At 39.7% G+C, this 72,089-nt stretch overlaps 5 protein-coding genes across 5 annotated transcripts; 3 read left to right on the top strand and 2 right to left on the bottom strand.

Annotated features, from left to right (window-relative positions):
• Positions 1-24,060: 24,060 nt before the first annotated feature.
• Positions 24,061-25,335, bottom strand: LOC138943503 (uncharacterized). The gene is made up of 3 exons (XM_070314355.1): positions 25,299-25,335; positions 24,334-24,837; positions 24,061-24,140 (listed from the first exon to the last, which is right to left on the bottom strand). Exons 1-3 carry the CDS (start codon positions 25,333-25,335, stop codon positions 24,061-24,063), a joined length of 621 nt encoding a protein of 206 aa, XP_070170456.1.
• Positions 25,336-30,219: 4,884 nt separating this feature from the next.
• LOC138943572 (uncharacterized) lies at positions 30,220-30,949 on the top strand. Its single transcript, XM_070314502.1, has one exon. The coding sequence runs from the start codon at positions 30,266-30,268 to the stop codon at positions 30,947-30,949; it is 684 nt and encodes a 227-aa protein (XP_070170603.1). The 5' UTR covers positions 30,220-30,265.
• Positions 30,950-32,749: 1,800 nt separating this feature from the next.
• LOC138943502 (uncharacterized) lies at positions 32,750-34,285 on the bottom strand. Its single transcript, XM_070314354.1, has one exon. The coding sequence runs from the start codon at positions 34,283-34,285 to the stop codon at positions 33,167-33,169; it is 1,119 nt and encodes a 372-aa protein (XP_070170455.1). The 3' UTR covers positions 32,750-33,166.
• Positions 34,286-37,527: 3,242 nt separating this feature from the next.
• LOC138943501 (uncharacterized) lies at positions 37,528-38,727 on the top strand. Its single transcript, XM_070314353.1, has one exon. The coding sequence runs from the start codon at positions 37,528-37,530 to the stop codon at positions 38,725-38,727; it is 1,200 nt and encodes a 399-aa protein (XP_070170454.1).
• A 23,398-nt stretch (positions 38,728-62,125) lies between these two features.
• On the top strand, positions 62,126-65,619 carry LOC138943500 (uncharacterized). The gene is made up of 7 exons (XM_070314351.1): positions 62,126-62,323; positions 62,738-62,981; positions 63,051-63,098; positions 63,967-64,008; positions 64,116-64,336; positions 64,441-64,600; positions 65,381-65,619. The coding sequence occupies exons 1-7, from the start codon at positions 62,126-62,128 to the stop codon at positions 65,617-65,619; spliced, it is 1,152 nt and encodes a 383-aa protein (XP_070170452.1).
• Positions 65,620-72,089: the final 6,470 nt, after the last annotated feature.

Raw genomic sequence — 72,089 nt, 5'->3', positions numbered from 1 at the left:
GATAAAATATGCTCAACATTACTTTTAAAATAATGTGTATGTAAGTCAATTACATTACCAAATAAATCTAATGTATGATATTGTACCTTTGCAACTAATTTTATTGTTACAGCTGTATGTTTTCTAAATCCGGTTCGTATTTTATTTTTTACGTATGGTTTAGTTCTTTCAAGAAATATACTTAAATCATAACTATTTATATCCGAATAGAATGTATAATTGACAACCATGTCATTCCACGCACCATTAGCTCTCACAACTTTGACTGCTTCTTGTTGAGAAAAAAATATTTTCATGAAAAGAAAATTGTTCAAATAATGAGCCCATTTATTACGGGAAAAATTTTTATCAAAATATTTTTTTGTTCAGAGTTTTAAATTTGTGAAACTTGCGAATGTCATTTTCTCGTAATATTTTATTAATAAATTTCTCTAATTTCATATGCCATTCTAGTTTAAAATGTTTAGTCATGCATCGTTTTGGAACTTCTTTTAAACATACATCACAAGTAATTTTTTTATTTCGAAGTTTCTTACATTTATAGCATATGTCTGATTCCATATCTTAATTTTTTTGCTTTAACAAAATCAGAATGTGGTTTATTGATTTGATACGTGGAACATTTTCTTTCCATTTATTATGGGATATTTTTTATTAAGTCTGCTTACGGAGTGATTAGATCCTTCTTATTTATTCATTGGTTACATGTATTATCAAAGCCTAGCCATTTAACATAACCCGTGCTAGTCCCCCATCGGGCACCTCTCCAGGTGGCGGATTGGGGAATACCCACCGAACTCCGGAGGGTACCGGGGAAATAAAATACCCAGGGTGGACCAAACCTCGCAAACTGAGCAATGGATAAAATAAAAACGGATACGAATACCCCAGGTGGTAGCACGGAAAAACCGGGAAATCCACCCTCCACGGAGGCAGGCCTCGCGGATTCTGGGGGAGGCTAACCATTGCCCGCATGTGAAATTATAACAGCCAAGCTTAGTAGACCTAGAAGCAACTCATTGAATACATTTTCAAAACAAGAACTAACTCACAAGGAAGCCAGAGATCTAGGATTTATGCTTGAAAAAACCAATAAACTACCAGCAAACCCTGGCTATAACTGCCAAATTGTAGCAGACAAAAAGGTTCCGAAACTGCTACAGGACGATACAAGCAAGCCAAAATTAACGATTACTGGCTAAGCACCTCAATACCCACTTCAAATAGATTTGAACCTCTGCAAAATGAGGAGCAAGAAACCGAAGCTCAAACAAAGCCACTAAAACCTCCTCCAATCTTCGTTGACAACGTCAACAACATTCAACCACTTTCGGATCTCCTTGATCAAATTGCCAAGGATAATTATGAGTTATGAGCTAAAAGTGCTGAGAGATGAGCAAGTTAAGATACAATCTAAAACTACTGATATGTAATAGTCATAAATGATAGTCAAAGAACTCAAAGTAAGAAACACTGAGTTTTATACCTATAAAGTCAAGCAAGAGAGAAGCTATAGGATAGTGCTGAAGAACTTGCATGCATCCTTCGACATTGAAAGGATAAGGCAGGCTATTGAAGAGCATGGACACACTGTAACCAATCTCTGGAATTTAAAACACAGAAAAACCAAAAAACCTTTTCCCATTACTACGTGGATTTAAAACCTAACATGGAAAACAACAAAGAAATATACAACATAAAAAAGTAGTGATACTGGGCCGGTTCTAAGCCAGGTCCTCTGAGGGGGGTGAGGGGCGAGGGGAAACCGGCGCGGTGGTATGACGTCACGGGGGGGGCGTCACGGGGGGATGACGTCACAGGGTGGGAATGACGTCAAGGGGGTATGACGTCACGGGGGGGGGTATGACGTCACGGGGTGGGAATGACGTCAGGGGGGGATGGGTATGACGTCACGGGGGTATGACATCACGGGGGTGGGAATGACGTCATGGGGGTGGAAATGACGTCATGCGGGGGTGACCGCGGCGGAACGGTCGGCGCGGGGTCCGCGATGAGGGGGAGGGGACCGCGGCGGAACGGTAGGCGCGGGGTCCGCGGTGAGGGGGAGGGGGAACGCTGCGGAACGGTAGGTGCGGGGGCCGCGGGGAAGAGGCAACGCGAAGGTACGATGCCGCGAGTAAGTGTGACAGAGATAGCGCGAGGCGTCCGCAATGTGTAAGAGAAGGATAGCGCTAATGATATTCTATGGGCGTGGTAGAAGGATAGCGCGAGGCGGTGCGAGAGAGAGCATACGCGAGGCGGTGCGAGAGGGATGCATCCGCAAGTTAAATTTTGCAAACTGTGCATATCTATTACACCGAAACATTTTAGAGTAGGAGATGTATCACTTACGAAGAACGCTTACTCTCAGCTCTTGATAACAAAACAAAAGTTAGCATGTTTCCACGAGCAAATATCTAAAGTCTTTTAAATATGAATAATATATTATTATAATATGTAAACCACTATCGAACGGCAATCGAATGGCTATGAACAGCTATTGAACGGCTATCGAACGGCTTTGAACGACTATCGAACGGTTATTGAACGGCTATCGAACGGCTTTAAACGGCAATCGAACGGCTTTGAACGGTTATCGAACGGCTATTGAACGGCTACCGAACAGCTATTGAACGGCTATTGAACGGCTATCGAACGGTTTTGAACGGTTATCGAACGGCTTTGAACGACTATTGAACGGCTAACGAACAGGTATTGAACGGCTATCGAACAGGTATTGAACGGCTATTGAACGGCTATCGAACGGCTTTGAACGACTATCGAACGGTTATTGAACGGCTATCGAACGGCTTTAAACGGCAATCGAACAGCTATTGAACGGTTATCGAACGGCTATTGAACGGCTATCGAACAGCTATTGAACGGCTATTGAACGGCTATCGAACGGCTATCGAACGCCTTTGAACGGTTATCGAACGGCTTTGAACGACTATTGAACGGCTATCGAACGGCAATCGAACGGCTATCGAACAGGTATTGAACGGCTATTGAACGGCTATCGAACGGCTTTGAACGACTATTGAACGGCTATCGAACGGCTTTGAACGGTTATAGAACGGCAATCGAACAGCTATTGAACAACTATTGAACGGTTAACGAACGACAATTAAACGACAAAACAATTATTTATACACCATTCAAATATTTAAAGTCTATATGCATGTACTGAAATGTAACATTCATAGCCTGATAAGGTGGGTAACGCTGCTATCTAACGTCACATACTGAAATTTAATACTCGCATACTGGGATATGAAAGAGGAAAAGGGAAGAATAAAAGAGAATAAAATATATTTTAACAATAGTTTATTCTAAATAATGTTTGAGCAAATCTTTATGATGATTCGTCCACCAATTGAAAATTTTAAGTACATTTTGTAAAGCGCAATTTTTCAAATGTTTTTCACAGCGCATAGTATTAGTAACATCTAGCTTATTTAACGAAGTGATATCTTCATAGTCCGCATCCAAGGTCTCAATAATAACGTCGTTTCTCGCATCATCGTCAAGTATATCGACCAGCCATTCTCGTTTTTCGCATCCTTTAACGTACACGATAGAAGATGCTCCATCTTCCTCTTACGTCGCGCCCATCACAGCTCTCGTAATCAAACGCCTAGCGAAGCTGTATGGAACGTTTCCATCCTCCTATTGAAGTCCATGGTGATGTCCGATTAACCATGAAGCTTGGCATCTCTCAGATTTTGTGCGCACGCCATGGTACGGGACTTGCAAAAAAGTAATGAGAGAGAACAGATCCATTTCTCAATATCGCTACTTCCTTCACGACAAAGTTTCTCCCGATAATGAATCCCTGCAGATCCACAAACGTTGGCGCGATCATGCTGATAATATTACCGTACAATTGCAAGAACGATGTACGACTGTTGCCGATCGTCAAAATCTCAATCTTTTTATATTTTGACATTGGAGGGGATATTTGCTGATTTAAGTAATTTTACGAACTACGTTGGTCAATGGGCAATATTCGACAACGCGATCGTGCAAGATGAGACAATAGGCGGTAGTATTTGTCGGTATATCCTCCTTGCACTCAAACTCTAATCTCACGTCCACGGTGGAATTTTTGACAGACTCGTTTTGTCGCGAGCAATCGATAACCGCGAGAGGACTGCAATGTAGAAATTTTGAACTGTTTAATAGCACATCATCATTATCACACCCGTAATAAGATTCCGAGTTTAGATAGAGTTTAACGTTGGTCAATTTGCAATCGTCGAATGTAGTAATATCTTTTGACACAGCATTTTTTCTACCAGTCTGCAGCGCAAAGATCACGTATCGCGGCTTCTCCAGCTGAGAGGCGGCTTTCACGGTCCACGAATGCTTGGTCGTATTATGCAATAGAGGAAATTCGTATAGATCCCAAGAGCGAAAACTGATATTCAAGTATCGCCCGCTTTCCAACGCGCGCAGCAAGGATAGTTTATTGATCTCGCTCAATATTACATGTGGCATACGCCATTGTATCTTGAATAATTCGATATCAGCTTCAGTCGAAGCATGTCCAAATATGCAATTGTTGTCGTTGCGCGAACGTATCAGAATTAATTCGTGACGAGCGTTGATCACAATTCGCTTATAATCTTCGCAAAAACCCAATAGTATATTTAGCGGCACGCAAAAATTGAAGTAAGATTCAACAGCATTATGTGACATATTCCACGCAGCATTCCCCAAGATTTTACCTTTCTCGGTTGTTAGAGAGATATAGTTTTTAATCGTGGAAGTTATTCCAACGTTTCTGTTGCGGTCAATCTCCACACCGTCGAGTTCATATCGAAGTTCATCAAACATAAACGCGACACAATTGTTTCCCAATACCACTCTTCCCTCTTCAGCTATTTTACGCACCATCAACTTTCCTTCGACGTATAGAAAACTTTCACATGGTAACGTGTACAAATCTTGATGCTGTATCGGTATCCGTATCTCGTCGCTATATCCAAGCGTTGTGTTGGCGTATGGATTGTACGTATGAGTCTCAATCTTGATGATACGGTCGTCAAAGATCGGCTCATCTCCGGTATTCAAGATGTCAATCATATTGTTATGTATTTCGTACGACGAATCCCAATGATTTTAAAAACTCGCGATTCAACGCGCCGAGCTTCTTTTTAGCGTAACCAGATATCTGATTATTGTCACACGATACAGCAGTCACTCGCCTTCTCGCAAAAATATTGTCCCTCGCAAAGATATTGTCTCTCGCGTGCTCCGTGCTTCCGTTCAACACAAGCATTTCATTTGTCAAAGGCTTTATTTTTGCCGCCGCCGTATATGCAATCTTACGGTAATTACCTCTCCTCGAAAATCGAGCAAATGTCCTTCTTGATCAACAATGCGTATCGTTAAATCAGTAATGCTCCGTGCGACGATCGGTAGATAAATGATCTGTGCTGGCGTTTCCGATATTTTATATCCTGGCGGCACGCTCGGTGAAAATTCATGTATCGTGTGTACGCGCTTGTCATTGCTGTACGCGCCAGTGGTTACGCTGCATTCTATACGAATAATATTTACGCTAATAATATTTATCGGTACATCCGATTCGTGCCATTTCCGAGGCTGTAATATACGATTCGACGAGAATCCCAACAACGATCCAACGTTGCCCGGTTTACTAAAATTTATTCTATAGACACATTTGATTTCACTTTTTAGCGTATTATGATTAGCGCGAAGCGTTATTGGATATTCATCGTGTTCTTCGTCATCAACAATATCGTTGGAATCAACTACGCGTCGATGTCGTAAAATTGCATGTCGGAGATATTCGTTTATAGCGTGTAATTCGTACGATCCCTCGGGAATCGTAATTTCCTTATCGTCGTTATCAAAATAAAATTTATTATTCCAAGAATTCACGTTCGATATCGTATGATACGTTTCAAAGTCCGTTAAACCAAGCTCGTAATCGCCATCGTCTAAATCTATAGCCGGAAAGTAACTTACAGCAAGCGCGCTACTCTTGCCGGTCAACGTAAGTGTAAGTGACATGCTGGAAAACTGTCAAACGAATACTGAGTCGCGATGGTGAATTGTCAGGCTTTAAATTTATATCGATCATCGACTGTTTGAAGAAATCCAAGACACAATTGTCCACAAATACTTTGATTATAATTTTGATAGGCCGTGTGATTGTATTCTATATTTGCAACATTCTGTCCAAAATATCGCACTAATTCCTTGGGCGGTCGCAGATTTCCAAAACTATCGAAATATACTACACGATCTCCCCTCTTTGCATACGCAACCCAATGAGTACCGGAACCATCGACCTCATCCAAATTGACGATACCGCTCTCATTTCGTCGTACACCGTTTATCGGTAAATTATTGCGCATGAAAACACCTCTAAAAAATTGTATACGCATACGTCTTGCAAGCTGTTCCAATTGTACATTGGTTGTTACACCGGCAGGCATTTTTATTTTGACATTTTTTTTTTCTTGGCTGCTGTTGAGAACCCTCGTCCACGCTTGTATGGAGCGAGATAAAGTCCGTGACCTTCCATGGCGCGATTATGACGCCGCATTTCTTCGAGCTGACGTTGCGTCGCCTTGCTATCGTTCACCGCCTTCGCGATTCCCGCTGCTCCGCCAGCCAACGAACCGAGAACTCCCAATAATGGTAAAATTGGTAAGATACCACCGCGCTTCGCTATAGGAAGTATTCGTTTTTTCGCAGTCTTTTTCTTCATCGATGATTTTTTTGTTTTCAGTTCCATACCGAATTTTGTCTTTGCCTTCATAGCCGCCCAAACAGCTGTAGCGGCTGCTCTTTCGCCAAGAGTCGAATCTCTCGCGGTAATACGCGTTCGCGCTTTCGTGGCGAGTATATTATCCGCAACGTGTCGTTGACCAAGATCGTTGCTTCGGGAATAAGCTATGTCGTGCTCGCGACACGCGGCATCCAATGGATTGATACCTCGATCGCTTCTAGCCAATCGTGTTTCTAAATGAGTTCCTGGTCCGCAAAACTGATAGCCTGGAATATGTAATTCGATAGGAAGTGCGTTTATCGCACGATTTAACAAACCGCTACCTCTTATAATTTTTGCTGACATTTGTCACAATTTTTTATTAACGGTGTTGGACCGTCGAAATGTGTTTGTTGCCACGACAAATTATAATGTCGCGTGCATCGACGATACTGTTGAACCTCTGAGTCAGCTTTTATATGTTCGGGAAGCTTGTCCCACAATTGTTCCACGTATCTACCAAAGTCTCGCAGTAAAACAATCTTGGAGATAATCTGTAACTGCTCGGTGGTAAGCTCGAGAATATCGCTGTCAACCGATAGAAGAAGAAACATTTTTGAGACTGAGCGGTTTCGATTCGGTGCGCCTCTATAAATAGGGCCCCGATGACTCATTTTCCAAAATCTGATTTGAGATTCGCGAGAGCAAACATGCGGTTCGCGCGACAAGCGACGATAATCAAAGTGATAAATTTTGACGATAATACACGAGTAATGTCCGAGAAAGAAATACGCAAGCATGGAAACATGCTGCCGACTACTATACGCGGTATCATTTGCGGTCCTTCAAATTGTGGTAAGACTAACGTGTTGATAAGTTTGATAGAAAGTCCACACGGTGTACATTTCGAGAATGTGTACGTATATTCGAAATCGCTTCAACAACCGAAATATCGATACTTGGAAAATTTGCTATTATCATCGATGAAATTGGCTATTTTACATTCTCTAATAATAGTGACGTTATTCCACCGAGCGAGGCGCTTCCGAATTCCATTTTTATCTTTGACGACGTGGCGTGCGATAAGCAAGATACGATAAGAGAGTACTTTGCAATGGGTCGACACTCGAGCGTCGACTGTTTCTATCTTTGTCAAACGTATGCCAAGATACCCAAGCATCTTATACGGGACAATGCAAATTTACTGATTTTATTTAAACAAGATGGTACAAACTTGAAACATGTATACAACGATCATGTAAATACTGACATGTCTTACGGCGATTTTCGTGCATTCTGTCAGAAATGTTGGCAACACAAGTATGGATTTGTAGTGATTGATAAAGACAGTTTACAGACTAATGGAAGATATCGAAAAGGATTTAACGATTTTGCAATACCGTAAAGTGGTTAGTCGCTATCGATACATCGATCGAGCAACGTCTAAAAATTTTCGTCCAAGCGCAACATGACGATGACGATTGACAGTGACGATCGTGAGAAAATTGCGAGAGAGATTGTAAAAACGAGCGAATCAATCCGCAAAAAATATCGTTCTTTAAAAACCGGTCAAATGGAGGAAGACGTCGCATTGGAGAGGCACTTTAAACCAATTATCGAACCTCTAAAACAACTTGTCGAAAATACAATCAATGTGGAATCTAATGAAGCGAAAATCGAACCATCGAGTATGCTCGAAGAGAAGCATCTGAAAAAAGAGTCTGGAACAAAGCGAACAAGGTCAAATATATCATTGAACGATTCGCTAATAACTTCTACTCCAAATCAATCGGAACGTAAGCGAATGAAACAATTATGGAATGTGATAACTTCTACTCCCATAAAAGATGTACAATCGAGTCAAATATTGCACGAAAGATCGTCTCCGTATGTGGAAGAAGTTTTCGAAACCACGCCTGAAACGCTTGTGACATCGGTTCAACATCTGCTACAAACGTCCGAGGGTCAAAATACATTGCGCACACATCTGGGTCCACTAGGGCAAAAATATGTTGGAGCTATTTTGAGTCAAGATAAAAATAACAGTATGGATTATGTTTACGGTGTTAAATTTTGCAACGAAGGAATGATGCTTGGTGATCAAATTTTTGATGTGGATAAAGATGACAATATAATTATCGGTGGAATAAGATACATGGGAACACCAGGTCTCTATGAGTTGATTTTCAAGAGAATACCCGACGGTGCCGTATACGATGACGATGATAAAATTAAATACAAAAATATATTACTGGCAACAAATGCACATAGATGTGGCAATAATATGCGTAATCCAGTGTTAAGTAACAAGGGATACAAGTATAAAAATATAATAGCACCATTAATCTCTATTAAAAAAGCTGGAAGAGGTATAAACATACCGCGCGCTATGACGTTAAATGATAATAAGATCGATTACGTGCATTGGAATGATCCTAACGAGTTGGTAGATCGCCTGCGATTGCTGGAAGCTTCGCGTCAAGCCGGCAACAATGCCCACGACAATGAAATATTACCAATTATCGAGGAACTTTACGAAGCTGGCCTTATTATAAATTAATCTATGCGTCGGCGAAACGAGTCAGTCTGTCATTATTGTTTGTATCGAAATGTCGATTAATAAATTTGGATTATCGTTGGGAACACCAAACAACTCATACTATCAATGGAATGGATTACTAAGAAATTACGTGCGCGATAACGCTCTGTGTCAGACAGCCTCCGGCTTTGACGCAAGGTCGCGCAAGATACGACGCGTAGCGCAACCGGAAGATGATACTGATGCAGCAAACAAACAGTACGTGGAAATACGTGTCAAGCTTTTGGAAGACAGACAGGAAGAACTTGAGAAAAAAATAATCACGCTCGAGACGAATGTGCAAACGCTGCAAATAATGATGGATGAGATGCAGAAAATGCTTCGGTATGCAACTCACGCGCAGACTACATCTAATTCAGCGCAGGAGAAGAAAGATATATAAAGAATATATGTGGAGGAATTATCTCATTATTGCAAATTATGCCTCGATCAAATATGTCGCAAAAGACCTCTGAAAAACAGCTGCTCGTGGAAGAATTGCATGCTCCAGCGAGAAAAAATTTCCCACGTAGACGTGTCATAGTACGCGGATACGACGATCTGTGGCAGGCGGACGTGGTCGAGATGCGTCTATATGCACGATTCAACAAAGGCTACAACTATATACTCACAGTTATCGATGTGTTGAGCAAGTATGCGTGGGCTGTACCGCTCAAGAGCAAGAGTGGAAACGAGACGGCTGATGCTATCGCAAAGATAATTCGAGACGATGGAAGATGTCCGAAAAATTTTCAAACCGACAGAGGAAAAGAATTTTACAATGCAAATGTACAGAAACTCGTGAAGAAACACAGCATTAATCATTATTCGACGTACTCTATCATGAAAGTCTCGGTCGTGGAACGATTCAACCGAACGTTAAAGAGCAATATGTGGAAAATGTTTACGTTTAATGGTAATTACAAGTGGATCGATGCGTTGTCCCGGCTCGTTAGAGAGTACAATGCGCGAAAACATCGCACTATCGGCATGAGACCTATCGATGTTACCCCCGCGATCGCCGATAAACTTTTAAATACGGTATACAACGTAAAGATTGTGGCACCGGCAAGATTCAAAGTAAGCGATCCGGTACGCGTGAGTAAATTCAAGACCATTTTTGACAAAGGTTATACGCCAAATTGGTCGACCGAAGTGTTTAAGATCGTTAAAGTGCAGAAAACTAATCCCGTGACCTATGTACTCAAAGATTCGCGCGGAAATGCTGTCGCCGGCGGATTTTACGAATATGAGTTACAACGCGTTGCCAATCCCGACATACATCTCGTGGAAAAGGTAATACGCAAAAAGGATGACGAGGTTTATGTGAAATGGCTGGGATTTGATGCAACGCACAATTCTTGGATACATAAAAATAATATATTATAAATATGTTAACAATAATACATAATATTAAAGATATTTTACAAATATATAAACAAAATTGTACACTTTATAAAATATACATATAATTTACAATAAATATACATATAATTTTAATTTACAATAAATATACGTAATGTTTTATTTACAATAAATATACATGATTTTTATTTACAACGGTATTTTGTAATGTCCCCACGGTAGCGTGTCGGTGGTTTCGGGTACGATATACAGCTTGTCATCGTACGGACTTAGAGCAATTTTTGTCTCGCGAATAGTGTATACTTCGTGTAATTTAGTTTATATACAAGACTGCTGACGCGTCATTTCAATCTCTTCGTTCAAACACCGCGTGTAATCGTTGAACGTTATCGTTCTCGCGACGACGTTATTCTTGACACCTTTTACCTTTTTTGTGTCTTTCTTACCATCTACTCGCAACGCGTACATTTTTGCCCTAAGCCCGACGAATTCGGTCATGATGGCGCCATTATTTTCATCCTTCATTAAACCCGGTATCTTTTTATTCGCGAGCGGTATACCGTACACATTGTCCACCGCATAATCGCTGGTATCGAATCTGTCGACGTTGCGCTTTATATTCTCATATACATCTTCACACTCGATGTGATATATGAGACTGTCGGTGTCGGTGTACATGACTTTACATTTCTCTCGATACATAGGTATCATATAATCGAGGTGAAACTCGTACAAACATATCTTGGATATGTCGAGTATACACATACCCACGTAGATTGGTTTATTAAATTTCACCTCGAGATTGCGCAATTCAACGGCGATCAGATTCTCCGAAAACACGCTTCTACTATGAAAATTTGGTTTTGCGATCATCGCCTCTGCGCCATATCTTCCATCCCAATGTGTCACGAGCTTAATATTAACGTGATTGCACACATTTTCCATCGTTTTGCCAAATACCGCATTATTCATTAATTTATATAAATTTTTTTCAAAATCATTTTTCGCGAGTGTTCGGAATTGTGTATTGAGTTCGATATAACTGCGAAGCCATGGAGATTGCGAAAACTGTAATATTCGATGTATTTTTGTAACGCGAAGTCCGTGTCGCGTGCATTGCTGCAGGTTGCGGTAATGTATTACGTAACGTTTCTTATCGTATAAGGTTGCGAGCAGCTTATCCTGCCGCTTACCAGGTGGTTTTTCGCGTGTCGGGCAAAACGGTAGATCAGTGTGCGCATCGTGAACACGTTGCGGATACTCGAGATCGACTTCAAGGATGTAGCCTATAGGCGAATCGAGCGCGATCGATGATGTATCAAAATCGGATACGTCGTCGACCCATCGAAAATCTGCATAGGGCAAGGATTGACACATTGCCCATCCGTACAAATTATTTACATCAAAGTATGTAAGATACGTTGAAGGTTTCGATGGGTCGTACGACTGCATATACTTGTTATTAGCATGTGCGTATCTGTTGAAACATTGACTCAAACCACCGCGTATTCCGCGTTCGATAAATAAAACCATGTCGATATCCGTAAGCAATTCGAATGTAATATTTGTATGCTTCAACATGGCGTCCCACGTATATCCGGGAAGAGTGTAGTAATACGCGGGGTCGAGCCCATAACTTTTAATACAACTCTCGCGGAAATTTTCAAAAATGTCTGCTAATAACAAGACATAAATTTTGAGATACAAGTCGCTATATTCGCCCAGCGTTCGAATGGAGAACCGCTCCCACATGTTCTCGGCGTGCGCGTAATCGCTCTCGGATATCGTGTCACCGGTCAAGGAACTGTAAAATGATTCGCGCGGCGGTAAACACGTATCTTGCAACCTGTCGACGCAGTCAATATATTCGTACGGAAAGACGCCCTTCCGTGTTAATAAATTGAAATTGTCATCCGATAAATTTTGAAATTCAGACTTTAAAATTTTGAGTTTGTCTTTATTCAAGAATGATGCCAATTTATCAAGACTAGCTGTGAGAAATTTATACAAATCGATAAAACGCAATTTAATATGATGTTTTGATTTCTCTTCGGTAAGATTAACATTTTTCGTAAATGATATATATTTTTCCTTTGTTATTGGAAGTAACTTGATTCCCCCTTCGAACGCTGTAGCTATTTCCTTGATAATGAAGTGCGCGTCGTAACCGGATAAATTATGAAAAACTATTGGAATGCAAAAAGAATCTTTATAATTTAGATTACAATTTGAATGCGCGGGACCTCTGTATCGCCCGGTCAGATGGCAATGATCGCGTACGCGTGTATCATGTTGTACAAATGGTTTCTCGCAAATGTGGCATTGTGTCGCGCTATGAAAATTTTCCCATTCATCAGATGTTAAATTTACCATGGGGACATTAGCTGATAAAATACTTTTTACACGCAGTGCTAAATTTGTAAGTTTGTAACGGCAGGGCCGTTACTACGGCGAAATATATATATATGTACATACCAGAACATATCTGCCTCGCTTACTCTACCCTACTCTACCTATCCCGCTCGCACAACCACCGCGCACGCTCTCTCGCTCGCACGCATGCCACACGCACCATCCCGCTCACACTAGGCGCGCTATCTCGCCGGGCATGCGCTCTCGCTCTCGACACGCCGTATCTCGCTCGCGGTTCCCCACGCGGAATCGACCCCACTCCCGGCCGACGGTATAGTGGGAGGCCCCGGCCGGGTATATAAGCCCGGCCGGCCGAGGCATCGAGACCAGATCCTATCCCGACATCCAGCTCCCGACACTGACCTGACCAGTACCTACTACCTCCTCGGGCTAAGGTTTCTCTTAGCCCTGTCGGGTTTCGCCGGCTCCTGTCACCGCTCCTCGGGCTAAGGTTTCTCTTAGCCCTGTCGGGTTTCGCCGGCTCCTGTCACCGCTCCTCGGGCTAAGGTTTCTCTTAGCCCTGTCGGGTTTCGCCGGCTCCTGTCACCGCTCCTCGGGCTAAGGTTTCTCTTAGCCCTGTCGGGTTTCGCTGGCTCCTAGCACCTACCCGGGCTGAGGTTTCGCTCAGCCCTACCGGGTTTCGCCGGTTTCCGTTGCCAAGGCCGGACCCGACGTGACACTCGGGCCTGTCGGCAATACCCACCTACCTAGCCTAACCGTAGTAATAAGCCACCTGTAGATATCGCGTCGTAGCCTTAAGACCGTTAGCCATAAGTCCGCTAGTTCTAACCGCGTCGTAGTAAAAGCCTGTTAATAAGTCCGCTAGAAATAAGCCTGCTAGACCTAAGAGCCTGCTAGTTATAACCGCGCCGTAATCTTAAGCTCGTAAATAAAGCCGCACCCTCGCGATTAAGCCGCGTACCGCTTTGCGTTTCTCGCCGCGTACCGCCTTGCGTTTCTCGTCGCGTACCGCTTTGCACACCCGCGCCTGACACCAGCTTTCTGCCGACCGCACGCTGACCAACATCGCCTGGCCCTGCACGCTACTTTGTACATATCTTTATTTAAATAAACTATTTTTTCTACTTCTATTGTGTTTCGTAAGCTTGAGTCTCCCCTCCTCTCGAACCCGGACACCGACGAGCCGATCCGAGCGTCGAGCGAGGTGACCGCGTTACAAGTTCTTCGACGAACCATGATATGCAATCGATATCGCGACGAGAATGATACGCGGATAACGAATCATCGTACGAACAATGTACATAATATGCTAAGCTAAATACTTTGTGATGTTGGTAGTTTCTCTCTTCCTCCGTCTTCTCTAAAACGCACTCCAGATCGGCGTACACGACGAAAGAAAGCCGCTCCTTCCGATTATAGTTGTTGAACGTGAGCCACTTGTCCTTATCGCTCGGTAATCGGATAGCGCACTCGTTCATCTCGCGACAATCCACCGTATGTGATTGTAACTTGTCGTTCGAGCCAAAGTAGTGCAAACATCTGTAAAAGAAATATTTTTTAATTTTTGTTCAAAGATTTCTGTAATATACTTTATTAAATATATATACGTACCGATCGCAGATATATTTCTTGTGTTCTTTTTTGCTCAATTGCGAGCTCACGAGGCGGGATAGATTCTTGATCCACGCGAAATGTCCAACGTTGTTGTCTTTCACGTACAACAGGTTGACGTGTTTGTCTTTTTTCAGCTCACTCAGACGTATCGGGACAATGTTCTTTTCCTCGATACTATATACATTGATTGAGATATTGTTGGCATGTTCGAATTTTTTAATTTGATTCACAGTCACTGGAAATTCAATGTCCTGGAGATTCAGCACTGTCGTGTAATGCGGGTACGAAGATTTCCGATAAACATGATCTTCAGTTGGATATAGAGCGGCGACCACAGACCACGCGAAACACGCATTGTCATTAGATTGCACGTTGATTACCGCTCTCTTCATCGTTATTTCTCGCGGTAATTTTATGTGGCATCCCGCGCGCAATGGATTATATTTATTTATAATTACATTTAAATCGAGTATTCGCGATAATGCCCACCCACTATCGCGTTCTTGAAATTCTTCGAGCGATGCTAGAGTGGGCTCCACAACGCGCCGCTCGTACCATTCGCGTAAATCGGATGTGCGAAAGAGTTCATAGTTTCTCGTATTGATACTTTTATTTGCGCGTTTATCACCCGTCACAAATTCACCATTGAACACTGTATTAATTTTCACATTAAAGTGTTGTTTCAGCATGGTTTGCACGTGTTCGAGCACAATGTCTTTAGCATCCTCGAAAAATTGACGAGGCTCGATGCGATTATGATTTATGACCACACCAGTCAATATGCGGCTCTCGAACGCCGTATCGATTTCTCGCCAAATTAATCCGTGTTGCCGCGTGCTGCATCCTGCACCCGCGTGTACAAAACGTGTGCGTAACGAGTTCTTCAATCCCTCGAGTCGTGCAATTCGGGCAATCAGCGATTGTCGAATCCCAATCGATAATCGTGGACGTTTGATTCGACTTTGCCCTTCTAATGATTCGATATATTCGTCGCATCGTTGCTCCCACGCAACGTACTCCTCTATCGAATTCATCCTTGCAGTTTGCTCGCGTAGATTTCGTTCGGCATTGTTTTCCGCCATATTTCCAAATTTATACAAAAAATTTTTTGCTAACAAGATGTGCTTATTAACAGCTCTTGTCTCGGAACTCTTGGCGAAAATACTGACAGGGTGTGCCTCTTTACCTCGATTTTATATTCTATCTTGATGTCTCTTTCCATCATGTGTATCTAAATCTTTATTTCGCGATTTGTCACGTACATTTTGGCTAATGTCGATTATTGCATTTTGTCGTCTAGAGATGATGTCAAATCCCAGGTGTATCGCAAAAGTTTCAAATTACATGCAGCTGTTCAATGTTACTGCAATTTAATCATGAGGATTATCCTTATATTTTAGAATTTTGTCATGTTTTGACACGCGCGTTTGAAATCTGATATCTATAGGCGATGTCATCGCGAAGCAGCCGCACATCGGCGCTTGCAAATTTTATATTATATTGCATTTTTGTGCATTCGGCTAAATCTCACACCTGGTGATGATGTCATCGCGAAGCAGCCGTATATCGGCGCTTGAATTGAAAAATTGAAAAAAATATCGCGTCATCAATAATCCCCCACCACATTGCAATTTTGAAACGCTAATACATATTTTAAATATGTTCAATACGTTCAGTATTGCATCAATCACTTGTGTGAAAGGTTCATATAAAAATGTATCTCAATGAAGTAAGCCGCATGATGTATTACGTTCCGATTCAAGATGCTGATGAAACTTCACCGTGTAAGAAGAAATGTAACAAGTAAGTTTTAATTAACTTGAAAAATTTTTATACTTTTTAAATATTTTTTATACTTTTTAAATATTTATATAAATAATATTGTTTTTACTCCCTAGCATTTTATTCGAGTCTCGTCGTGCGGTTCGTATACTCAAAAGACGATACGCCTTAACTCCGACGTCGTACAAATATTTGGACATTGGAATAAACATTGGAGCTGTATCTTGCGTGGAATTGGTTCTCGGCGATAATCGGGGCAATCAAATAACATTGCCCTTTGAAACGTGGAAATCGCTAATGCAGAAACGTGCGGACATTGAACGGCTTCTACAATCGGCTGAAATCCCATTGCGGATTCGAGATTTGACATTCGAAGTGGTTAAAATATCTGATTCGAATATTATAAAAATTGGATTATCAAATAATTCTTTATATATGAAACCGCCAACTCTATTCTATTTATTCGATTTTGAAAAATGTATAGATCATATGTATTACTGGTTATGCGAAAATACGCATATTGTAAATGAAAAATTCAAAGAATTTGTAACTGTTTTACAACAGAATAATATCGCTAATGTATGCGACGCTACAAAAACTATACATGAAAGTGATATGTTTAACAGCGAATCGCTAGATCGCTATAGATTGCGAGTTATTGACATGTGCTGTAAATGATATTCTTCACGAGGCTTGTAATAAATAAGTTATTTTACTAATTATCTGTGAATTTAATTATTTATCCCATTCTTTATGCATGAATAAAAACGGTGTAATAGATATGCACAGTTTGCAAAATTTAACTTGCGGATGCTATCTCTCTTTCAAGTGCATGCGGACGCTATCCCTCTCGCACCGCCTCGCGTATGCTCTCTCTCGCACCGCCTCGCGCTATCCTTCTCCCACGCCCATAGAATATCATTAGCGCTATCCTTCTCTTACACATTGCGGACGCCTCGCGCTATCTCTGTCACACTTACTCGCGGCATCGTACCTTCGCGTTCCCTCTTCCCCGCGGCCCTCGCACCTCCCGTTCCGCAGCGTTCCCCCTCCCCCTCACCGCAGACCCCGTGCCGACCGTTCCGCCGCGGTCCCCTCCCCCTCATCGCGGACCCCGCGCCTACCGTTCCGCCGCGGTCCCCTCCCCCTCTCCGCGGACCCCGCGCCTACCGTTCCGCCGCGGTCCCCCTTCCCCTCTCCGCGGACCCCGCGCCTACCGTTCCGCCGCGGTCCCCCTTCCCCTCTCCGCGGACCCCGCGCCTACCGTTCCGCCGCGGTCACCCCCGCGTGACGTCATTTCCACCCCCATGACGTCATTCCTATCCCCGTGACGTCATACCCACCCCCCCTGACGTCATTCCCACCCCGTGACGTCATACCCCCCCGTGACGTCATACCCCCGCGCCGGTTTCCCCTCGCCCCTCACCCCCCTCAGAGGACCTGGCTTAGAACCGGCCCAGTATCACTACTTAAAAACTTTGCTACATTGCCGAGTTGCTTTCGAACCTCCGAGACCCAAACGTGAAATTCCTCAGTGCGCCAATTGCCAACGATATGGCCATACTAAGGGATTTTCTAACAGACAGGTCAGGTGCGTCAAATGCACAGGACATTACCTAACAGCAAACTGCCCAAGGAAGACAAGTTCCGAACAGGTCAAGTGCGTTCTATGCGAAGGAAATCACCCAGTAAACTATAAGGGCTGCAGCGTCTACAAACAGTTACAAAAATTAAAGTATCCACCTCTACGACCTAAAATCTTACCTAAATCCGACACAATTCAGAAGATAACTAAAAGTCATATAACAAGTCCGGAACCAACATATGCCCAAGCACTTCAATCCCAAAACTCACAAATAAACACTGCAGAGCCTCAAACGAGTGAAAAAAGAAACTCAGTCACACCTAATCAAACTCAAAAAATATTAACGACATTGAAATAATTAATGTCGCAGATCATCACATTGACAAATATGTTAACTGATATCATCGTCAAGCTCTCTCCATCTTCAAGCCATTGAAAATAGCGATATGGAATGCCAATGGGCTTTCTCAACATAGGCATGAGATCAAATATTTTCTAAATCAACACAGCATAGACATAATGCTAATATCCGAGACACACTTCACCAACAAATGTTATTTTAAAATACTTGATTACATCTTATATCATACATCGCATCCAGACGGAACTGCACACGGTGGCTCTGCCATCTTAATTAAAGCAAATATTAAACACCATGAACATAATGCCTTCATTAGTGAACACATACAGGCTACTGCGATTGAAATTGAAGACAGGACTGGACCGATTGTCCTTGCAGCCATATACAGTCCCCCCAAACATAATATCAAAAAAGAACAGTGCGATAGTGAAGCGCTTCATAGTAGCTGGGGACTATAACGCCAAGCATATCTTCTGGGGTTCTAGAATTACTCTTCTCAAAGAAAGAGAATTAATGAGGACCATCGAGGAGATGCATTTAAAAGTAGTATCATCCGGAGAATCAACATACTGGCCTACGGACAGAAAAAGATTACCGGATCTAGTGGATTTCGCAGTAACAAAAGGAATTGCATCAAACTACACGAGATGCGTATCATGCCTGGAGCTCTCTTCTAACCACTCGCCTGTTATATTAACACTCTCATCAGCAATCAACAGAAAAACCGTAAACTGTATACTACATAATAACAGAACAGACTGGGGTAAATTTAAAGATCTGGTCAAGCTAAACTTAAACTTAATGATTCCTTTAAAAAACAAAGAGGAAATCACCCACTTCAACGAATGCCTGCAGCAAGCAGCTTGGGCATCAACAACTGTTAATTCTGAATATGAAGGCACCTTGGATTGTCTTCTACATATCAAAGAAAAAAGGAAACTAAGAAGAACTTTGGCAAAAATCAAGATGTCCTATAACGAAGAAAAGGCTTAATTACGCCTTTAAGGAACTTAAAAATGTATTAAATAAAGAAGTAAACGAAGGGGTTCAAAATTATCTAAAAAACCTAGACGCTACTGTGACAACGAACTATTCGCTATGGAAGGCCACTAAAAAGCTTAAACAACCTAAGTCGTCAAACCCCTCTCTATTAAATTCAGAGGGAAACTGGGCTAGAAACGATAAAGAAAAGGCTGAAACATTTGCACAACACTTGTCAACGGTGTTCAGACCAAACCTTGGATTAAATCTGACTGAGGAAACCAACGTCTCTGTTGATTCTCCTAGAGAGCAGTATAAACCTGACTCACCTATCAATAAATTCTCCAAAAATGAAGTAAGACGAGCAATAAAAAAGTCAAATCAAAAAAGCTCCCGGCTACAATCTGATAACTGGGAAAATTCTGAAGGAATTACCACCAGAGGGTACAACATATCTCACTTACCTCTTTAATGCGATTCTTAGAACAGGATACTTTCCACCCCAATGGAAAGTCGCCCAAGTCAAAATGATATTAAAACAAGGTAAAAATGCAACTGATCCCAAGTCCTACAGACCGATTAGCCTCCTGCCTATCACAGTCAAGCTTCTCGAGACCCTAATTCTTTCAAGATTGTTGCCAATCATTGAAGAAAGGAGACTGATACCCAGTCATCAGTTCGGATTTCGCGCGAAGCATAGCACTATTGATCAAATGCATAGAATTGGAGATAAAATTATTAGATCTCTCGAAGCAGGGAAATATTGCTCAGCTGTGTTTCTGGATATAGCTCAGGCCTTCGACAGAGTATGGTACAAAGGATTAATTTATAAAATCAAACAAAATTTACCCTTCGATTTCTACTTATTTCTAAAATCATATTTAAGCAACAGACATTTTATGGTTAAACATGGAGATGCATCTACAGAATTGAAAGCAATACAAGCTGAGATCTCACAGGGCAGCGTTCTGGGCCCAATATTATTAATCTTTTATACACGGCCGATCTCCCAACCACAAAGGGAGTCACAACAAGTACCTTCGCGGATGACACTGCAGTATTAGCAGCTCATGAAAATCCAACCATGGCATCAAGGATGCTACAAGAAAATCTAAGCAAGATAGGAGACTGGATGCATAAGTGACGCATCAAGGCTTTTGAGATTAAATCCACGCACGTTACGTTCACCACAAGAAGAGAAACGTGTCCACCAGTGATGCTAAACGGCACTCCAATACCTCAACATGAAGAAGTTAGATACCTAGGATTGCATTTTGACAGGCGACTAACCTGGAAAAAACACATTTTCACTAAACGAAAACAATTAGGTCTTCTATTTAGCAAGATGTACTGGCTAATAGGGCGCAAGTCCCAGATGTCCCTGGACAAAAAAATACTCTTGTATAAGAATATAATTAAACCAATCTGGCTTTACGGCATACAGATATGGGGCATTGCTTCTAAATCTAATATTTTAATAATTCAACGTTTCCAGTTTAAGATCTTACGAGCCATGGCCAACGCGCCTTGGTTCGTGACAAATGAATCACGATATAAGGACCTTGGAGTACCTACTGTCGAAGAAGAAATCAAGAAAGCGATAGTGAAGCATAAGACGAGACTGCAAAATCACCCGAACAGTCTGGTATCAACTTTAATGAACAAACCGGACTTCCCGTGTAGACTAAAACGCAAATTACCGCAAGACTTAGTCATGTGATCTGAAGATAGGGCGAGCCTCTGGGCTCGTACCACGCAGGGCCAACCATCTATGTCACAAAATTACTGAATGTCCTTGAGTGAGACAGATTGTAATGGTTGATGGAGTTAAAAAAAAAAATTTAACATAAACTTTATTTCCTTTTCTTTTTAATATTTTTTCAACTAAATAGATGTTAGATGGAATTTTAGTTTTTTGTAGTTCTTGTTCATAAAAAGTTCCTTTAATTTCTTCACCTTTCATATCTTTAATATGATAATATGGAGGTATGTTTTTAAAAACTTTATCTATTATAAATATTTCTGTTGACCAATTAGGTGTATATCCTTTTTCAAACATATGCTTTAATTTATTAATTCTTACATAATCACCAACTTTGAATCGTGTCTTCAGGTATCTTTCAGGCGGCTTTCTAAAGATTTTACCTGAATTAAGTCCTTCGGGTTTATCAAGACGGCTTGACACTTCACAAGGTGTCATTCCTATAGTTCTATGCTTTCTATTATTATAAATATTCAGCAAATTTGGTAATATATCAACCCATTTGTAATTATCTTGTATATTGAATTGTTTTCACATTAATTCTTTGAGTGATCTATTAAATCTTTTAACAATTGCAGCTTTTTTATCACTATATGTCGAATAATGATTAATTTTATTTTGTTCCATGAGTTTTTTAAAATCTTTATTATAAAATTCTTTTCCATTATCCGTTTGTAGATTTTTAGGTGATCTATATTATGAGTTCATGTCAAGCGTCTGAAAAACGCCCGAAAGATGCCCTTGAGATAGGTTTTTAAAACAAATACTCATTGCCTTGGATACGCTTTCTCTGGTTTTATTTTTAACAGGAATTGCCCAAGCAAATTTTGAAAAAGTATCAATAACTGTTAATAAATATTTATATCCCTTATTAATTTTGGATATTGCCTTTAGGTTACCCGAATCCATTTCAACAAGATCAGCCTGCCAAAGATCATCGACTCCTAATGTAATAGTAGATCTTTTTGGATAATTTCTTCTTACCGGTTTGTGTAATTCATCAATAATATCGTTTTTACTAACGGTTATTTATTATAGAATAACCATTTAGCTGCATTTGTTTTAAGTACTTTTCACGCGGAAAGTATTTCAAATTTTTTATAAAATCTCTTTCACGTAAGTGAATTTCTTCTTCAGATATTTGTCTAGCCTCAAATAAATGTAATAACTCACAATAAAAATTAAATGACAATTTATATTCTTTAATCCTATCCATTAATTTTAATGATGTTTTGAATTCATTATCCAATATTTCAATTATAACAGATATGCCACTTATTGCAAATAATGGTGTAACAGCAATATCTGATCAGTGATGCCAGAAACAGGCGCCTCACGGCTCAGCAATGGAGGGGATAACGCACACAAGCGCGAACCGCATACATGTGCGCTCTGTGGTTCGGCTAGCTTCGGGGAGTAAAGAAGAACAGACATATGTTTTCCGTCTTCTCCTCACTTTCTACCGAGCTGGCAACGAAGGCAATGTTGATCGCTTGGCTTATTACATACGACAGCGTTAAATACTTTTCCGACTCGTGAACTTTTTATTATGTATACAGGGTGTCCCATTTTAATCTCCTCAGGCAAATATCTCAAAAATCAAGCCCGGAAGAGAAAAATGTTTCAGACAAAAGTTGTTTGGTTTCGAGGGGGCCATTAGATGGTAACAATGATTTGACCTTGGAAAATCATTTGAAGGTCATGTGAAGGTCAACTTTAAAATCTTAAACCGAAACCCCCATTTTTTATTTAGTATTCTTGTAGCTGACATCGAGAGCTTTCCAAAACACTATAATAAAGTATTTTTTTATTAAGTACTTTTTAAGTTATTTTATATTTTAATCTGACATATTTTGATATAAAAAATTAAATATCTCGTAAAATATTTAGTTTTTGATAATCTTACCGTAATACTTCTATGTACAGAATAATGAGACAAATCAATTAGTATAAAAAAAATTGTTTTTAAGAAAATGATTTACAATGTATTTTTTTAAACAATTATTTGTTTTTTTGCACATTTGCTACATACGATGGGTGTAAAAGAGATAGAGAGGGAGAAAGAGAGAGAGAGAGAGAGAGAGAGAGAGAGAGAATGTGTATGTGTGTGTATACGCGTATACGTTTTCTCTCACACATACACCCCATGTAGCAAACAGTTAATCGCAGCGAGCGCCTCACGTAATCACCAGTATGGGACGGTGAGTTGCTCCGCTCCTGCCTGCCTTGTGTACGCGGCCCGTAATTCGTTAACTATTTTAGCTTATAATTTAAAAACTAAGCTTCGGAAAAAATTTTGGCAAAGAAAAAATCGTCTTAGAATAGTGTCAAGTATATGACATTGTAAGGACAGAAGGTTGTTTTGAATCACCCTGTATACGAGTGCGAACGGTAATGATAGATTTAAAGAGCAAAACGAAAACACATGAATATAATGTCTGTGATGTGTCTAGAGTATTATATATAAATATAGGAACCGAAGGTCATAATTTCGGGAGCATCTCTATCGTATTGACATACGCCTCATGCAGGCAATCCGTATCAGTTTATAGATTTAAACTATTATTTTGTCTTTTTATAAAAACCATTTCAGATATCAAACGTTTATTATAATACGGTTCACTATCCAATATTTTAACATCATTCCACTTAAACTCATGATCAAATTGTAATCTGTGGTCAGTAATAACAGAATGAACAGAAGTATTACGTCGAATGTGATTACGATGTTCGTTGATTCTCGTTTTTAATTGTCTGCTCGTTTGACCGACATACGATGCGTCACAATCATCACATTCGATTTTATAAACCACATTATTACATAATAGTTTGGGAACATGATCTTTGTGTACTTTGATGAAACGATGTAGTTTGTTTAGGCTAACGTACGAAAGTCTGACGTCCAAATCCCTAGTTATACTCTTGAATCACTCAGAGATTGATGGGACATATGGAATTGTAAACAAATTTTTTCCCTCACTAGTGTCATCCTTCCTATCAGAGAAATTATGACTATGTTTATTGTAATTATTAAATAAATACTTGAGTCTATCTCGAAGGGTCATAAATATAAAATCTAATGGGTAGTTATTGTCCAATAAAATGTTAATGATAAAATTTAAATTTCTTTGATGACAATTAGGATGGAAGAGCAAAAAAGCCCTGTCGACCAGGCTTATAATAGTACCTCTTTTTTGGCACAAAGGATGCTGTGAAAGAAAGTTAAGGTACCTGCCAGAAAATGTAGGTTTGTGAAACCAATCAAAATTCAAACGGTTATTTTTTAGAATTATAGTGACGTCCAAAAAATCAAGTTTATCATTTTCACTTGTCTCCATCGTGAATTGTAATCTCGAGTGGAAAGAATTAAAAACACTCAGAATGTGTTCGAAAGCAGAAGATGGTGCAGCTAAAGCTATGTCATCCACATATCTTAAATAAAAGGAAGGAGTAAAACATAACGTTGCTAACGCTTTCTCCTCAAGATCCTGTAAGACGACATCTGCTATGATGGGAGACAGCGGTGAACCCATCGGAGTGCCGAATGTTTGTTGATAAATGATGTTGTTGAAAATAAAAAATGTAGAGTTAAGAACAAAACGAATGGCTACAATGAAATCATTATAAGGGACAGAACAATTATTCGATATATATGTCCATCTTTTGTGAATACTATCAATAGCAAGCTCAACTGGAATATTAGTAAAGAGTTTTAATTTGTGACATGTAACAAGCGATATCTGGTGACAATGAGGAATAAGAATCCATCTCTTTGTGAGTTCTTTAATTGTTCTTTGTAGGTTCGGTTTCTAATAATTTTGTAATTATTCAGATATGCATGTTCTCTGCCATGGCATACGTTAAAGAAATGGTTGTCTTTACTGACGGAGGCTTTATGCTGCCGTATTTACTTCTTTACTACGAACATTGAAGAACACAGCCTACAGATGACATGTATAGTTTAATTTTAAACGTGACTTCGACATGCTCTGCATTTGTACCGCACAACTTTATAGCGTTAATTGCATTAATTGATTTGTAAACAATTGTAACGAGTGTATATCTTTTTATATATTTTTTTGCGCTGAAGAGGATCCAAAAATGGATCGAAACGTTCGCTAGATTTTATATCGTAATAAACTGAATTCGCACTTGATTTTCTGTGCTGGTTCCTTAGCCTTTTCTCCATTTTGTTTTAATATATTTAATAATTCGTGTATAGCCTGTTCGGGCTATAACAAAACATTTGGATTCTGGCGTGACAGAGATAATGATGATAGGTTAATGGTAGGGAATAAAGCTGTAAGAGTAACACAAAATGATAATCTTGTTTTTTATGATGATAATCATATAAAAATAGTAACTCAACTTACTAATCCTTTAATAAAATTATTAACAGAAAGAAAAGTATCACATAATTTCAAAGATATTTATTATGAAGATGATATAAAAAGTATAAGAACATAATTTATAAAACTAATGCAATTTATAAAGATAAATATCCTAGCAAAGGACCAACTTCAAATAAATAAACAAAATGGGAATATATTTTGAGATATTTATCGGAAGAAATGAGTGAGTCAAAAAATAGAAAAGGAAGTAAAAAAGGGGATGGTTTTATTAATAAACTTTCAAACAAACTAACCGGAAAGGTTCCAGAAATGCATTTACTGGGATATAATGCTTGTGGACCTTTTACAAATGTTGAGGAGAGATTAAGAAAAGAGTGGAAAGGAATAAATCCTTTAGATGAACATTGCATACAACACGATCTTTTTTATTACACAAACCCAAATGTAGATTATAGTGAAATAAAAAAAGCAGATAAAACTTTAGCAGAAACAGCGTGGATGAGAGTATTGTCACCAGATGCTAGTAAGTCGGAAAGATTTTGGGCGTGAATTGTTACAAATGCCATGAAATTAAAAACAAAATTAGGAATGGGATACATAGGTGAAAAAGATTTATTATCATTATTAAAAAGGGCATTGGAAATATATAAAAAAAATCCACAATTAACTAAGAACATTTTAAAATATTATGAAGATTCGATTACATCGAACTCAACACCCGGTTTAGAACGCGCGCGGCAAACGATTTCGAGAAAAATTTGTACAAATTGATGGACAACGCGGTATTCGGAAAAACTATGGAAAACGTGCGCAATCACGTCGATGTAAAATTATTAACAAAGTGGGACGGACGATACGGCGCGGAGGCGGCGGTGATCGCAAAACCAAATTTTCACAGCAGGAACGTCTTTTCGGAAAATTTGGTCGCTGTCGAATTGCGCAAACTCGAGGTGAAATTCAATAAACCGATCTACGTCGGTATGTGCATCCTCGACATTTCTAAAACGTGTTTGTACGAATTTCATCACGAATAAATGGTACCGTTATATCGAGAGAAATGTAAAATTATGTACACCGATACGGACAGTTTGATTTACCACATCGAGTGCAAGGATGAGTACGAGAATATGACGTTTCATATGACGTTTCATATAACGCGATATCGCTAGATTCGACACGAGCGATTATCCGGCTAACAACGCGTACGGTATACCGCTCGAGAACAAGAAAGTACCGGGCTTGATGAAGAACGAGAATAACGGTGCGATCATGACTGAATTCGTCGGGCTTAGAGCAAAAATGTACGCAGTGCGAGTAGATAGTAAAAAGGATACAAAAAAGATTAAAGGTGTCAAGAGTAACGAGAACGATAACGTTCGACGATTACACGCGGTGTGTGCGCGATGAAATCGAAATGACTCGACAGCAATCTATGATCAAAATTGCATGAAGTATACACAATCAGCGAGACAAAAGTCGCCCTGAGTCCGACGACAAGCGATATATCGTACTTGATTCAACCGACACGTTATCGTGGGGACATTACCGGATACCCTTGTAATGTATTATAATGTAATGTAATATAATATAATATAATGTAATGTAATGTAATATAATGTAATATAATGTAATATAATGTAATATAATGTAATGTATGTATGTATATATATGTATGTATGTATATGCAGGGTGATTCAAAACAACCTTCTGTCATTACAATGTCATATACTTGACACTATTCTAAGACGATTTTTCCTTTGCCAAAATTTTTTCCGAGGCTCAGTTTTTAAATTATAAGCCAAAATAGTTAGCGAATTACGGGCCGCGTACACAAGGCAGGCAGGAGCGGCGCAACTCACCGTCCCATACTGGTGATTACGTGAGGCGCTCGCTGCGATTAACTGTTTGCTACATGCGATGGGGTGTATGTGTGAGAGAGAACGTATACGCGTATACACACAAATACACATTCTCTCTCTCTCTCTCTCTCTCTCTCACTCACTGACTTTTACCTCGTATGTAGAGACTCGTTGCCCTCATACGACTCAATAAGTAATATATTTCCGTGTGATACAACGAGTAACTAGCAAACTTTTTTTCACTCACAAATTGTACCACTTATCGAACTTTTACGAATTAATCCACGCAATGTATGCATATAGGTATGTGTGTATGCATATAGGCATGCGTGTATGCATATTGGTATGCGTGTATGCATATACAGGGTGTTTCAAAACAAACTTCCATCCTTAAAATGACGTATTCCTACGATTCTAAGACGATTTTTCCTTTACCAAAATTTGAATTGAAGCGTAATTTTTGAGTTATAAGCAAAAATAGCAAATCACACGTCGAGTACAGAAGGCAGGCAGGAGCGGCGCAACGCGCCGCAGCTGACCGTCCGATGCGTGATTACCACCGCATGAATCGCTAACTATTTTACCTCATAACATAAAATTATGCTTTAAATAAAATTTTGGTAAAGAAGAAAATGTCTTAAAATTACGTCAGAAATATGTATTTAAAATAACGTCACTTTAGCGGAAGTTGTTTCGGATCGCCGCTCGTCGGATGCTGCGATCAGCTGATTGCTACACGCGATGTGTGTATGGTGGAGTGTGTGCGTAAAAGGAAGGAAGAGACAGATAGATAGAGAGAGAGAGAGAGAGAGAGAGAGAGGAAGGGAAGGAGAGAATGAGGGAGAGACGTTTATACACACGCATGCACGTACGCATACACTTTTTTTCTCGCCCTCTTTCTGTTTTACACAACACTTATACACTCTCTCATTCGGTCACTCATTCACACACTCACTTATTCACCTGCTCACTCACAGCGTAGTGAATCTTCATACTACGTATTATCGTTAACTACTGCATAATTATTATTTAGCGACGGACCGCGGAGACTGCGCGATCACATTGTTACGTTGCCTAGCGATGCGAGAAACGCGATATGTACCGTGCAAGTTGCGATGTGCGTGTGACGCGTGGCACGTGATTGACGCGAGATAAGACGATTTTAAAATAATAATTATTTAGAAATAGTTATAATTTTTATAAATAAGTAATTTTTTTAAGTACGTCATTATAGGTTTCATGTTTTCTACCGCATTCGTAATGCGAAGATTTTAGAAGATCGTTCGTTTGTTTCTTCTATTGTCGCCAGGGGAAAAGCAGGTAATAATTGTTTATCACATTCAATATTTGTACACGCAGCATCCTTATTTTCAATTATATTTATTATAAAGTCCAATTTTTTTTCTGTCTTACGGCATGCTTCTATAGTTCTTTTTTGTATCATATGGCATGCTTCTATATGAAATAGAAGATAAAAATATTAGTATATTTTACAATATATTTTTATTATTTCTATTTTAAATAAGATTACAAAGAATTTTATTTCAAACAGGATTTCAATGGATTAAAAAATATGCAACATGAATTATGTACCAGCATCTTATACTACAATATGTAAATAATTTAAGTTACAGGTAAGTAATATATAATATACATACCGCAACAAGTGTGACACCTATTATGTTGTGTTTCACAATCATTAACATCATTGACGTCATTAACATCATTAACATCATTAACATTATTGATATCATTAACATCATTAATATCATTAACATTAACAATGACATCGTTAACATCGATATTGATATCATTATCATTTCGTAATGTATATTCACTATGTACATCTAAAAGATAATCTATTATTTTTACGTAAATATTTCGTTTTTTAAATATATATGTATATATATATATATATATATATATATATATATATATATATATATATATATATATATATATTGTGACGTGACGTTTTTGGGACGTCCGTCACAAGGGCCGAATGGCCCGATCAGTAGTAATACTATGCGGGTTCTAACTCAGGTCCTCTGAGGGGAGGTGAGGGGCGAGGGGAAACCGCGCGGGCGAGGGGGCATGACGTCACGCGGGCGGAGGGGGATTTTGGTGGCGCGGGGTCCGCGGAGAGGGGGAGGGGGCCGCGGCGGAACGGTAGGCGCGGTGTATTACAAAGGGTGAGTGTCGATGTCCGGCTGCTCGAGAATTTATAAACATTATAAACAAATATCATCTCACACTGCACTATTGCGCGTAATATTATTAAAATTAGATGATAAGGCGAGCGCCGATGTCCGGCTGCGCGTCGGGACATGTTTATCGGTGTACTTACAAAAGGCGGGTGTAAAACGAAAGTTTATAATTTTTATTTTGAGTTAAATTTTGAAATTAGAGGAATGAAAATTATAAAATTAGATGATAAGGCGAGCGCCGATGTCCGGCTGCTAGAATTCGCGTCGGGACATGTTTATCGGTGTACTTACAAAAGGCGGGTGTCGATGTCTGAAATATAATGCAAGCGCCGATTTCCGGCTACTCGATAATTTATTGAAATTAGAGGAATGAAAATTATAAAATTAGATGATAAGGCGAGCGCCGATGTCCGGCTGCTAGAATTCGCGTCGGGACATGTTTATCGGTGTACTTACAAAAGGCGGGTGTCGATGTCTGAAATATAAGACAAGCGCCGATTTCCGGCTACTCGATAATTTATAAATAATATAGCGTCAGTAATAAACACTGCCGCAGCAGATCTGGATTTTTTCGATGCGACAGGATAGTATCGTTCGAGTTGCCGGCGAGAACGCTACATAGTGAAAAAAGGAAAAACGTGCGCAATCACGTCGATGTAAAATTATTAACAAAGTGGGACGGGCGATACGGCGCGGAGGCGATGATCGCGAAACCAAATTTTCATAGCAGAAGCGTCTTTTCGGAAAATTTGGTCGCCGTTGAACTGCGCAACCTCGAGGTGAAATTCAATAAACCGATCTATGTCGGTATGTGTATACTCGATATATCGAAAGTGTGTTTATACGAATTTCACCACGAGTACATGTTACCGTTATATCGCAAAAATTGTAAAATAATGTACACCGATACAGACAGTTTGATTTATCACATCGAGTGCGAGGATGTGTACGAGAATATGAAACGCGATATCGCTAGATTCGACACGAGCGATTATCCGGCTAACAACGCGTACGGTATACCGCTCGAGAACAAGAAAGTGCCGGGTTTGATGAAGGACGAGAATAACGGTGCGATCATGACTGAATTTGTCGGGCTTAGAGCAAAAATGTACGCGTTGCGAGTAAATAGTAAAAAGGATACAAAAAAGGTTAAAGGTGTCAAGCGTAACGTCGTAGCGAGAACGATAACGTTCGACGACTACACGCGGTGTCTGCGCGATGACATTGAAATGACTCGACAACAATCTTGCATAAGATCAAAATTGCACGAAGTGTACACAATCAGCGAGACAAAAATCGCTCTAAGTCCGCACGACGACAAGCGATATATCGTACCTGATTCGACCGACACCCTACCGTGGGGACATTACCGGATACCCTTATAATGTAATGTATATATGTACGTATGTACGTATGTACGTATGTACGTATGTACGTATGTACGTATGTACGTATGTACGTATGTACGTATGTACGTATGTACGTATGTACGTATGTACGTATGTACGTATGTACGTATGTACGTATGTACGTATGTACGTATGTACGTATGTACGTATGTACGTATGTACGTATGTACGTACGTATGTATGTATGTATGTATGTATGTATGTATGTATAAGGAAAACAAAATAAATATATATATTCCTATCTTTCTTTTTTTCTTTTTTTTATATTTCATATTTTATATGCTGTATACATCTTACATATATTTTTTATATTTCAGATACTTTATATGTATTTCATATTCTTTATATGTTAAAAATAAAATACAGTTTGTACGAATTAAACCACATTGTCCTTATGTATCCAAGAGTTGTGCGATCCATCGAATCCCAACCATTTGACGTAAACCTCGTCACCTCTCCTGCGCAGTACTTTCTCCACGAGATACACGTCCGGATAAGTCGCGCGACGCAACTCGTACTCGTAGAACGCTCCAGCGACAGATTTTTTGCGATAGTCCTCGAGTAGATAAGTTACGGGATTAGTACGTTGCACTTTAACGATCTTAAACACTTCGGTGGTCCAGTTTGGCGTGTAACCCTTCTCGAAGATCGTCTTGTACTTGCTAACGCGTACCGGGTCACCTACTTTGAACTTTGCCGGACTCGCGATCTTTATCGCGCTGTACACAGTATCCAAGAGTCTTTCGGCGATCGCGGGGGTAACGTCGGCGGGTCGCATACCGATCGTTCGATGCTTGCGCGTGTTGTAATCCGATACGAGTCGCGGCAACGCGTCGACCCACTTGTAAGTTCCGTTGAGCGTAAACATCTTCCACATATCGTTCTTTAACGTACGATTGAATCGTTCGACGACCGATGCCTTCAACACCGAATACGTGGAATAATGATTGATGTTGTGTTTCTTCACGAGACGTTGCACGTTGGCGTTGTAAAATTCCTTCCCCATATCGGTTTGCATATTTTTCGGGCGCCTCTCGCTATTTCGAATTATCTCCGCGATAGCGTCAGCCGTCTCGCTTCCACCTTTATTCTTGAGCGGTACGGCCCACGCGTACTTGCTCAACACATCGATGACGGTGAGTATGTAGTGGTACCCTCTGTTGAAACGAGAGTACGGACGCATCTCGACGATGTCGGCTTGCCACAGGTCATCGTAACCCCGCACTACGACGCGTCTTCGGGGAAAATTTCTTCTCGCCGAAGCATGCAGTTCCTCGACGAGTCGTAGCTTCTCGATATTTTTACGTCCGTTGGATTTTAACGATGTCATGTTTTTAGCGGTGCGGCTAGTCGGCGTGTAATAATACGTGTAAAGAAATTACATTATAATTTATATCTCTAACTTTTAACCACTCAATAACCGTTTATTCCCGGTCATCGTCTTTCAATAGTGGTTCTTTGTCATCGTCTTTCAATAGTGGTTCTTTGTCATCCGTCATTCGTCGCCGTTCGATAGCCGTTCGTAGCCGTTCCTGACCCGTTCGGTAGCCGTTCCTAATTCGTTCGCAGCCGTTCCTGAACCGTTCCTGAGCCTTTAGATAACCGTCCGATAACCGTTCCTGAACCGTTCGACCGTCCTTCAACCGTTCGTAGCCGTTCGTGAACCGTCCGTAGCTGTCCGTGAACCGTTTCTTGTCGTCCATTGTCGTTCGTTGACGTTTCGATGACGTTTCGTTGTCGTTCGTTGACGTTTCGTTAACGTTTCGTCGTCGTCGTCGTTTCGTTGTCGTTCGTTGACGTTTCTAATCTAGCGATATTCGCACGCCGAAGCTCGTTTACCACAATCTGTAACGCTCGCACGTCTTTCTCTAACGCTGCAAGCTTCTCGTCTAACTCTTTCAGTTGATTTCTCAACGTTTTAACGCATTGATCCACGTACAGTTTGTTGATGGCGTCGGTATCAGCCACAGGTTGCGCTACACGACGAATCTTGCGCGACCTCGCGTCAAAGTCCGTAACGGCGCGACACAGAGCGTTATCGCGCACGAAATTTCTCATTAATCCGTTCCATCGACGATACGAAATGGCATTCGTCGCGTCTTTGCTCTGCTCGAACATTCCAAATTTGTTGATGCGCATCATCGATGCGAGAGACGTCGGTCGATCGATTGATTAGTTTTGCCGAGATACCGCTTAATTTATAATAATACCGGCTTCGCGAAGTTCCTCGATGATCGATAGGATCTCGTTGTCGTGGCCGTTGTGGCCCGCTTGGTACGAAGCGTCGAGCAATCGTAAACGATCCACCAGCTCGTTGGGATCGTCCCAGTGCACGTAGTCGATCTTGTTGTCGGTTAGCGTCATCGCGCGAAGCGCGAATAATCCCTTTCCAGATTTTGTTTTTTTGGATTCGATCGGTATCAGCTTTGCGATTATTTCTTTGTACTTGTATCCCCTGTTGCCCATTAATCGACCCTGCGCATCGTGATTGCGTTTATGCGCGTTCGTCGTCAACAGCATACTCTTGTACGTTTGCTTGTCATTCTCCGTATAGATGACGTCATCGGGGACTTTTTTGAAGATCAACTCGTAAAGACCAGGTGTGCCGACGTATCGTACGCCGTCGATAATTATGTTATCCGCGTTGTCCACGTCAAAACGTTTATTACCGAACATCATTCCATCGTTGTCGAAATAAACACCGTACACGGTGTCAATACCGCTCTCTCGATCGCCGCTCAGGACAGGCCAGACGTACCTCCGACCCAGCGGACCTAACTGATCTCGCAACGTTTCTCGACCTTCCAGTGTTTGCAACTGATTTCGGACGGATGTCACGAGCGAGTCGTCCGTGGTTTCGAAAACATCCTCGTTCGCGAGTAATTCGGACATCGTAGGTTGTACGGTTCTCATTGACGCTGATGGTGTAGAGGTTATCGGCGGTACATCCAGTAGAGGGTCCGACCGTTTCGATTTATGCGGTGCTGGTGAGCGATCCGACCTGAAGTTGGATCGTTTTCTTTTTTGCGGTGTCGCATCATCTTTCTCGCGCTTCGGGATGGATAACGCTTCGATCCCCGCGTCGGTGTTACTCCCCGGCTCGTTCTTCATCGCGATCGAGCTAGAGTTGTCGACGATCTTTCGTAGCGGCTCGATGAGAGGTCTAAAGCGCCTGTCCAACACGATATCCTCATCGATCTTACCGGTCTTCAAAGCGCGATATTTCTTGCGAATCGATTCGCTCGTTTTCACAATTGCCCTCGCAATCTTCTCGCGCTCGCGAATATCCTCGCTCTTATCGATCGCAGCCATCGCGGAAAAGCAAAAAAATGTCAATCTCTCTCTCTCTCTCTCTCTCTCTCTCTCTCTCTCTCTTACATTTCACCTCCGACGAAGTATCGGCAACGACTAATCGTTTTGCGGTATCGCGAACACGTTAAATCCTTTTCTGTATCGCCCATCGTTGAGCGAGCTGTCCTTATCTATCACTACGAATCCATACTCGCATTGCCAACAATCGCGACACAACGCGCAAAATTCATCGTACGGCATGTCGGTATTCACGTGATCGTTGTACACGTGTTTCAGGTTGGTACCATCCTGTTTGAACAGGATCAGCAGGTTCGCGTTGTCGCGTATCAGATGTTTAGGTATTCTCGCGTACGTCTGACAGAGATAAAAGCAGTCGACGCTCGAGTGCCGGCCCATTGAGAAGTACTCTCTCACAGCATCTTGCTTATCACATGCCACGTCATCGAACACAAAGATCGAGTTTGGACGCGCCTCGCTCGGCGGAATGACGTCACTGTTGTTGGAGAACGTGAAGTAGCCGATTTCGTCGATCGATGTCAGCAAATTCTCCAGATATCGATATTTTGGTTGTTGCAACGACTTTGAGTACACGTACACGTTTTCGAAACGTACACCGTGCGGACTTTCCAGCAGGCTTATCAGAACGTTGGTTTTACCACAATTCGAGGGACCGCAAACGATTGCGCGTATAGTAGTCGGTAGCATCGCGCCATGCTTGCGCATCTCCGCGTTGTCCCCCATCGATCGTAATCTGTCGTCGCAATTCGTCACGCGTATCGCCAAAGGTTGTCGCACGAATCTCATTTTTTCACACTATCGACTGAGGAACGCTGGATCGAACGCCTATTTATAGGTGCGCGGAACCGCGAATCGCTCAGTAACGAAAATGTTCGTCCTACTGTCGAGACCTTCCGATATTTGCGATTTGAGCGCCGAACAGTTACAGTTTGTGCCGAAAGTTGTTCTGCTGCGAATGTGCGGCGATCACGTCCACTACTTGTGGGACAAGCTTCCGGAACATATAAAAGCGGATTTGGAGGTTCAACAATATCGACGCTGTTACGAACATTACAATCGACCGTGGTAGCGAACGCACATCGACGGTCCAGCACCGTTGATAAAAGATTGCGACGAATGTCAACGAAAATAGGTACAGGCCTATTAAATCGTGCGATAAACGCCCTCCCTTTCGAGTTACATATCCCCGGCTATCAGTTTTGCGGCCCGGGCACTCATTTGGAAAAACGATTGGCGAGAGGTGATCGGGGTATAAATCCATTGGACGCGGCCTGTCGCGAGCACGATAGAGCGTATTCCCGGAACACCGATCTCACCGAGAGACACGCGGCTGACAGGATACTCGCCGAGAAAGTGCGAACTCGCATCGTCGCGAAAGATTCGACTCTCGATGAGAGAGCCGCAGCTAGAGCTGTTTGGGTAGCGATGAAAGCCAAGACAAAAATCGGCATGGGTATGAAAACGAAGACAAAGACGAAGATGAGGACTACGCGGAAAAGGTCGACGAAAAAGCGGATACTTCCGACAGCGAAACGAGGCGGTGTATTGCCGATTCTACCGATGTTGGGTGCGCTCGGATCCTTGATCGGCGGAGCGGCTGGCGTGGCCAAGGCGGTGAACGACGGCAAAGCTGCGCGTCGTCAGCTGGAGGAGCTGCAACGCCACGATCGCGCGATGGAAGGTCGCGGGCTTTATCTCGCTCCGTATAAATACGGACAGGGACTATATCTCGGCCCGTACAAACGTGGACAAGGAGTGGCAACGAAGAAAAAAAAAACGTCAAAAAGACGCTAAAAATGCATATGGGTGTGACAACGAACATACAATTAGAACAATTGGCGAAACGTATGCGTATACCGTACTTTAGAGGTGTTTTCATGCGTGATTCGTTACCGATTGGTGGTATATATCGAAACGAAAGCGGTATCGTGAATTTGGATAACGCCAAAGGACCGGGTACTCATTGGGTAGCGTACGCAAAGAGGGGAAATCGCGTTATATATTTCGACGGTTTTGGTAATCTTCGACCTCCGAATGAATTGGTTCGATATTTCGGATGGAATGTGACGAAGATCGAGTACAATCGCGCGTCCTTTCAATCTTACGATCAAAGCATCTGCGGACAATTGTGTCTGCGGTTTCTCCAAACGGTCGACGACAATCGGTGCGAACTTAAAGCCTGACGATGCGCCGTTAAGATTCAGTATTCGTTAAGCAGTTTTGTCGACATGTCTATGACATTCACGCTGACCGGGAAGAGTAGCGTCCTCGCGGCACACTACCATCCGGCCATAGATTTGAGCGACGGTGATTACGAGCTCGGTCTAACAAATTTTGAGACTTATCATACGATATCGAACGTGAATTCCTCGAATAATAAATTTTATTTCGATGAGGATGACACGGAAATTACGATTCCCGAGGGATCGTACGAGATACGCGCAATACACGAGTTTTTGAAACGTACAATTTCACGGAAACGCCCGCGACGCGTAGTTCGCTCCGGCAATCGTGTCGACAAACGCGGTGATATCACGGGGATATCGCGAGAGGAGACCGTTCGAGCGAACGGTGACGAAGACGAGGTTGTAGAATACCCGATAGTGCTCCGTGCTAATTACAATACGATGAATAGCGAGATCAAGTGCGCTTTCCGAGTAAACTTTAACAAACCCAACAACATTGGATCGCTGCTGGGATTCTCGTCGAAGCGTATATTGCAGCCGGGACACTGGCACCAATCGGACATGCCGATTAATATCATCAACGTAAATATTATCCGCGTAGAGTGTAACGTGACCGCTGGTGCGTACAGCAATGGCAAACGCGTTCATACGATACACGAATTTTCACCGAGCGTACCGCCAGGATATAAGATATCGGAAACGCCGGCGCAGATCATTTACCTGCCGATCATCGCGCGGAGCATTACGGATCTAACGATACGCGTCGCGGATCAAGCCGGACGATTGCTCGATTTTCGAGGAGAAGAGATCACCATCAGATTGCACGTACGACGGCGACAAAATTAGCGCGCGATACATGAGATGCTCGTGTTGAGCGGAGCGAAAGACGCGATAGATAACGCGACAACAACGACAACAACAACATCAACATTCGCTAATATTCGATTATCCGGTTGCGCCAAGAAAAAGAAACTCAACGCGTCAAACGTTGAATTTTTACAATCTTTGGGATTCGCGGTGCGAAATATCTGAGAAAACATGACCGATATCCTTAACATCGAAGGCGAGCCGGTCTTTGACGATCGTATCGTCAAGATCGAGACTCACACGTACAACCCGTACGCCAATACGACGTTTGAGCACAGCGATGAGATACGAATACCCATACAACAACAGGATCTGTATACGTTACCGTATGAGAGTTTTCTATACATCGAGGGAAAACTAGTGATAAACAAACCAGCTGAAGGGTTTGATGTGGTACTGGGAAATAATTGCGTCGCGTTCATGTTCGATGAGATTCGATACGAACTCGACGGTGTGGAGATTGATCGTAGCAGAAATGTGGGAATAACCAGCACACCCAAGAACTATGTAACGATATCATCCGATAGAACCGTGATTATGAGAAACGCCGGCTGGGATTCGCCTACTAACACGAATGGATACTTTAATTTTTGCGTACCGCTCTACATGTTATTGGGATTTTGCGAGGATTACAGGCGCGTGGTGATTAACGCTCGTCACGAATTGATCTTAATACGATCGCGCAACGACAACAATTGCATGATTGGAAATTTGGTGTTGGAGCCTGTGATCGACATATTCAAGATACAATGGCGAATGCCGCACGTCGTATTGAACGAGATTAACAAGTTATCGATGCTGCGCGCCTTGGAAAGCGGACAATACCTCAGTATGGGTTTTCGCTCGTGGGATCTGTACGAATTTCCGCTATTGCAGCGTACAACCAAACATTCGTGGCCCATTAAGACCGCGACTCAGCTGGAGAAGCCGCGATACGTTGTTTTCGTTCTGCAGACAGGTCGGAAGAACGTCATGTCCAAGGATACGAGTCGATTCGACGACTGCAAATTGATCAACGTGAAACTCTATCTGAACTCGGAATGTTATCCGTACGACGATATGAATCTGGATTTCGATAAAAACAGATGGTCGATTTTGTACGACACGTATCAACGTTTCTGCAAAAAGTATTACGGATACGAGTATCTCGAGCCGAGTCTCACCGTCACGCAATTTTTACGTAACGGTCCATTCGTGATCATCGATTGCTCTCGACAAAACGAATCGGTCAAAAGCGCAACCGTGGATGTGAGATTGGAATTCGAGTGTAAGGAGAACGTGCCGCCGAATACCACAGCGTACTGCCTCATCATACACGACCGCGTGATTCAGTACAACCCGTTGACCAATGTTGTGCGCAAAATCACCTAAGGGGAATGAGACGATATAAAATCTGTAATACATCAGGATCAATCGCAGTCTTGTTCTCGACGTGTCGATATAAAAAAGAAAAACGTTATGTCCGTACCAACGTTCGTGGACCTACAAGGATTCTTCGTCGGGATGAAATTCGTCGTAAAGGAGGTGGCGGTGCTGAAAAAGGGGACCGTTCTGGCGCATTACATTTTTACATACTCCCTACCATGGAATCTCCTCACGAAATCCGACAAATCCCGCGCTTCCTGGCTGATCGCGAATCACCATGGATTACGATGGGAAGACGGAAACGTGCCGTACAGCATGGCTAAACGCTTGATTACATCAGCCGTGCTTGGAACAGAAGAGGATGACGAGACATCGACTCTCGTGTACGTTAAGGGATGCCAGAAACGGGAATGGCTGGTGGATTTGCTCGAGAATCTTGCGAGAGAAAATTTAATCATCGAGACTTTGGATGCTGATTACGAAGATATTGAATCTTTAAATAATCTAGATGTTACTAATACTATACGATGCGGAAAACATGTTAAGAATTGCGCATTACAGAATGTATTAAAAATATTTAACTGGTGGTCGCAATACCAAAAAAAATTGTAATATTTTTATAAATAAAATGTGTAAACGTATTTAATGTTTTTTTTATTTCTTATTCTCCCACTCCTTTCCTCGCGAGTCGTTTCTAAGAATTCTTTGTAACGTTGGCCGTTTCCCCTTCTCCTAAATTTTCAGAACAATAATCTCCCATCGCATCATACGTTGACCGTTTCCCCTTCTCCTAAATTTTCAGAGCATTGATCTCCCACCACATCATACTTTTGAAACATAAGCGTCGCGTATATTCGATTAATTTTTATACGATCAGTATCGCATCAACCGCTAGCACCAACGGTTCACTTCTCATAACCGAGAGACAAAATGTACTCCGCTGAAGGAAGCACCAGCAACGGTTGCAAACGCGCGAATTACTACGTTCCTCGAGACGAAATTAAACCGTGCAAGAAACCACGAGATGAAGTTAAGCCGTACAAGAAACCACTTGATTTGTAAGTATCACATATGTTTTATATATTTTTATATATATATTTTTCATATATGTTTTTCCATGCTATTTCATATTTTTATATTTTTTCAGATGCGATAAACCACGTATTTTGGTACGCAGATTTGCTTTGACGCGCACTGCTTATAAATACTTGGATATCGGAATCAGCGTTGGAATAACATCTTACGTGGAACTGCATCTGGGTGATAACCGAGGCAACCGAATCGTTTTGTCTATCGATACATGGGAATCGCTAATGCTGAAACGAGCGGACGTTGAACAACTTGTACAGACGCCTAATCATGCACCGATATGGATTAACGATTTAACAATTGAGATTGTTAAAATAAGTGATGCGAGTGTTGTCAAACTTACGTTGCGCAATTCTTGCTTGTACATGAAATCGTCAACTATATTTTTCTTATTCGAACTCGAATACTGTGTTAATCACGAATATTTGAAGCTGTGCGGGAATCTAGAAGCTGTAAATGATAGTTTCGATCAATTTGTTCGGAGTTTGCAAAGTAATATGTTTGGCGCCGAGAGAGATTCTGCGGTCAAAATCTTGCGCGAAGTCTATGATAAAACATCTATCATAGATTGCGAATTATTAGCTTATGCTGTGGATGAAATTTTGTCTGAAACCTTGAGACGGGGTGATGTATGGTAATATATAAATAAATAAATGTGTTAAAAATGAAAAAAAAATGATTATGTATTTCTTTCGCTTCCCTTCCTTGCATATCCTCCGTACAAACCGCGCGCGATCTTAAGGTACGATGCCGTAATGCGTGGGAGAAGGACGGCGCGAGGCGTTCGCATGAGCGCGGGAAAGGGATAGCGTTCGTAAGTCGGTGCGATGAGTATAGCGTTCGTAAGACGGCGAGTATGAGGGAGATAGCGCGAGGCGACCGCATGCACGCGTGTGGGAGAAGGACGGCGCGAAGCGTTCGCATGAGCGCGGGAAAGGGATAGCGTTCGTAAGTCGGTGCGATGAGTATAGCGTTCGTAAGACGGCGAGTATGAGGGAGATAGCGCGAGGCGACCGCATGCACGCGTGTGGGAGAAGGACGGCGCGGTAAGTCGGTGCGATGAGTATAGCGTTCGTAAGACGGCGAGTATGAGGGAGATAGCGCGAGGCGACCGCATGCACGCGTGTGGGAGAAGGACGGCGCGAGGCGTTCGCATTGGCGTGGGAAAAGGATACGTTCGCGGGAGAAAGAGAGATAATGCGAGGCATGCACGAGTAGGAAAAGGAAAGAAGAAGGTGCAGAAATAATCATTTTATTAAATATAATAATGTTTATTTTACAAAACGTGTGTATAATACAAATGTGTGTGTGTGTGTGTGTGTGTGTGTGAAATATAAAGTATAAAATATAAAATATAAAATATAATATATAAAAAATAATAAAAAATAATAAAAATAATAAAAATAATAATAATAATAAAAATAATAATAAAATAATATAATAAGGATAATATAATAATATAATAAGGATAAAAAATATAAATATAATAAGGATAAATACAATAAAATATAATATACGGATAAAATAAAATATAATATACGGATAAAAATAAAATATAATATACGGATAAAAATAAAATATACGGCGGTGCTCCATCTGAAACAGAAAAAATACGTCTTATTAAAATATCTAGTTGGAACGTTCTAAAATTTTAAAAATAGATACTTACAATCATCCCCATAATTCCTCTATGTCCTCCTCCTCGTAAGGTTCGAGGCCGAAGAGACGTCTTAACATTAAATGGAGGTCGTCGGGATCGTTATCCTCCCATACGTCCTCACGTAAATCGCGCTCGTGCCGCCGAAACATCCGAATCATTTGTCGGTGTTCGATGTTTATAAATCTTGGAATCTCTATCTCGCAAGTGAAGTCGTACTATAAATAAAAATTATAATTCAATCAAAATTTTAATTGTAATATATTACAAATAATTAATATATTACGAATGATTAATATGACATGAAATAAAATATGCTACTTACTCTTTGGAACACCACTAAATTTAATAGGGCTCTCAACAGCCCTATTGCCACATCCTCCGCCCACCGCGATGCGTTCCACAGCCCGCGGCGCAACACTATTTCCATTAATGATGGCATTATCGAAGAAAATTGCGACGAACTTATCAGACTTTTCCTTTTTTCACTATGTAGCGTTCTCGCCGGCAACTCGAACGATACTATCCTGTCGCATCGAAAAAATCCAGATCTGCTGCGGCAGTGTTTATTACTGACGCTATATTATTTATAAATTATCGAGTAGCCGGAAATCGGCGCTTGTCTTATATTTCAGACATCGACACCCGCCTTTTGTAAGTACACCGATAAACATGTCCCGACGCGAATTCTAGCAGCCGGACATCGGCGCTCGCCTTATCATCTAATTTTATAATTTTCATTCCTCTAATTTCAATAAATTATCGAGTAGCCGGAAATCGGCGCTTGCATTATATTTCAGACATCGACACCCGCCTTTTGTAAGTACACCGATAAACATGTCCCGACGCGAATTCTAGCAGCCGGACATCGGCGCTCGCCTTATCATCTAATTTTATAATTTTCATTCCTCTAATTTTAAAATTTAACTCAAAATAAAAATTATAAACTTTCGTTTTACACCCGCCTTTTGTAAGTACACCGATAAACATGTCCCGACGCGCAGCCGGACATCGGCGCTCGCCTTATCATCTAATTTTAATAATGTTACGCGCAATAGTGCAGTGTGAGATGATATTTGTTTATAATGTTTATAAATTCTCGAGCAGCCGGACATCGACACTCACCCTTTGTAATACACCGCGCCTACCGTTCCGCCGCGGCCCCCTCCCCCTCTTCGCGGACCCCGCGCCACCAAAATCCCCCTCCGCCCGCGTGACGTCATGCCCCCTCGCCCGCGCGGTTTCCCCTCGCCCCTCACCCCCCCTCAGAGGACCTGAGTTAGAACCCGCATAGTATTACTACTCTGATCGGGGGCGATTTTTCGGGGGCCTGCGTCTTCCTAAATTAGGGAGAGAGCGGCCCGATAGTCAGATCAGCGGGATCTGACTTTCGGTTAGGAAAAATCGAAACTGTAAGCTCGAAATGAGCCCGCGAATTGGTTGTCGGCACGAGGTCGAGCGACGGGATCCCATCCGACGGAAGGAGAGGAAGAGAGAAGAGCGACGGCCAAGAGCGGGAGTCCAGGACACCCAGGAAACAGGAGACGTCAGGTCGTAGTTTTTCAATATTAACTACATTCATGGTGGCCAATATACCACGCTACCGATAATTTAATATTATTATGACAGGAACACAAGCGAAGGGCCGGAAGGAACCGGTCGAAAGGGCGGCCACTCCACCCGCGCGAAGCGAGGGAGTCCCAAGGAAGGAGCGGCGGGAGGATTCTTGACCATGGGCCTATTTTTCGAGATAAGAAAGAGAACCGATCGGACGCTGCCGAAATTCCGCATCTGTCAGTCAAGCAACAACCGATTTAAGAAATTTCGGGGCGAGGAGCCCACCAACACGGCCGTGACAACCGCAAGGACCGCGAGGACCGCAGGACGGCCCTGCGTAACGCGAGAGCGCCATAAGTGGCGCGATAGCGATTTATCGCACCGGCGTGTCTCCTGCAGGACTCTCGCTCGGCACTGTTCGGCGAGCCTTTAGGAAGGACGCAGGTCGCCCAGAGCGTACGAGCGAGAACGAGATCGCTAAGGAAAAGCCGAGATATTCCTGCCGATGGGACGAGCGTTGTCGACCCGAGTTTGCTGCCGATTTATTGTAGGTAATTAATTCGGATGAGTCGCGCCTTTAATAGTTGTCGAGCCACGCGTTTTGGTGGATTAATTTGGTGAATAGTTGGTAGATTAAGTCGCACGGCCGACGGGCACATGTCGCTCATCCGAATTATGTAAAATAGGCTCTCTCTATTCATTTCGCCGCCGCCGACAGTCATTAATGTTAGTCTCGCGTTTGTGATAATTGTATGTCGCATTATCGGGATTTTTGCGTTCACGCGATCGATATTCCGACTCGTGCAAAGTATTGCGACTCATACACCACAGTCGTTATCGATAGTTTCCGTATTGTTTCTGTGTATTGTTAGCGCGTGTTTTGTGAGTATTGTAAGAAATCGGAGTCAGGAGGAAGCGAAATCCTAAAAATTCGTATAAGAAATCTATCGGGTGTCTTTGTGTCCGCTATTAGTTTCCGCGAGTCATTCTAGTTAGAGATTCGGCATTTCAACGCAAAGGTCATCGTCATTGTTATTGAGACGTATATCGGCTTACCGCGAGCCGGACCAACGGACCAATTTGAGTCGTGCAATCTAGTATTTTCTATTATATCGAAGCGGATTCACGAGCGTGCGTAAAGTAGTTACTGGCGTATTCGAGAGATTTCTTTAGCTGTCGCGGCCTAATTAAGTCTCGTACGGCGGAAATCCTCACGGCCGAAAAGTCGAGTTAAAGCGCGTAAGACGCCCGGTAATTTGATACTGTTGCGCACGGTCGTGCCGATCTCCGCGGAAATAATATATCTTATTCGCCTGTAAAATAATTACTGTCATCCAAGGCTATTATTTATACGAACTGCTCTATACTCTTGTTTCTTTCGTTTTAATATATTATTGTTATCTCTATTATAATACATCGAATGCTCATTTTGGCTCCCGTGTTCTCGACTCTCAAGAATTCTCCCGTCTCCCCCGAACCCCGCCCTCTACCATTTCGGGTATACTAAATAGCCGCAGAATTTTGCCGTCGCGTTAATTATCGGTCGCGCGATTATCTTTTGGTGTTGCGTTTATTGTGAATGGTGCGGTCTGCCGTACCTGGCGCCCAACTTGGTCTATTTTGCGATTCCGGGAATTTTTGTGGATCGCGAGATCGATATTCGAAATGCGCGCCGACGGTGTACCGTGGGCATCAGAGAACCGCCCGCCGAATAAATAATTATTAATTAAATAATTTAAAAAAAAAAATACGGTTACAATATATATATGTATAAATATATATATATATATATATATATATATACCTATACGTTTTTACTAATTGATTAATCTAACAATTAAATGATACAAGATGGCGCACATGGTTCTCTCTTATTTTATACGACGAGGAATATATTGTATTTACTGTGACTTGTAAGAGTCGTAAAAACAGGGCGAGATAAATTAAGAACACCCGTTAGCGAAAGCGCAATCAAAACACTCGTTAGGTGAATTCGATGGGAGCGAGAGATATCGAGCCGCCATCCGCGACGAATAGGAACGCGACACGGGGCGATTCGATAATTATCGAATCCAGCAAACGCATATAAAACGAGATAGCCGCGTGCCTCGAGAAAGGCAGAAAGTCTTAGAGAGCGTTAAGAGAAAGTATTAGAGAGAGAGAGAGAGAAAGAGAGAGAGAGAGAGAGAGAGAGAGAGAGAGAGAGAATTGTGCTCAGCGAGAAAATTATTAGTTCGGCGATATTGAATCCGTGCTAAGCCAAGTCGGGCTTACGGGAAAGGTGGACGGTGATCAAGGCGGACCCCTCCAGTATGTAACTTTGTTAATTAGCAATTACGGAAGATTTTGGGAACGATCCACGAGGACGGGTGGATCGCCGCGTGGTGCCGGCAAGCCACGTGGCAAAGAACATTCTAGAGAGACCGAACGTGAGAGTTATAGATTTTGGAGTAATCTTTCTTCGGGAAGCGGTATAATAAACCTATACAATTATTCTGACAAGCCGAGCGTTTATTTGCAAAACCCGAAAGACACCCTGCCTTTCCTCCTAGAAATCCTTACAGACTGCTAAGTTAAGTTCCTATTGCTGTGTTTGATAAAATTTCAATTATTATTTTTTTTTTGTTAAAATTATTATTGTAATTGGTCTTCCAATTCTGAATTCATCTGAAAATTTTCATTATTATTTATTAATTTTGATGTATGAAATTAAAAGCAGTTGGGATGTACAATTCGGCTATTTTTCTTTATTCTAATTTTTACGTTATTTTTATTTAAGAGGATGCCAGAGCGACTGGCGAACTCCGACGGGTGAATGCCTTTATCAAGTCTAATTAAAAGTTTTGGTATATTGCCAACGCTTTATAGTTACATTACTGATATCATTATGTAGAGTAATGGAGTCAAGGATATGTGCATACTTTGGAAAGAACAATAAAATATAAGCTTTTCGCGTTGTGTTAAATATGTAGAGACAAAAAATATGTTGAATTTCTACTCTATTTCTGTTCTATCGTCTCGTAGAAGCAACGACTTTACATAGATGTCTGTTTGTGTCGCATAAATATTTTGAATACAAATCTACAATATTGCTCATATATTATCTCTTTTGATATATATATATATGTAGGCTAATTTCGTATCTACTACTATCTAGTGATCGCTATGGAGGTAGGAACGGAGAGTGACTCGTGAGGTTTTTATCAATAAAGTTGATAGTTTTTACAATATAACATTCTGTATATATTTTCGTTAGATGTTACATGCGATAGTATTGGCGCGAAAAATAATTAATCGGAACGTATCGCTGTTGGCCTCCCCGTTTCCGCGTTTGCGTCGCTTGATCTCGACACCCTGTTGAGCACCCTTGAGTCTGGGTTCCCTGTGTACCCGTAGCTGGGAGCTCCTCAGTTTGCGTATTCACCGATCGGTATGCTGGGGGAGTCCAGGTAGGCAACCACCACGGAATCCGCCCGTCGGGTGAAGGCCCTCTTGGCTGAGGCGTCTTGGGTCGCCCGTCCGACTTGGGTCCGACTCTCATCGGACGACGAAAGGATTATGGGCGAAGCCGGTCGTCGTTCTGTCGTTTCTCCAGTCGTTGGCGAAGGCTCCAATTTTGCTTCTCCCTTGCTCCGCTGCCTCGTTGCTCCTGCGTCGAACCTCCCTGGATGGGAACTGCGGCGTTGCGTCGGGAGTCGTCGTAGATGAGTGCAGGAGGTGATGCGCACAATCCTCGGCTTTTGTGGTGGTGCGTTAGGTAGCGTAGAGGATGTACCCGAGCCGGAGCGTTTGACGCTATACGATGGCGAGACGGCGCCTGAACTGTGGCGCTTGGCGTCCGGTGAAGGCGAGGATGCGCCTGAATTGGGGCGCTTAGCGCCAGGCGATGGCGAGGATGCACCGGAGCGTGGGCGCTGGGCGCCAGCTGAAGGCGAGGATGCGCCTGAATTGGGGCGCTTAGCGCCAGGCGATGGCGAGGATGCGCCGGAGCGTGGGCGCTTGACGCCAGCCGAAGGCGAGGATGTGCCTGAATGGGGGCGCTTAGCGCCAGGCGATGGCGAGGATGTGCCTGAGTCGAGGCGCTTAGCGCCAGGCGATGGCGAGGCAGCGCCTGTATTCCTCCTTGCTAGGAGGTGCAGAGGCGTCGGCCTGGTTCGCTGGCGTATGCCGATTTCTCCTTCCAGAGGAGAAATATTCTTCTGGATCTTCGTCTTGGCTGCTCTTGATCTCCTTGTTGACGTAATTCGGGCGACTAGGCGCCGTGTTGTAATGGTAAATGTAGCGAGAAATGCGCTAATTAATGATCGTCCTGACTCCACGGGGGGCCTGCTTATTTTCCCTGCGGGCTGACTTTTACTTACGGAAAAGCGTACCCGGCATATGACGCCTAGCGGAGGTGTTCGGTACTAGCTGTGCGCGGCGTATATGTAGCCGCCTGAGCGTCTTTCGGCTCCCGAGTTAGCTAGCCCGGCGCGCGCCGTGCAGCGGCGGCGCCCGTACTATCGGTGTGGCCGCTTATGCATTTGTACGATTGAATTTTCGTCGCCATAGTGCGATTGAATTTTCATCGCCACAATATATATATATATATATAATCAATTTTATATATATACGAGGTATATAAATATGGAACCGGAATTTACCCATAGATGGCCCTAGTTGTCAATGTAGTTACCGTCAAACCGCGTCATTGGCGCCATTTTCTTGTTTTGACATATGATAAAAATTTTCAACTCACAACAATACAAGTTTCATACAACAGCAAATAAATATAATCAATTTTCAGTGAAATATACAAATAAGCAAAAGATTAATTATATTTTAATAAATTTGAAGTTACTATTACATATACACAAACATATACACATATGTCGATAATATATAACACACATATAGTATGCTCGGATAAAAAAGAGATGGACAGAAAAGAATGGACAAAGAGAGAAAAAAGATATGAGTGTAACTGAGCAAGTATCTGTACAAGTGCTAAAAGTAAGAAAAAAAAGGAAATAGTTATATTTTTTTCTATTGCAATACTTTATGCTCACTAATGTCTAGTGACTGATGTGAATTATCTATCGATACATCGTTTCACAGCCGTTTTATTCTTCCTTTTTCTTTTTTTGCCCATATGTGTCTATTTATTTATAATAAAAATACTATATGAGTATTAAATACTATGTGCATCATATATGCATCATGTATGTTTGTGTGTATACAGTCATTTTTAAATCCATTTGAAGATCAATTTTATATTACAATTTTTTATATAAAAATCTGCGGTCACCTCGCTTGACGCTCGGATCGGCTCGTAGGTGTCCGGGTTCGAGAGAAGGGAAGACTCAAGCTTACGAAACAGTATAGGTATAAACGATACTTTATTTAGTGAGAAAAAGATAAATACAGCGTGCAGGGCCTGGCGATGTCGTGCGTGGAGCGGTGTCGCTGGTAGCAGGATGCGGGGCGCAAAGCGAAGACGCAAAGCGATGGTTGCAAAGCGGTGAGAAGTGCAAGACAGGCTCGGCGGGCAATCGTTCCCGGTTTTATTTAGATGCGCTGACGGCGCGATTAGAACTAGAGGACTTATTACGAACAGGCCTTATAACTAGCGGACTTAGTACTAGACAAGTCTTATTACTAGCAGAACTAGCGGACTTAGTACTAGACAGGTCTTATTACTAGCAGGTTTTACGACTAGGATGCGGTTACAACTAGCGGACTTAGCACTAACAGGCCTTAAGACTAGCAGGTCTATGACTACGAGACTTAGAACTAGCGGACTTATCTCTATCATGCGACTAATGTTTACAGCGCGGTCATGCACTTATACGCTACGGTCGGGTTAGGTGGCTAGGTATTGCCGGCAGGCTCGAGTGTCACGTCGAGCGCTGCTTGGGCAACGGAAGTCGGTTCAACCCGACGGGGCTGAGTACAACCTCGGTCCGAGGTAGATAGGAGCCGGTGCAACCCGGCGGGTCTGAGTGCAACCTCAGCCTGTGGAGCGGTCGAGACAGGAGTCGGTTCAACCCGACGGGGCCAAGTACAACTTTGGCCCGAGATATAGAGAGCCGGTTCAACCCGGCGGAGTACAACCTCTGCCCTAGGTAGTGGTGAGTATCAGGAGCTGGTCAAGATAGGATCTGGTCCCAATATCTCGGCCGGCCGGGCTTATATACCCGGCCGGCGTCCCCCATTGTGCGCCGTCGGTCCGGTGGTGGGAGTCGGTACCGCGTGGGGACCCCGCGAGAGAGATAGAGCGTGCCGGGGAGCGAGAGCGCATGCTAAGCGAAATCGCGCGTGCCGGTGAACGAGAGCGCATGCTGAGAGAGGACGCGCATGCGTTAAGCAAGATGGCGGCAGTGGGACAGGTAGAGCTGGGTGAATAAGCAAGCCGTGTGTAACGATGCACCCCCCATCGTTACCCGGCACGTAGCCAGCCGGAAGTCTGCCGCCTGGCGAACACCAGCCGGGCAGTGGCAGAAGCGCCTTTTTTGCGAGTTTGCTGCCCCGTCGAGCTTTCTCGACTCCGGCGCGCTATCCTCGACTCCGCGGACGGAAGCAGGGACGGAGAGTTCTCCGCCCGGTCGAGGGTACTCGATCTCCGATCGCATTCCCCCTACCACTGGGAATACGCGCATAATCCCGCGACAACGATCAAAACTATTTTACGATACTTGCGAATTATAATCACCGCGCCAAAATGCCTGTCGCCTAATATTCCATTGTATTCCGCGCGCCGTCAAAATAAACACGGCCTTGCCGTACACGCGTCGACCGACCGCGCCCTGTTTCTTGCGCGTCTCGCGCACCGTCAAAATAAACACGCGCCGAACGACCACGCCCGGTTTCTTGCGCGTTTCGCGTGCCGTCAAAATAAACACGGTTTTGCCATACGGATATCGTAAGCGGTTCGATATATCGAACATCGCGCACCGAATAACGAACGCGCATTACATCTAGCGCGTTGCATCATCCGCCGCGCGCTAACATCACACAACCTATTGTAAATCGACCATTGCCGAAAGAGGCAAATAAAGACGATACCTTTTAACTCAATCTTGTCGTGTGTCTCACCTTTTCACGAGCCCTGATCCCGACCGAGCTCATCCGCGCGCTCGCGGAAAGTAACTCCGTTACATTGTATATACCAGGTATATAAATATGAAACCGGAATTTGCCCATAGAGGACCCTAGCTGTCAATGTAGTTACCGTCAAACCGCGTCATTGGCGCCATTTTCTTCTTTTGACATCTGATAAAGATTTTCAACTCACAACAATACAAGTTTCATACAACAGCATAGTTTTTAATAGCGTTGAACATGTCGAATTTAATGCCTGGAAACTACGATTTGCGGACAGCATTGATTTTCTGTTACCATTTGAAGAAAACTGCTACAGAATCGCATCGAATGCTTGTCGAAGCTTACGGTGAGCATGCTCTTGGTAAATCACAGTGCTTTGAGTGGTTTAAAAAATTCAAAAGTGGCGATTTTGACGTGAGAAACGAAGAAGGTGGAAGATCACTGAAAAAGTTTGAAGACAGCAAATTGCAAACATTGTTGGATGAGGATGACGCTACCTACAACAAATGATCGATTTGAATCAAGCTTTGCGTGAAAAATGACCAGAATATCAAAAAAGGCAACACAAAGTGACTTTGCTTCATGATAATGCACCATCACACACAGCAAAACCGGTCAAGGAAACGATTGAGCCGTTTAGTTGGGAAATACTTTCGCATGCGGCTTATTCACCAGACTTGGCTCCATCCGATTACTACTTATTTGCATCGATGGGACACGCACTTGCTGAGCAGCACTTCACTTCTTACGAAAATGTACGAAAATGGCTCGATGACTGGTTTGCTTCAAAGGAGCAACAGTTTTTTTGGCGTGGCATCCACAAATTGTCAGAGAGATGGGAAAAATGTATAGCTAGCAATGGGCAATACTTCGAATAAAATATTTTTTATCATTTTCATACAATAAACGTGTATTTTCTATACAAAAATTCCGATTTCATATTTACATAGCTGTAGATCTAATTAATGGATGCTACAGATTAGGCCCGTAGTAACGGCCCTGCCGTTACAGATCTTTATGTTATTTTCTATTTAGGAATTGTTTTAAAGATATAATTAAAAAAAAATAGAATATTATATTTTTACATAATATTACATTATCATATTTATATTTTTGAGTAGACTGCATGGAAATAAAATTAAATAATATCTACAACATATTAGTATATAGTATACATTAAAACAATTCCTTCTAAAATTATGGTATATAAATATACTAACTTTTTGACTCTTATTCTTTTTAAAAAAATTCTGCGGGCAAGCGTCTCTCGAAAGTTTTATTTTAGTCTCAATATGTGGGGGGACACACAATTAAAACCACACTACAAAAACATAACACTCGTTTCTTAAATTCAACGCGTTATAACGCGTTATAACAGTTGAGTGTATTTCTGCGATAATTTCTTGTTACGCGTATGTACAAAACACACGCGATTGAGTATCTGCCGCGCACTGATATGATCGCATGTGCCTGCCTGCATGTATGTGTGCATGGTACAGTCGACTTATTCCCCGATATATACATACATACATACTTAAATACATGCATGCGACAAGTATTGCGTAATAATAAAAACATACGCATTTTTATAAACGAATATTCTCTAACCGAATAAAAAAATTATTTTCATATTGATTAAAATTAATTCGATATATAAAACTATTATTCATAAATATTCTACGACAAAAATTAAATTTCTAAATTTTTGCTTTAAAAAAAGTTTATTTTCTATAAATATAGGCAAGCTTATACAAATATGCAAATGTTTGGTAACATAAGAGGATGAAATATATCAAATTTTCTTTTTTCATTTATATATTATTAAATATAACTATGAATAATAATAAATTGTCATAAAGATTATATGTATATACAGGGTGATTCAAAACAACCTTCTGTCCTTACAATGTCACATACTTGACTCGATTCTAAGATGATCTTTCCTTTGCCAAAATTTTTTCCGTGGTTTAGTTTTTAAATTATAAGCCAAAATAGTTAACGAATTACGGGCCGCGTACGCGAGGTAGGCAGGAACGACGCAACTTACCGTCCTATGCTGGTGATTACGTGAGGCGCTCGCTGCGATCAACTATTTGCTACATGCGATGGGGTATATGCGTGAGAAAGAACTATACGCGCATACATAGATATACATTCTCTCTCTCTCTCTCTCTCTCTCTCTCTCTCTCTCTCTCTCTCTCTCTCTCTCTCTCTCTCTCTCTTCTCTCTCTCACTCACTCACTGATTCTTACCTTGTATGTAGAAATTCGTTGCCCCCATACGACTCAATAAGTAATATTTCCGTGTGATACAACGAGTAATTAGCAAACTTTTTTTCACTCACAAATTGTACCACTTATCGAACTTTTACGAATTAATTCACGCACTTTATCGATAAACTGAATTTATTAAAAAAAATGATGTTATTATACGTCATTATATTTTCATATTTTTGTCGTAACCCAAAATCGAATAACGTAATTACGACTTATAAAACTAAAAAAGGAACACAGCGCAAATTCAGCACTTTGTAAGCTGTTGCGCGCGCTCCCAAAACCGCGATTAAATGCAAGATATGCAATTCGTTGCAATATGCAATTAAGACATTGCGACCTAATACCGAAAAACCACCTACTTTCGGACCATAAAAAGAGAGGTAACGAGTACCTCGAGGCCGTATTCCGAAACTAAGTGGTGACGCGTGTACTTGAAGAAACTGTGAGATTCTGCAAGCGCCGACACTGTTACATCGCCGAAGCATCACCAAACCGAACTCTACGATACGTAAGCTGTACAAATAAATCTCTTTGCACGGAATCTTTGCCTCGTGTTTCTCGACACTCGGAGTCGCTACTCCTAAGACGAGCCGAACCCTTGGATCATCCCCAAAATTCCCGTTGTACCCGGAGAGGCACAACAAAATTGGCAGCGGTGGGATTGGTCCACTTAAAGGAATAAATAAGAATATGTAGGATACGCCCAACTATTTCGAGACACAATCAATAACAAAAAATTGATTGAGCAAATCCGCACAAAGTGCAAGCCAAAACATCGTCAGTGCCGGAGAGACCCGGAAGAAGAATTGTGACAAGAAGCTGAAGCGAAAAGGAAAGAGCAATCCAACGCAACGCCCAGCAACTAGCCGTAGCAAAACGAGGACGCCGCCCGTGCAACGGAAAATTCACCGACGCTGACCTACAGCAACGTGCACAGCCGAGCGATCCAACCATAACAGCTGACCGTGCAGAAACAACAAGTAAGCGAAAGAAGAATGCGTATCATCGTTATACTGTAAGTCAAAAACATTGTACAATAAAATAGCGTGAATGTCGGCACAACCGAAAAGAGTTACGTTCCATCGACCGCGATTTCTAAGCGCACCAGCGCGACAAACAAATAGGTTCGGCTTTGTAAACGGAGAAATTTAGATAACCATTTTTCAGGCGAGAATTCACCCAAATTAGGATCCCGCGAACTAGAAATAAACCAAGTAGCGGAAAATACACTCCCGCCTAACAATAACAATAACATAATAGAAGTAGACGGACCTGATATAAATCGTACATCCGTCGAACGCGTTGCCGTTAGGAGAAATTACTCTCCCGTATCATACGACAGTAGCATCTTCGAAGCAAATAACGAAGAAAACATGCAACATAATCCATTACCATCAATTGTTCCCCCCGAAGACGTTCATAGGGAAATAGAACACTTGCGAGCACAGGCTAGAAATAACGCCGCCGCGGAATATGAAGACGCCCCCTCGAAGATCCGAGAAATGCACTGATAATCAAAATCGTGCAAACCGTTCGAGAAATGCGAAAAGAAATAAAAGAATTACACGGCAAATACACGATCTACGCGCAAATCGGGAAGATTTAAATAGAACGCGAACGATACCGAATGACACTAATCTTGATGTCAAATACAGACGAACACGATGTTCGAAACCAATCGGCACCTTTAAACGGTCATTTACGATTAAAAGAAGCAAGAGATATGATTCCGGAATTTGACGGGAATCACAAGCTAAACTTAAAGAATTTTTAAGCGCATGTTCATACGCGATAAAAATATCAATCCCGCAGATGAAAGAACATTATTAGAAGCAATACTTTGCACAAAGCTAAAGGGAAAAGCTATGGTAGACTTTGAAACGCGAAATATAAACAGTTTCGGACAGTTTAAAAGAGAACTCGAAATCTGCTATTTAAGCAAGAAGAGCATCACTCACTTACAAATCGAATTTAACTCTTTAAAATAAAAAACCGGTGAGAGCGCCAGAGCATACGGGCTGCGCGCCGACAATTTGGCCATGGAATTATATGAATCCATGATCGAAGGCCAAGATTATGGCAGCGAACAAAAATGCATTATACTTGAAACTATACAACAGCAAGCTCTGCAAAATTTCCAAATAGGTCTCCACGAGGATATTAAATTGGTAGTACGAGCACAGCATTACTCAACGCTTCAAGAAGCAATCGCAGGAGCCAATGCGGAAGAGAAAGTCAAGGGTCCATTAGAACATGTATTGCGGCATAAGCCCGATCATACAATTTCGCAAGCAGCGCGAAATAAAGTATTACAATACAATAAATGTGGAAAACTAGGACATCACGAACGAGAATGCCGAACAAGCAGATATTCAAACCGATTCTCCTTGCCGAAGCCACAGGGACAATCGAGAATAAATATATTCGAAAAACACTGCACATACTGCAAAAAATCAGAGATGAATGTTGGAGTCTACACGGACGCTCTGGGATAGTACAATCTAACCAGACGAAATCAAACGAAGATAAAAAGCCACAAAATTGTAATAAAATAAATGGGCAACGAAGAAAAAGTACAACACAAGACGAGGATGAAGAAGAAGACGAAGAGAATACAAGACAGCCGAGACCAGCTCTCGAGTATCAAATATCGCAAGTAACAGGAAAACCGCAAACAAAAACTGGAATAGATCTAGTAACTCTTCCCATCCAGGAAGTTAAAAAAGGGAAATTAAACCTACTGTTTGACACAGGAGCAACGGTTACATTAATAAAGTTAAGAAATCTAAAAGGAGAAACCATGATTTACGAGAAGCAAATGGCACTCACTGGAGTTACAGGACACAAAATGAATACAATAGGAAAAATCAAGGCAACGATAATCCTGAAGAACCGAAAAATACGGCACTCAATTTATATCGTGAAGGACGACTTTCCAATTGATTATGAAGAAATCCTAGGAGTAGACTTTCTACAAAAACACAAGGTAACGTGCGATTACAATAAGAAGCAGATACAGCTAGCAGATACGATATTAAAATTATATCCGTACCGAGCGTTAACCTTAAAACCGCGTAGCGAGACATTATTCAAGCTACTACCGACTCAAATAAAATAGGTATAATACGTGCTGAGGAAACACAACCTGGAGTTTTTATTGGCTATTGCCTAGTAAAGCCAGAAGAATTTTCCTGCCCAATAAGTGTTATAAACACTACCGAAAAATATATTAAACTACCAACTCCATGCGTAACAGTCGAAGAAATAAAAAATACAGCAGCTCAAATATGCAATACTCAAAAACAACAAGAGGCTACAACACTTTCCCGTCGCGAAAAAATAAAAAATTTACTGCGTATACAACACCTAAATCAAGAAGAGGAAAAAACACTGCTAGAAAGCGAAGGTTTTAGCGACATATTTTATATCGAAGGAGATGCACTCACTTATACCTCTACTATCATACATGAAATTACGGTTCAAGCCAATAGTGCACCCGTAAATATACGCCCATATTGCTTACCAGAAAAACATAAACAAAAAGTAAATCAGCAAGTAAAAGGCATGCTGAGAGACAACATCATTAGACCAAGTACCAGCCAATGGAATGCTCCATTGCTAGTGGTCCCTAAGAAGACCGATGCGTCAGGTAAACAAAAACTACGAATAGTCGTAGATTTTCGAAAGTTAAACGATTTAACAACAGGCGATTCCTTCCCATTACCTAATACCCAGTCAGCACAGAAGTCCCTTGAATGTACATAGGATATCCGTAAGATTCAAAGTACATCTATTAAATCTCGTATATATACATAGGATGTCCAGAAACATATATATGTGAATGAGATGTCCATAATACATCTTATGTACACACAAATATGGATATACGTAGAAGATTCAAAAACGCATATACGTAGGACAGTGCATGCCACGATCTGCACATTTCGGCCGATTTCCGAGAGTCAACGCCTATCGCCCCCCCCCTTGCGTCTTGAGATCCTCAACTAGCAACCGTAACCAAGCGCGCGGCGCTCTGCCTCAGGTACGGTGCATCTATACCGCGAAGCCGTTCCGTACTCCCTTACTGCCAAATATCAATGTTTTAAACACGATCTCTTTAGAATTTTTTTAAATAATTAATTCAAGAACAAAGTTTCAATACTCGATTATTAATTACATTTACGATATAATAATTCTAAAATATTATTAAATTATATTCGATAGATTAAATTTGTTAAATGTGTCGCGCGCGGAAACTCTTTCCGATATATAAATTAATAAATAATTGTAAATTTAAAGTTTTATAAAAGACGCTTTTATTAAAAGCACGAAATACTTATGAACGATATTATTTAAGTTATAGACTGTTGGATATTCCCAGTATATGATGTCATTATATAAATTAGAATAACGTAATATTTTTAGAATTATTATATTGTAAATGTAATTAATAATCGAGTATTGAAACTTTATTCTTGAATTAATTATTTTAAAAAATTCTAAAAAGATCGCGTTTAAAACATTGATATTTGGCAGTAAGGGAGTACGGAACGGCTTCGCGGTATAGATGCACCGTACCTGAGGCAGAGCGCCGCGCGCTTGGTTACGGTTGCTAGTTGATGATCTCAAGACGCAAGGGGGGGGCGATAGGCGTTGACTCTCGGAAATCGGCCGAAATGTGCAGATTGTGGCATGCACTGACGTAGGATATACGAAAACGGATATACGAATATTGAATATCTTTAGTACATCTTACGTACATGCGCAATGGAGATACGTAGAAGATCCAAAATCGCATATACGTAGAATATACGAAAACGGATATACGAATATTGAATATCTATAGTACATCTTATGTACATGCGCAATGGATATACGTAGAAGATCCAAAAACGCATATACGTAGGATATACGAAAACGGATATACGAATATTGAATATCTATAGTACATCTTATGTACATGCGCAATGGATATACGTAGAAGCTCCAAAAACATATATGCGTAGGATATACGAAAAACGGATATACGCATATTGAATATTCACTGTACACATCTAATATACATACATATTTGATATGTGCAGTACTTCCAGAAACGTATAATACATAGGATATACGAAATTGGATATACGTGTGAATTGTATGATCATATGAATCAAGAAAGTTCAAGCGGTCGCATTATTCGGTGTAGCAGCGCCAAATTCTTTTGCATGAAATATTATTTTATTTAGATTGAATTGAATTTGATTTATTTTGATTAATTTAATTAAATTTAAATTCTCTTTTAAATTAATTTGTTTAGTTTGTTTTGTTTAGTTATAAAATTTTATTATTTTAAGCGAAATATATATATTGACAATAAGCAAAAGCTATTATAATTATACACTTTTTGTAAATATTAAAAAGTAATTATACACTGAATAGTACTGCAGTGAGCTATGCGCTTTAACGCTAATAAATATTATTCTTTTAATTTTAGCGCCATAAAAATCGTAAACCAATTACGATGTATATCTCTACTAATGGTGGAGTTTGTTGCGCTGCGTGGCTGTGTTGCCCCTACTGTGAACCCCGTACATGTACTGCGCAGAGCGCTCTGCTTCTCTGATTGGGTGCGTGTGAGCCGGGATCCGTTTCTGGCAACACAACCTGCGTGAGAGTTGGGAGTCACTGGGAGTCAGTTTTCACTTGTTTTAATTTCTCTCTTTGGCTCGCGTTCTTCGTCTCGTCTCACGTCTTTCACGCAACACGCCACGCTTTGAAAAACTACGCAAAACGACTTGTACGACGTTTTAATTTGTTTAAAGTATATTTGTGCATTGTGTGAAAACAACTACTTCGTGGAATAGTAGCAGGCAGTTCATATACAGTTTCATTTAAATTAAAGTAAGTCCCGTACTACATCCTATATTATTTCATTTATAGGTTGGTTTATAGTTTCATTTGTAAGCATATTTACAACATAATACTTTTTCTTCATATTAATTTTTTAATCTATCAATATGTTAGTCTAATACCATTAATTAATTTAATTAATACAAAGAAAAATTATTAGAAGCAACAGGTTTAAAAAATTTCCAGCTAAGTATATGATTCACCGCGTAATTAAACTTAAAACGTTTGAAAAGCACATGTAATTTATTTCTTAAATTCCAATTTAGTAAATTTGTTAATATGAAATGTTAATAATTCTATGAGATATACACTTAATACTATACATATAATTGATAAAATCTATATTGCTTATTTATAATTTATAAATATAGTATAAGTTCAGACGTATTCAAACAATTTACTATATGAAGTTTTAATTCTCTTTCTAATATTGTTCGTTTCAGCTATCCTATAAAGTTTCTATAAACAAACATGAATTGTTTTATATTTTAGGATACTACGTTCAACCTCATTATAAATCTTTTTACTGCACTTTTCATCTATTAATTTCGGACTTTGTGTCTCACTGAAGGTAATTCAAAATGCCAAATAAAAAAAGTCACAGAGAAAAATTGTGTCGGAAAGTTAATGAAAGACTCAGTCTGTCATTAGCAATGATTAGTGAAACAAATCAATTAGCAAATCATGAAATAATCTCAGATCAATATTATAATCAGAATTGTGAAAAAGTATATAAGAATAATGTTGATAATGAAATTGTTCTTCCAAATAATAATAACATTTTATTAAATAGTCAAGGCAATAATTTGGAACAGAATGATTATTCATCTCTTAGTGATTTACAGCAACGTAATGACACCAGTATCTCACTTCCATTATTTGCAAAACCGAGGGAATCTTTATCCACAAAATTAGGAAAATGGTCCATTGACAGAAATATTAGTTTAACTGGATTTAAACAGTTATTAGATATACTACGTGAAGAATCATCGTTGACTAATATCTTGCCAGCTGATCCACGTACAATTTTAAGAACACCTCGCAAATCTAATTCTGAAAATAATTCATTTCATTATTTTGGTATACACAAGTCATTAAATTCTTTAAGTTTGAAGCATAATATAATTGTTGATCAAAACACGGAATTTTTTCTCGCAGTTAACATTGATGGGCTGCCTTTAACAAAAAGCACATCAAGTTCCTTTTGGCCAATTTTGGGTACAGTTAAATCAATTAAAAATCTGAAAAATCAAGTATTTATAATAGCTTTATATTATGGAAGTGAAAAACCTGAAGCCAGTGAATTTTTAAAGAAATTTGTAGAAGAATGTATAGAATTGTCAAATGGAATAATGATACAATCTGTTTTATGTAAATTCAAAATTTCAATGTTAATTTGTGATACCCCAGCCAAATCTCTTATTTTATCTGTTAAAAGCCATTCAGGTTATTTTTCATGTACGAAGTGTGATCAGGAAGGGGACATGATTAATAATGTTTTATGCTTTGTTGAAACTGAGAATTATAAAAAAAGATCAGATCATTCATTTAGAAATACCCTTCAAGTCGAACATCATACAGGAGAAACACTTTGGCTTCAAATTCCCAATTTTAATATGATTGACAATGTACCTTTAGATTATATGCATAATCTTCTATTAGGTGCAACAAAAAGATTGTTATGTGGTAAGCGTTATGGATGGATATTTGGCAAGCCTCCCCATAAATTACATGCTTCGAGTATTAATAAAATTAGCGACAATCTTCAGCTCTTAAAAAAATATATTCCTTGTGAATTTGCAAGAAAAACTCGGCCAATAAATGAATGTAAAAGGTTTAAGGCAACCGAGTTTAGACTTTTTCTATTATATACAGGTCCAATAGTTTTGAAGAAAATAATACCATTGAAAGAATATAATAATTTTCTTACGCTAAGTTTAGCCAGCTCAATATTGATAAGTAATCACTACACAAAATTTGAAAATTATATTTCATATGCCGAAGATCTAATAAAATTCTTTATTAAGAATTCAATTGAAATTTATGGACCCGATTTCATTTCACACAACATACATAGTCTATTGCATTTAAGTGATTGTGTGCGCCTATTTGGTTCACTCGATGAATTTAGCGCCTTTCCATTCGAAAATTATATGCAAAAGTTAAGAAAGTATATCCGTAGGCATTCGCAGCAGCTGCAACAAGTTGTGTGTAGAGTTAGCGAGGATAATAATTTTTTGCAACCAATACAATCTGCAAATGATAATTCCATAACATTATTGCGGAAACATTTTAATGGTCCATTAATAAATAATTGCACTTCTCCGCAATACAGGAAACTTAAAACGATTAATTATTGCTTAAATATTTTAAAAGTAGCTGATCGATTTGTCGAATTAGATGATTCAACTATCGTTGAAATACAAAATTTTGCTTCATATCAAAATGAAATATTTTTAATAGGAATCAAGTATATTCCACACAAAGATTTCTATTCAAAGCCATGTTTTTCTTCATTATTTGACATTAAAGTAATTATAAAATACAATACTGTTTTTCAAATGTGGAGAATTGACAAGATCAAAAGAAAATTACTGGTTTTACCATATAATGATCAATATGTTGCATTTCCTCTACTGCATTTATAATTGTCTTGAATAATTTCATGATGATAATAATCGATCACATTCTTTAGTCATTAGCTAGAAATGAAATATTTGATAATTTTTAATTATATTTAGAGGCCTTATACTTGCTAGAAAAGAAAAATAACTTATATTTTTCGTGAGCTTTCGATCGTTGGTTCTCATCCTTTTCAAACAAAAAACGAATATGACAAAAATAAGATGGATAATTAATATTGTAAAATATATATATTGATGTGTAAGTGTAAAAGAATGATAATAATTTAAAAGCTACAATGTTAATTAAAAAGACTAATTAATTAAAGAAAAATTACACTTTAAAATTATCTGAAATTTTATTTTAATTTCTGTAAATATAAAATCATTTTTCTAATATCACTAATATACATATATACTATTAGGTATATATGGTATTGACATATATGGTATTGGCTTGGTTTGGCAATCAATAAAAAATCAGTTTAAAAATTAATCAATTATAACCATGCATAATCCCTATTTCTGAAATTTTAAATACTCTTGTATATATAACAAATTCAACATTTTTAACATTCAATAATAAATACTATAAACAACTCTTTGGCACTCCTGTGGGTTCTCCTTCATCGCGAGTTTTAGTTAATTTAGTAATGATGGGTCTGGAAACCTCTTGTATTAATAAACTGAATTTCAAAATTTCCTTTTACAAGATATATGTTGATGACATTATTACTGCAATTCCTAATTATTATATTAAATAAAATTAAATATGTTCTCGACATTTTTAATGTCTTCGGTAATTATATTTTAGACAAAGATCCTCTTGCTAAATTGTATGAATTTTATGACTAATTTTTTTTCACCTAAATATTTTCACTGAGATATACCATATAGATAGAAGTTTGACTCAGCGATTGTGGTCTGAAATTGGCTACTGACAGATTGTCAAGTCACTGAACCCGAATATCCCTAGCCCACGAAAATTTTAAAATAAAAAATGATCAGTACGTTGAGGATACAAATAACGAAAAAAGTTTCGAAGGATAGATAAAGTCAGTTATAATATTTATTTTCTTCTTTGATTGATCTTGATTTATTCGCTAAATCATATTTTTTTTTAATTGACATATTTCGATTTGTTTATTTCATTGTCTATTCGAGAAGTTTTTAATGATTGAATTTAAGCTTTTTAGGAATTTCTAAGCATTGATTAATGTGTATAGATGACTTGGCTTGTCGTTCAATTCCAAAAGGAAAATACTGTTGAGGCAGTACCGAAAAAATGGTTTTTGATAAAAGAATCTGCATGCTATTGGCCACCAAAAAGTTACGATAATACAGCTATTAAAGCATCAATAAAAAATCAGCATAGTCCTGACTCGAGATGGATGAAATACGAAGCAATTATTTTAGGCACATATGGTAAATGTCTTTTTTTATTATATTAAATTTTTATGAAATTATATTATGTAAAATTTTTATAAAAAATATATCATTAACTTATTAATAAAGAATCATACTTAAATTATGTTATTAATACAACATTAAAAAGGACATCCCATTGAATACGTCACGGCGCAGGATGTTGATGTACATCAATATGCCACACCATGATATACTCATGGAATATCCTCTTAATACTTATAATTATCAAGAACTTATAATAAGTTCTGCAATGTAGAATAGTTCTGTGCATTTTTAGCTTCATGCGATTAACATCGTTATTTCATAATACAATATACTTGTTTCACAATTATTTTATAATGTACAACAAATTTCGGTGTTACTTATTAGTTATATTGTTCGTTATTGAGTACACAAGTAATGTTTGTTTGGGTGATTTAAAAGTTGCTAACAAAAAGGCAATGAAAGCCCAGAATACAGACAATCTTTCATCACATACGGAGATTTTAACGAAAAAAATTAATAAAATACATAAGCGGAGACAAGGCACGAATAATAAACACAACGATTACTCAGATAATGATAAGTCCTATGAGTCTAACTGTAGTATGTCTGATGAAGATAGTAACACATACCCATCATTTCCACTTTCTGGCAACAGACATGTTGAACGCGGTAAACTGCTTACTTTTCTAGTAAAAATTCGTTTTATTTTCAAAAAGTAATTATCTTTATATTTAACAGATAGTAATCGTTCTACAACGGAAAGTCACGATCAAATTATTACTAATGGTAAGTATTTTTGAAACTTGAATCTTCATATAATAAAATGCATATTTGCATTATTAACCAGATCAATATGCTGAAGAAAACAAATTCCAAAGCCGCGTACTGGTTTGTCGCGTATCCTCGTAACATCACAGTTAAGGGACCCGTTATAACCTTGTCAATTAAAAGTTGAATACGATGACAAACAAACGGGCTTCACCGTTTCAATGTCGCCATTTCGCCACAATATAAAAGATGATGTAGCAATGAATAAGCAAGTTTAGATGTGCACGCATTGCATAAGCCCGTTGCAAGTTTATCCCTCTGCTTTCGTATCAATCTGTGAACAACGTATCATCCATACGTATTATTAATGATACGCATCGAAGATATGGATGATAATGCTGTAAAGCAACATGAAATAATTTTATTGCGTTGCATCTTATTGCATCATCACTTGCAATTCAAAATTACACACGGATACGCAACAAGTCCGAACAGCTTAGCGATTTATACATTTAAATATCTACTTTTGTTTTAGATAACATATTCAATTATAAACAAAATTTTTTTAATTAATTGTTATTTTAAAATAACATTGATGTTTTTCAATTCCAATAGTATATGAATTTATTTCACTTTAAGGACAGTAGCACACGAGTGGATTCAACACGGAGCGGGAAAAGTCATCAACACATATATTGTATATCCTATGGTAGGTAACTACGGCGGGTCCGCCGCAGTCCGCCGTAATGTGCTACTATAGGAATACATGTGTTGAAACTTTTTCTGTTCCGCGTTGAATCTATCCGTGTACTACCTTAATATAACAACCAATTATATTAAATAACCATCATTAATTAAATGGATCATATTTTCTTGTTATTTTAAGATAACTTCAAGCCAGCTACAAACAGTGCTCACATAAATGCTGGTAAATAATTATTTTCATTCATTATTAGTGTTTTTGTATTTTCTGAATATTCCTTTTTGTATAATATTATAATAATATCTAATACAACTCAACTTTCAAATTTTCAGAATTCAGAAAACAACTTTTTAAAGAAATTCATCTGATTAATCTAAAATTAAATGTGGATATACTTATAAAAAAAGCCCGATATACTGTAGAGCCAGAACTTAATGATGACACTAATACGGCTGTTAAAACTCTAATACAATCGTTTCCAGCCATTACAGAGCAGCAACTAATATTGATGGAAGAATGGCTATCGAGTTCAGCTGATAACATACATGCATTGGTGTGTACTAAATTACCCTATGTATTTTTTTAAATTTTATTTTACATGATGAAAATTATTTTCTAATAAATAACTTCTATTATTTTGTGAATTGTATATTTTAGAGTCATCAACTGCGTTTAATTGGAGGAGCAGATCTTTGCCATGTAATCAAAGGCGTTATGTCCAGAGTAATTTCAAACGAAGTTGGGATGATGTATTCTTGGGAGGGGGCTCGGCAAAAAAAAGCTTTTAAATCGTTAAAGTTTGTCCAAGTTATCATTGGTAAAATATAATATTATTTTATACACTCTACATCAAAACAATTTTAAGCACGTATACACCTTTGAGCCAAGCCTCGTAACATAACCGTGTTGCGTAACCCAAGTGATGCTTGATGCGATAGCCAAATAAAAAAATTTGAATTTAAATCTAATCTTGTTACCATGGACTTATATATAAGGATAGGGCACATGAAGCTTACAACTGACTATATAATGACGCCGCCCACTACGTGGTGCTAGTAGGATACCTCTTGGCTGCCTTACTTCAACTTACTCTAATAAATAAAATATAATAAAATATTTCACTCTCAAATACAAATAATTGAAACGCGGATTTAGAATTCTGAAGTTGAAGCGGACAAGGTATCCTACTAGCGGCATGAGTGGCCGGCGTCATTATTTTGCCACTGTTCAGTATAGGTGGTATAGAAAAGTGTCAGCAGGCTGCTTGTTACATAACTTTGTCGCTTTCATTCCTTGATCTACTATTTCTGATTTAATACGTTTCTTATAGGTTTGTGGCTCAATCTGATGTATATCCAATACTGCGTAACCGTATTAATGCGTAACATCATTTCACGCGCGACGGAGAAATACTGACGATCAGTAGGTCGCTCCGAATCTCAAGCTGTAATCCTGTTATACGTATATTATGCGATGATGTTACGCATTAAAGTTCGCAGGTCTGTCCACACCGGTTACGTTCCATAGTTACATTTTATAAGGCTCGACTCAAATGCGTACGTATATAGCATTATATATATTCACTGTATGATTTTAGGTGTTGTTCGACTAAACTCCAAGACAAAATCTGCAACAGAATCGGACATCATAGAAGTAATAAAAAATTGGCTAGTTAGAAGTAAAGAACGCAGTAACAAGTTCCAATCAAAGAAAAAACTACAAAACACTATGTGTCAAACAGGTTCCGTTTGTGATGAAACAGGCTCTGTTTGTGAAACAGTCTCCGTTTCTGAAAAAGACTCTGTTTGTGAAAAAGGCCAAAATCTTAACGATTAAGATACAACTTGGCATTATTATTATTTGTTTTAAATTTATTAAAAATTAAAAGTGCAGCAAGGTTTTAAAATTTCAAATAAAAATAATTTGATTGCCCTGCTACTATTATTGCATTTATCATTTTTATTTTATTTGATTTACTGCACTTTTATCAGTATTTATTTTTGTTTTTATTTCAGTTATTTTTATTTGAAACTTGAAAACATATCGTTTAAATATATCATTTTGCTAAAATACTTATTTTATTTTCGTAATTATTTGATTTGTTTAGTTTATTTTTATTATGTAGCCTTACAATGTTAGTACAGAAAATTTATGCACTGAAAAAAATGTAATATTATATATAACAACACACACATACACACATATATATATATATATATACATATATATATATATATATATATATATATATATATATATATATGTTTATTTAGACATTTTAAAATATATATATTCTGAATTATTAAGTTTAAAAATATGCATTGTACTTTTTCAAACTTTCCAATATGCTCCATTCCACCAATTGCTTATTCCTCCATTACATATACTTCATTATTTTAATCGATTAGTTCGATAAGACATCAGGTTTATTTTAGATTTGATCATTTTGTATTTAGTATTTTATTATAAAGACTTGACAAATTTTCGAACTAATAATTTATAATTATCTACCTTTAATTGTACAGGATATACCCAGTCAGCACAGAAGATCCCCTAAATGTACATAGGATACATACGGAAACGGACTCTGGATATTCTGTACATATCGTAACACATCTGAAAGATGTGTCTATTGCAGGTTGTATGGATGTTCAAAAGCAATGCGCCGTAGGTCTCAGATAGATCCAGTATATATTCATTTGTACATCCAATACACGGAACATACATTTTCGTATATCCATTTATACATATATTGTACATCACATGCATGTACTAACGAAATACGAAAATGTATGTACAATGGATGATATATGGATATATATATTGAATCTTCCCGGGATCTCAAATAGTATATACGTATGATGTACGAAAATGTATGTACATTGAATGTACATATAGATATACATTGGAAATACATAATACATGCATGTGATGTACAATATATGTTCTTTGGATATACATAGGATATACTAAAATTGCGACTATATGGATATACGAAAATGTATGTTTCATGTATGTACATTGGATGTACAAATGGATATATATTGGATCTATCTGAGACCTACAGCGCATTGCTTTTGAACATCCATACGACCTGCAATGGACATCTTTCAGATGTGTTATGACATGCACAAAATATTCAGAGTCCGTTTCCGTATATCCTATGTATATTCAGGGGATCTTTCTGTGTTGACTGGGTATAACGGACATACTAGACCAACTGTGAAATGCAAAATACTTTACCACCTTAGATTTAGCGTCAGGTTATCATCAGATACCCGTGGCCGAAAACGATAAATGCAAGACAGCGTTTTCTACACCGTACGGACATTACGAATTCAATAGAATGCCATTCGGATTAAAGAACGCGCCAGCTACATTCCAGCGGTTAATGAACTCTGTGCTGACTGGACTACAAGGAATCAAATGTCTAGTATATTTGGACAACATAGTCATATACGGAGCAAGTTAAAGAAACATAATACACGGCTTATCGAAGTATTAAACAAATTACAAAAACATAAGTTACAGCTTCAACCCGATAATGCGAGTTCCTCAGAAAAAAAGTAATATATTTAGGGCACATAGTAATCGAAAACGGAAACATGCCTGATCCTTCTAAATTAAAAGCAGTACGAGAATTCCCAACACCGACCAAGGTAAAAGAAATACAATCCTTTATAGGTTTAGAGGGATATTATCGAAATTTATGGAAAATTTCTCTAAAATTGCCAAACCTCTTACGAAATTAACGAAAAAGGGAGAAAAATTCGAATGGATCGGAGAACTACAAAATGCCCCGGTGCGCTAAAATATCCTGATTTCAGTTAAGAATTTCTTTTAACGACGGACGCATCAGATTACGCTATCGGAGCTATATTGTCTCAAGGACAAGTAGGCCAAGACCGGCCGATTGCTTACGCCAGCAGATTATTATCGCAAGCAGAACATAATTATAATACTACCGAAAAAGAGTTATTAGTATGGGCAGTAAAATATTATAGACCTTATTTATACGGTACTAAATTTAAAATAATAATATCGGATCATAAGCCGTTGATATGGTTATTCAATATAGCCGATCCGGGATCACGTCTAATAAGATGAAGATTAAAACTGGAAGAATATGATTACGAAATCATACACCGATCCGGAAAAATAAATACTAATGCCGACGCGTTAAGCCGCAACGTAGTTCTCAACCTAAAGGAAGAAAAGGAAGAAAGTTATAACGAAAAGAGCGAACTATAGCGAAGAAGATAAGGCGCGCATATTGCACGAATATCACGACGCACCCTTAGGCACCAAGGAATTGAACGAACAATAAATAGGATTAGAATGAAACATAACTGGTCCGGATTAATTAAATACAAATACAAATACAAATTGAAAATTATATCGCTAAATGTGAATTTTGTCAACAAAATAAATTAAAGCGAAAATCTAAAGCACCCTTAGTAATAACTGATACAGCTAGCCGACCTTTCGAAAAATGTGCGCTAGATATTGTAGAACCATTAACCGTAACAAACAACAGAAATAAATATGTTCTAATCTTCCAAGATAATCTTACGAAATTCAGTAAGGCAGTTCCTTTACCTAATCAAGAAGCCGCCACCGTAGCAAAAGAATTCGTAGTTAAAATAATATTTGAACACGGAATCCCTGACAAAGTGCTAACGAATCAAGGCACAAACTTTTTAAGCAATATGTTCAAAAATATGTGCAAACTATTAAAAATAGAAAAAATACAGACGACCGCATACTATCCAGAAAGTAATGGTGCGCTAGAACGCTCACATCGTACACTAGCTGAGTACTTACGACATTATATAAATGCCGACCAGACAGACTGGGACGAGTGGATACCTTATGCCATGTTTACGTACAATACTACCCCTCATACGGCAACAGGATTTACTCCTTTCGAACTAGTATACGGACATCAAGCAATCTTACCAACAGCGCTAACAACGCCGCCGAAACCTACGTATACTTACGATAACTACGCCTAAGAATTAAAAGAAAGAATACGAGCGACAAATCAAATCGCTAAAGAGCACATAAGAGAGGAGAAAATTAAAATAAAAGAGCAATACGACAAAAAGGCAAAACAAACCACTTTCAAGGTAGGAGACAAAGTATTGCTACATGAGGAAACAGTTCGGAGAGGACGTTCAAAGAAACTCGACTCTTTATGGATTGGACCATACATAGTTACTGATAAAATTTCTGATGTTAATTATAAAATCAAAATAGGGAGGAAAATAATATGCACCCATGTAAATCGCTTAAAAGCTTTCATAGAACATTGAAAGAAGAAAAAGCGTAACATACAAGCATCTATTTTTCCAGAGCGCTAATGACATGGAAGGCCCAAGATATCGACAGCGAAAATCAAAAATATTTAACAACACAGAATAATTTAGATAAATGTATCGAAATAAGCAATCATTATATATGCAAACAGAATAGACCCATATATCATATTAACGACGATTCACTATGCGAAATCCAAGCGTATTTACAAGTCGAAGCGGACAAAAGATTTTGTTACATACATTCGAGATACATTCATTCTAACCATACTATATGGATTGCGCTGACTAACCAACACTCGTGGTTGTGCTCTACGCTCACCGAACAATTTATAACTATTAGTTGCGAAAACCAAGAAGAAAATAGAATAAATATTTCTAAAACAGGGCAAATTGCACTAATGAATAACTGCAAATTAGTAACGGCTGAATATGATAATAAAAACGTCGGGAGTAATAGATACTACTTATCTTCCAACATATATAATATATCCGGAATATAATATATCAAACTTAAAATTTGACCTAACTAACACGTCAACAAAACCTAATGGAGTAAAAATAAAGAAAATAATACAAAATCCGAACGAATTAATGGATTTAAGCACTAGACTGCAGGAGATAATAAAAGAATTAGATAAAACAAACAATTATCCATTCTTACAAAAGCAAGTTATATACCCAATATCAGGCAGCTTTGCAATACTTATAATAAGTATCATAATAATAGTATTATGGCGAGCCCACAAAAATTGTAAACATACACCACGCATAGAATAAGAAAGAATTGTAAACGGAGTCTCACATACAGTCTCAAATAGAAACCGTCACTACCCTTCCGTTTTCTCCTCCAAAGGGGGAGGGATGTAACTCAAAATCGAATAACGTAATTACGACCTATAAAAATAAAAAAAGGAGCACAGCGCGAATTCAGCACTTTGTAAGCTGTTGCGCGCGCTCCCTAAACCGCGATTAAATGCAAGATATGCAATTCGTTGCAATATGCAATTAAGACATCGCGACCTAATACCAAAAAACCATCTACTTTCGGACCATAAAAAGAGAGGTAACGAGTACCTCGAGGCCGTATTCCGAAACTAAGTGGTGACGCGTGTACTTGAAGAAACTGTGAGATTCTACAAGCGCCGACACTGTTACATCGCCGAAGCATCACCAAACCGAACTCTACGATACGTAAGCTGTAAAAATAAATTTCTTTGCACGGAATCTTTGCCTCGTGTTTCTCTACACTCGGAGTCCCTACTCCTAAGACGAGCCGAACCCTTGGATTATCCCCAAAAATCCCGTTGTACCCAGAGAGGCACAACAGCTCTTGAAATTTTTCTTTTTAAATTTTTTTATTTTTTTCGGGCGAATGGGTCCAAAACAAGGTGCTCCACTTTTCCAGATAGGATTCCTAGTATGCTGGCCTAGCAGAATTCTTATTAGAATGAGGATTAGATGTAGTATTTGTAGAAAGTAGTCCGCAGGCATAGGGGGCTTTGCGCTCTGATCGGCCTCCTATAGTGGCCGGCAGTTTCATTAGAAGAGGAGCATTCTTTTTTGGGTGAGAGGCAAAAATGCGGCAAAATAACAGGTGTGTAAGAATCAACAAAATGGCGGCTGCCGAAGATGGAGATGTCACGAGAATAGAAGGGATCGTAAAAACAAGCCTGTGCAGATAGCGATTACGATGGTTTTAGAACTTTATGAGATCATTCAGATGAAGGAAGAAAGGATAGAAAAAAATAAATGTTTTTAAATAAGCGCTTTAAAATAAAAAATTTGTATTAAATATAATACTTATATCTAAATGTAAATAATAATTTCGTAATGTACAAAACTTCTTATGTGACGGAAAATATGCAAATTTGCTGCTATATACTGGGTGGCCCATTTTAATCCATCCAGTCGAATATCTCAAAAACCAAGCCTGGAAGAGAAAAATGTCTCAGACAAAAGTTGTTTGGTTTCGAGGGGGCCATAAGATAGTATCATTGGTTTGACCTTGAAGAGTCATTTGAAGGTCACGTGAAGGTCACCTCAATTTTTTTAAATGGCACCCCCTATTTTTTTATTACATATTCTTGTAGCTGACCTCGAGAGCTTTCCAAAACATTATAATAAAGTATTTTTTTATTAAGTACTTTTTGAGTTATTTTATATTTTAATCTGACATATTTTGATATAAAAAATTAAATATCTCGTAAAATATTCAGTTTTCGATAATTTTACCGTAATACTTCTATGTACAGAATAATAAGACAAATTAATTAGTGCCAAAAAAACAAATAATTGTTTAAAAAAATACATTGTAAATAATTTTCTTAAAAACAATTTTTTTTTATACTAATTGATTTGTCTCATTATTCTGCACATAGAAGTATTACGGTAAGATTATCAAAAACTAAATATTTTACTTTTTTAGATATTTAATTTTTTATATCAAAATATGTCAGATTAAAATATAAAATAACTCAAAAAGTACTTAATAAAAAAATACTTTATTATAGTGTTTTGGAAAGCTCTCGAGGTCAGCTATAAGAATATGTAATAAAAAATAGGAAGTGCCATTTAAAAAAATTGAGGTGACTTTCACGTGACCTTCAAATGACTCTTTAAGGTCAAACCAATGGTACCATCTTATGGCCCCCTCGAAACCAAACAACTTTTGTCTGAAACATTTTTCTCTTCGGGGCTTGGTTTTTGAGATATTCGACTGGATGGATTAAAATGGGCCACCCAGTATATCGATAAAAACAAGAGTTGAGAAAAATTAGCTTTCATAGGAAGAATCAGCTTCCAGATTTGGGAGTTCTTGCGTGAAATCCCGGATAGCCTCTTCAAATATATCGTCTTCATCATCCGATAAATAAGGAATAAAGTTTTCGTGTTTCGGCAAAAAGTAATATTTACCCGATAACGTAATGATTTCGATGGGCTGCCCAGGGTGTCTTCGCGAAGGTCCTGCTATGGTATAGGCTCTTC

The sequence above is a fragment of the Polyergus mexicanus genome, unplaced genomic scaffold (assembly GCF_030449975.1).
Source record: "Polyergus mexicanus isolate NDT 795.1 unplaced genomic scaffold, iyPolMexi1.0 SCAF_27, whole genome shotgun sequence".
Lineage (NCBI taxonomy): Eukaryota > Metazoa > Arthropoda > Insecta > Hymenoptera > Formicidae > Polyergus > Polyergus mexicanus.
The sequence above is the reverse complement of the archived record's forward strand: the minus strand, read 5'-3'. Positions and strand labels throughout refer to the sequence as shown.

Coding starts and splice junctions, on each gene's coding strand:
- LOC138943502 (XM_070314354.1), bottom strand. CDS start 34,285: ATGGCTGCGATCGATAAGAGCGAGGATATTCGCGAGCGCGAGAAGATT.
- LOC138943503 (XM_070314355.1), bottom strand. CDS start 25,335: ATGGAGAAAAGGCTAAGGAACCAGCACAGAAAATCAA. Junction 24,838..25,298: donor GAACCAGCACAGAAAATCAA/GTGCGAATTCAG, acceptor CTAATATTCCAG/TTGAGCTTGCTATTGATAGT. Junction 24,141..24,333: donor TCCTTTGTGCCAAAAAAGAG/GTACTATTATAA, acceptor TTTCTCTGATAG/GAAGGATGACACTAGTGAGG.
- LOC138943501 (XM_070314353.1), top strand. CDS start 37,528: ATGACCGATATCCTTAACATCGAAGGCGAGCCGGTCTTTGACGATCGT.
- LOC138943500 (XM_070314351.1), top strand. CDS start 62,126: ATGACTTGGCTTGTCGTTCAATTCCAAAAGGAAAATACTGTTGAGGCA. Junction 62,324..62,737: donor CAATTATTTTAGGCACATAT/GGTAAATGTCTT, acceptor AATGTTTGTTTG/GGTGATTTAAAAGTTGCTAA. Junction 63,099..63,966: donor CGATCAAATTATTACTAATG/GTAAGTATTTTT, acceptor TGTTATTTTAAG/ATAACTTCAAGCCAGCTACA.
- LOC138943572 (XM_070314502.1), top strand. CDS start 30,266: ATGATCGCGAAACCAAATTTTCATAGCAGAAGCGTCTTTTCGGAAAAT.